The sequence below is a fragment of the Misgurnus anguillicaudatus genome, chromosome 5, assembly GCF_027580225.2.
Source record: "Misgurnus anguillicaudatus chromosome 5, ASM2758022v2, whole genome shotgun sequence".
NCBI lineage: Eukaryota > Metazoa > Chordata > Actinopteri > Cypriniformes > Cobitidae > Misgurnus > Misgurnus anguillicaudatus.
The window spans coordinates 26,365,974-26,438,062 of NC_073341.2; the positions used below are offsets into that span (position 1 = coordinate 26,365,974).

Here is a 72,089-nt window from a genome sequence, read left to right on the forward strand (position 1 = left end):
TTTCATGAGTAATTGAAAATCTAACAACCATGGTTTGCATCAACTCCTGATGTCTGTCAACTACACTGACACTGTTTTTGTCATTCTTGTCCTTTTATCAGATTCAAAGCAGAATGGCGATGCTAATGTAACTCTTTCAGAAGAAGAGGGCTGCAACCCGAACCAGCCCCTCTCTCCGGGTGAGAAGTGGACCCTGCGATGCTCACGCAGAGACAAGACCATAAAAGAGGCTTCTTGCTGACTTCTGGAGACTTTCCTGCATAGGCGAACCCACCTATTTTTTGAGGTGTGTTTTAAAATTATTGTGCCTTTTTTACTTTGAGATGAAAGTAGCGATCTTCTTTTTTATAGAACCTGCAAATTTTGAGTTTTACCACACGGGTAAAGAGAAACTGCTGCCTTCATCTTACTTTAATAAGGAACATATACAAGCATAAATAGCACAGATTTAATCCGGCTATATTACACTCCAAATAAACCCAACTTGGTGATCAGGCGTTGTATCACCTTTAAGAGGTTTATTGTCTGATAATGACCAGTTGACTTTACACAGTTCTGCTTATTATAGCGACACTTACAAAATAAATAAATAAATAAATGGATCTGTAATATTGATTTTGCAATCTGTAACTTTTCCCTCTCAATAATCGAAGCCGCGGGACAGTCATTTGTCAAATTTAAAGGTCATTACACAAACACTTTTGACTACAACACCATCACTAACCAATTACAATCCACATTTTAAATACAATCTTTATCTCAATTTTAATTGAAGATTGAGTAGTATTCTAGATGTTGAAGTTTTGGCAATATCAGCTGACATTTTAAAAGGGTGAAAAATAGAGTAAGCGGAGCATGACATTAGACAAAGCATTCAACAAGCTTTCATTACTGGATGCTGTCAAGTCAGACATCCTTTTTTGCCTGACTGACTTACACCTCAGCCCCCAAATTCCCCAAAGCTCTGACAGGTTGCATGGCAGTCTATTTCTGGAGATAATCGCTTGATCGCCGGCTGCATGAGCAAACGTTTCACCTTTAACATTCAACAAAGACTTCACCTCCAGATATGGATGACAAGAGGAGGCTTTAAATCAATGGTGCTTATGTTAAACAAGAGCTTAGCACCTTTTGCTGAAGGGAGAAGGCTGATTGGTCGGAATTTATTACCAAGGATTATTAACAGTTTTTATCATGTACTGCATCAAATTGTAATTTAACAAAAATTTTGAATCGCGTTTTATTCTGCCTCTGTATTTTAAAAATAGTCCCTATAGCCTATACTGTACCTGTCACCGGGGCGGTACACCTTTGCACCTCAAGAGTTCATATTGGTACCTCAAAGGTACATTATAAAAAAAATCTTTTTTCCACAAAATGCAATAAATCCATGACAAGTTTTTTTTGTTCAAAATGCTATAAATCTATTGAATCAATATATTAAATGTGCATTCATCTTTTATTGCCATCGTATATTCATTTAGTTGACTAGTGATATACACTGATTAAAAAAACATTAATGGCATTAATAAAAACACTTACTTTGTCATATTAAGAACACTGTCATTGCTGCTGTCATCATTGGGACGTCGTCGCTGAACTTTTTTGACAGCGATCAGCTGTAAAATGTTTTGGTCCTGCTCAATTTTCGTTGACTTCGAGTAAAATAATGTAAAGTTTTTCATAAGATCCGCTGGGGTCAATGTGTTAGCATGATAGAAGCTTGATGCTGTCGTGTGAGAACAAGCAACAGCCGTCATTTTTCTGTCTCCCGAGTGCCTCTCGTGTAAATTATTTGATTTTGATGGCTTACGTTTTTTCCTCGCCACAGAAAACCACCACAGGTTTATCAATGCCAACAAAAGTATTTTGTTTTTGTTTGTTGATCACGAAGTACAATAAGGAAAACTGGCGCCGCCATTGTTGTTTATGCGTGGAATGGTGCGTTGTGATTGGTTAAACGGATTTATTGCATTCTGCAGAGAAGGAAGACTGGTGTTTATTGCGTTTTGGGAAAAAAGGGAGAAAACATGACAGAATAACATGGCAGACATTGGATTTTGCGTAAAATTAAGAATACTGATTTTTGCGGTAACTCTTTTTAAAAAAATGGCGTTTATCGCATTTCGGAACCAAACTCTTCATCTCTACCTAAAAATACATATCAGGACCTTATTTAAAAGGTACTGCCCCTGTGACCACATGGGATCATTTTTTCTGACATTGTAGCATGTACAATTAACATTGTACGAATACATACAAAATTAATTATCTTGTAAAATAGTTAGGAATTGCTGTGAGATCAGGCTGAAAAAGAGGCAATTTAAGGAATTATGCATTCTAATTACACAAGAAGCACATGTTTGTTTTGATTTCCCTCTAATTTTGGAAGATTCAAACAAAGGTCACGTAAGCCCTTCAGACATTCTGTGACGGTTGATTTCTCATTTGTGTGGAAGCCGTGCAATTTTCCACACTGATGTGGAGACAGATGCACTCCGGGAATCAATGCGGGGCAGAGCGACAATGACAACTGCACCTGCGATCCCGTCAGAAAATGAGCAGTGATTACGGGCCATAATTTCCTCACGAGATACAGCAAAGATGCTCCATCTCTGGAAATGCCATGGCTGATGATAAAAATAAAGATGTGAGAATGATCTATTACCCGGAGAGTCATGGCATTTCTTCTGTTTATTTGCTGCAGTGCCTTTCGAGCACAAAAGATAAAAGAAGGTGAACCAGAAGACGGGATCTGAAAGGAAGCGCTGCTTTATTTAATCCAATCAGTTCTGTAGTGGCCAGATGTAAACAGATTAGTAAAGTGCATTGCCCCAAGTATATTTCATTATCCCTGATGTCAACACTTGATTAACAAATTTAGACTGAAGACTGACACTAATCGGCAAAACTAAAAAAAATCTCAAAATTAAATGCAGTAAAATAACACAATCATCCCTTAAAATATTTAAACATCGTAAAAATCAGTATTTTTGTCTTGCTTTCTTTTACGACTGTCCAAACGTCCATTCATTGTTTTGCTTTCTTTTTACCAAAGAAAAGAAAGAAACTGATATCAGTGACCAAGAATGACACAGACACAAAAGTTCCCTCACAGTCTTTATTTGTAAGGGGTTTATTTATATAGATAAAAAGGAAATAAAACTGTTAACTAAGCACATGAACAGGGAAATGAAACTTACTTTCCTTTAGCTGCTACAGAGAGTTTCATTTCCCTTTTCTCTCACAAAATAAAGACAGGTTTGAACTTTTTATAACTGTGTCATTCTTACTCACTAATATGAGTTTCTTTGCTCCCAACCTGATCTGACTTTCTTAAACAATTTATTTTAACACACTTTCATGGCGAGTTCGTCCTTGGTTCGTGTATAATCGGGTGATTCTTACGTAAACTTGGTTTTAAAAATGTCAAGCGTGAAAATGTAAAATTTGCTTTAATTAACTTTTTCCCCCACCAGACATTGAAAAACAAAGTCTGGAGTAAATGGGAACATTAATTTAAAAACTTTTACTTATCATTTAACACTTTTTGTAACATAATTAAAAAAATTAGTCCTAAAAAATCTCATTACCGCAACAGTCAGAAAACATCAACACTGACATATTTTTAAAATGATGTGACAAACCTGAAAGAACATAATTTGGAGATTCTGCACATGCATTTAAAATCAAAGTATTATGCTTCTATTAATTAAATTAACATTTAATAACCATCTGTTGCGGTAATGATCATCAAAATGTCGTGTAAGCATTCTGACAAGACAATATTTCAAATTAACTGTAAAAAATGATCTTACCTGGTAGCCATCTTGAAGTAACTGGTCCATGTGCTTTGTCACTCAAAATCAAACTTTATTAAAATTCTGTATGTGTGCTTAAACTGTTCTCAAAAAGTGTTGCGGAGGATGAGAACATCAGGCATGGACACATCATTTTCCTAATTTTTCTTCATTATTATTATACATGAATATTCAGTAAATATTTTTTCTGTCATCTAAAGTAGTCTAGCAAAACATCCATTTATTTTTTTTCTTAATATTTTTGTGTTAATTTGATAAAATACAACATAACGCATGTTCAAACACAGCCGGACACATTGCGGTAATGAGAATTTCAGCAGAAAATGAGATAAAATTTCCAATTATAAATTCTTATGTTGAAATCACACATTGTGCAAGGTAGAACACAGTATTGTGTTAATTCTGATGCTTTTTAATGTTACTATATTACACATTTTAAAGCTAAAATCATTAGTGCCGTGGTGTTTCAATGGTTTCGTGACAATCACCCAATCATGTGGAAAGCAAAATCAGCCATCACTGAAACACATCATCAACAACAGCAGCAGCAGCAGCCCTGATATGAGTTATAGATCTGCCTCTGGTCCCACATGGCAACTCAACTGAATTGCTGCTAATAGGTTTCCATTAGCAACATGTGCAGACCCACAGCTTCCCCAGAGTCTCTGGGTTCATTTTAGTGCCTCTAAAGGCCAGAAGGTTTCTTGTTTAATCATGCATGATTTTTTCACTGTTAATAAACGGACAAAATGCATCTGCAGTGCTAAATCATACAGTACAGTATATTTCAACTCTTTATGTCTTTGTTTGAGAGAGCTGCAAAGATGCAATCACATCCCCTGCAAACTAAACTACACATAAGCAGAAGTCACCACACTGACCTGAAGAAGCGAAGTGGGTGAGATACTGAAGGGACCTTCTCTTATACACCAACTGGCAACTTTTAGTTTGTCAAGTTGCATCACACCTGTTGACTATTACAGTAGTCATCACCATGCACATCTGTTCATTTTCAAGTCTGTTTGTACGACAGCGCTTGTAATACATTCGGTCAAAATGTAACATTAATGCACTTTAATTCTGAGGCATTTCAATTCTGAGTATTACCTGAAAGATCAATGTTGACACCGTTGTTTAGGTTGCATCCTAAAACCTGAAAATATTAACCTTTAGCTGATTTATACTTTTAAAGGACAAGTTCTGTGTTTTGCACTTGGAGCCCTGTTTTCGGATTGTTTGTGATGAAATGGAACGGTTTTGACGGATATTTGGACATATGATGCTGGTATCATCTCCCACCTCTACAATGGCTTTAGGGGTGCACGGGAACAGTCCATCCTGGAGTGCATTGAACTTTCGTTTGCAGGGACGTGGGGCTCACCGAGTGGTCGGGGGTGTTCACTGGTGTGCTCACACAAAAATCGCTGCAAAATACGTATTCCAACAGGTTTTATCATAGTTTTTGTCCAACTCCATTGACTTGTATTAGATGTGCTGTGATGTACGGTATTACTCCGCACCGGGAACTTTGTTTATATTCTTGCAATTGGCAAAGGCGGATTATCGCCACCAACTGGGCTGGAGTGTCTATTATTCAAGCTCTCAACGGAAGGGTGTGAGGCGTTTGGAAAAATAGGTCCACAAGTTTACAACGAATGCTAAAACACCTGTTGAAGGGCATCTTTTGCAGCGATTTTTTTGTGTGAGTGAACGCCCCTGACCACTCGGTGAGTTTCACGTCTTTGTGGGCGAAGGTTTGGTGCATTTTGGGAGGAATTGTTCCGGTGCACCTGTGCAGCCATTGTAGAGGTGGGCGTGATACAACAAACACCCGAAAATTCTCGGGGCAGCCGCATATGTCGAAATTTCAGTCGGGGCCGTTCTATTTCGTCATGAACGGTCTGAGGGCAGGGCTTTAAGTGTAAAATACCGAAACTTGTCCTTTAAAATACAGTGAGCATTGCATTAGCTGGACAAATTTAATGGGTTTGAACCCAGGGAACACAAATACTGGTAAAATAATGTATACCACTGTGGATAAAAGCGTCTGCTTAGTGCATAAATAAAATGTAAATGTTAAAAATATGAAGTCTTTCTGTTTTGGAAAACAACCAAAAATGCTCATCATGCAGACAGAAACATTCCCTCAAACAATGTTTTCGTCTAATAAAATGCCCACCAGTACCACCCGTCACCAAGAAGGAAGTAGCAAATCATGGTTCATGACTGTGATGTAAACTATAAAGACTATTTGCTGTTGTTGAAATGAAAGGACAAACCTTTCACATGTCTCTCCACAACTTACTGTTACAATGGGATATTTGACAATGTGAAGAACTGTGTTGTCACTGCTGTTATTTGTCTTTATCTCAATGAGCAATATTTCTGTTCATACATGTGTCAAGACTGAACCTTGTTTTGTCTTTACAGCCTTTGTGACTAAATGAAATGAAGGAGTTTCCTTTCATGTTCCTGTGCTAGATAGATTAACATCTATAAATAACATCTCCCTTCATGATAACTACCTGTAGAGGCCTGACTTTATTTGGAGAAAAGTAGAAACCGGCCTGTGTCTGTGCAGTGTTATACTAGAGGCCACAGACCTGTAAACATGTAAGAAAGACCCATTTGTCTTTGTAGAACTTGAGATAAAGAACTAGAGTTAAAGTTTTAGAGGGTTTCATTTAAAGGGACACTCCACTTTTTTTGAAAAAATACTCATTTTCCAGCTCCCATAAAGGTTAAATATTTGATTTTTGCCGTTTTGGAGTCCATTCGGCTGGTCTCCGGGTCTGGCGCTACCACTTTTGGCATGGCTTGGCATGGTCCATTGAATCTGATTGGACCATTGGCATCGCGCTCAAAAATAGCAAAAAAGGAGTTTTGGTGTTTTTCCTGTTTGAAGCCTGGCTCTTCTGTGGTTGCATTGTGTACTAAGACCGACGGAAATAGTCCCGAAAATAGTCCCCAGCTATTGAAAGTTACTAAGGGGACTATTTTCGGCTGCTGCGTAATATCATTGCGCCTCCTGCAACCATGTTACAGCAGCAAAGATCTTGATTATTACGCCAGAATGATAGTATAGTTCCGAGCCATATCGGCCTAGAAAATCACAACTTTTAATTTTCCATCGGTCTTGGTGCACGATGTGGCTGCGGAGGAGTCAAGTTTTGGATGGGAAAAATATCCAAACTCTTTGGTTGTTTTTGAGAGCAATGCTAATGGTCTGGTAGGATTCCGTGGATTGTGCTGAGCTGTGCTGGGAGTGGTGGCGCCGGACCCTGAGATCAGCTGAATGGATTCCAAAAAGGTAAAAATCAATAAGAATATTTTCAAAAAATAGTGGAGTGTCCCTTTAAATGTCAAGACCAAGGCAAAGAAAGGCGTTTCTTAACAGGAATAAAATATTTCACAAAGCAGCTTTATCAAAGAGAGGAACGGCAGCTGCATGCTGTCTGAACTGTAATTTTCTCAAATCTAATTTACATGAAGTCCTACTCCATTTGAAATCATTAGCCATTGATATTCATAGCGACGCTGGTTGAGATTGGACCAAATTCCGAAGTTTTTATTTTTATGTACTGCTCTGTTTGTTGACCGTACTAATCTTTATTTTTGTGAGTACATACTGTAAAACATGTCCAAGTTGTGCCTACTGTCTTGTAATACTAATAATTGTAAAAAAAAACAGTTTTTCTAACAATACAAAAAATAGGCTTATATTGGTTAGGTGTCAATCATTTTTGCACACATGAACAATAATATTTTTGAGGCTTTTTTGTTTGCCGGTGTTTGCCTCATGTTTCAGAAAGTGCAACACATCTTATATGGAAAATACAGAAAATGACATCATCTAAATAACAATTTTACTATACTGTATGTAGCAGAGTATCACAATCAAGCAAGAAGATTTATTTCATGTCTACTTATTCATTTTTTATAGAGTTTTCAGAATGGTTCAGTATCTGCCTTTAGTCAAGATGTTTGTGCATTTCAGGGATGATGTAACATTAGAAAGAGACTTTGATAATAGATTATATGGTACAGCACAGTAACTCTTTTAAATGAAATCGTGTTAAATGTCTAAAGAAAAGCAGTTCATATCCTGTATCAAGTATGTGTGTCTATGCATTTCTGCAGGAGTACAATAAATCTAAATATTTAACCGAGGCTTACACTGTTTTATTTCTAGGTGTCACATCAGCAAGGCAAAGAAGTGTTGTATGTTAGATTGAACAAATGAGCGGCAAAGCTAGCAAACCTGAGCTTGTGCTGCATCCACTTGTGCACTTTTAAACAGGGCTGAATACACAACCATTTCCATGGTGGCAGTGAGAGATAAGCCCCATTAATTATTTTCTCTCTCTCTCTCTCTCTCTCTCTCTCTCTCTCTCTCTCTCTCTATCCTTCCCCTTTATCTTTTCAACAACTATTGTAACATAGTTACAGGAAATACACTGCTACAAAGTAAATTTGCTGCCAGATCTTACTGCTAAACAGTTATTTTGTGATATAGCCTTTACATTTTTACATCTTAAAGGAAAACACCCCCGTTTTTGAATATTTTACTATGTTCTTACCTCAACTTAGATGTATTAATACATACCTATCTTTTTCCAATGCGTGCACTTTTAATCTTTGTACGGCGCCTCGTCAATGTGTTAGCATTTAGCCTAGCTCCATTCATTCCTTAGGATCCAAACAGGGATGAATTTAGAAGCCACCAAACACTTCCATGTTTTCCCTTTTTAAAGACTGTTACATGAGTAGTTACACGAGTAAGTATGGTAGCACAAAATAACACTTTTGTTTGGAGCCATAGGAATGAATGGGGCTAGGCTAAATGCTAACACATTCAAGAAGCGTTGTACAAAGATAAAAAGTGCACGCATTGAAAAAAGATAGGTATATTAATTCATGTAAGTTGAGGTAAGAACATAGTAAAATATTGCATAAAACAGTGGTGTTTTCCTTTAAAAATGTTGGTGGCTTAGCTGGTAGAGCATTGTGCTTGTACTGCCAAGGTTGTGGGTTAACGGTTAAAACTTTAAGGGAAAATAAACACATACAGATAAAATGCATTGTGAGTTGCTGTGGATGAAATGGTATCCCAACCACATTCACACATGAAAAAAAAATCTGTAGTATTTTTAGTGTATAGTAAACTAAACAGTGGCAAAATGTGTTATGTAAATGTAGTATATATTTCGCTGTGTTAATGTATAATATAGTGAACTGATAAACTGTATTAAATACTGTAATATTTACTATGGTAGTAAGGTTTAAAAACATATAGTATCTAAACATTTTACTACAGTTTACAACAGTAAATACTAAAGTATACTACAGTATTTTATCACATGGGTTCTTTCCATAAACATCTCTTATACAAGTGCTTTATACAAGATACAAATAAAAAGTTGATCATCTTAGCACTGTGCTTTCTTATGCACCTGTTATTGGTTTACCTAAATATGATCTTAGACTGTATTCATACACAGCTGTCATATTCACATTTGCAGAGTGCTATGATATTTCCTATTCTTCTCCATCTTGCATCCATTAACTAAAAGAAGTACCAGCAGCACAGGAAGTGTCTGGATGTGATTGATTTAATAATATAGTGTGCAAAAAAAAAAACACTTTTGCATGGCTCTTAAGTCTTGAGAGAATGATTTTGTAGCATTAAAAGAGGGGATAGCGCATTTGATATTTGCTGTCCTTCATTCTTAGTTCAATTAGTTCAATTGTATTTCCATCTCTTTGTTGTCTTTTCTTACCCCATAAAATGGGTTGTCATGGCAATGATGAGCACAGTTACCATGGAGAGCTGCTCATCTGCCACTTCAGCCGGGTCGTAGAAGTGGCCAGTTGGTAAATGATAAAACAGAAAGGGAAAACGCCATTTGGTTTCTGGCTTTAGAAAACCACTATCTTTTTGACTAAGCTTGATCGACCATTTGGTTCCCTGGTAACAGATGTTTATTATTGAGGCTAACAGATAGACTTTCTGTTCTGAGGGCTTGTGACCCACCGATATGTTCAACTTCTACATAAACACATCTATGGAAGCAATGTTTTAGTTTATATAAAGGGTCTTCACATTATTGCTTCTAGCAGAGGAGGTGACATTAACAGTTTCTTTCCTAAATTGTCTTCAATGCATGAGATACATTTAGAGACAACTATTTACTTATAGAGTAATGCACTGACTTTCCATTTAAATTATTGCTGTTGTGCCAGTTGTCCTAAATGCAGACCTAGAGATTTGATCTAATACTAAAGTGTAAATAAAGTGTATTTCTGCAGCACCACACAGAATAGCAAATTGTTTTGGATATGACTTAAAGGGACACAAGGCAGCATTTTTATGTTAATAAATCATCTTCGTAAGTCGGTATATGGTTAAATGACTCATTACATGACGAATGAAGACCAACTCGCCCGCCCCTACCGTCTGTAGGAAGAATACCCCACTTGCAAGTTCGCTGTATCCGACCCGGTGTCCTTCAGTCTCGTAAAGTCTCAGATATAGAAAGCATTTACTCCCAGACACTAGGGGGAGCTAGTAGAGAAATAATACTAAGACTTGCCTGGTGTGCCTTTAAATTCATTTTTGAACAGATATTGCACACTCACACACTGATTTATGCTTACCCACTTTTACCACGGTGATTAAAAAGGTGCTATGATGAGGTTGTCATGGTTACAGTGCTCTTGGGCATCTTCTTTTACTTTCCCCATTCATCATCTTTTCAATGCTGGAAATGGCTAGACTGTTTGGGTCATTATGCCTTAAAGCCAAGGTGCCTAGAAAGGTCTGACTAATGGCCCATTTCCCTTTTCTGTCTGTTGGTACTGCCAACTCCGACTGTGTCTGTAACTGTTTGTGCTTTAACTTTTAGTTACTTCTAAGTGTGTAATCTGATTAGTAGCATCTGAATGTTTCCTGATATTGATACTTCAGCAGGTCCACATGTCCGCTAATAGAGACGTACAGACTTTGAGCAGTAAGAAATTATAATGCATGCATTGTCCATTGTGATGGTTGTTATGATCAGACTGATGACAGTGAGGTTCTTAACTTAATATTTACATGTTTCAGATCCTATTGTTATCTCTGAAAGTGTTTCCTTTTGTAAATAAAATCCTTACCACCCGCACTAGAGTTTTAACATCATAAATAATATACAGTAATTTGAATGACCCTTTTGCATAAATGTACGCAAGCACTGTTGTGAGAACATTTTAAGAGTATATACTTTTCCTGGAGAACATGCCATACCCTAGCATTCAGACAAAACACCAGAAATCAACAGGCTATAATGATGCTCATTAAAGATAATTTTTAATATTTTCAGTAGAACATATCTGAATATTGGTACATCACTAATATGGATAATTTACACGTGTGCTCGACTTCATGCTATTCACCTTATTCCGCCACGCCCCTTTTTAATTCTTCGCTCTTCCGCATTTTGTCAACCGACTTCCGCTGCTAATATGGCACAGTGCATTCAGTGGTTAGTTTGGTGGTTAGAAGATTGTTTGTAGTTCACTATAACTTTAGTGAAATGACAAATATCGCTACTGCTGTAAATGCTTTAAATTAGGAGCACAGTTAAAACTTCATATGACGCTCGGATAGTCTTATAATGTCCCATCAATCGTCTCGTGGTTAGACGATATGAAGCGGCCGCGGCAAGTAACCTATGGGGCATATTTAATTACCTCGTCCTGTCAGGAGTTGATGGAGCAGCATTGAAAATTATTAAAAGTATGTCTACCAATATTTACACAGTGATTTCGTCTTTTTTAAAGCAAATGTGCACCTTAGCCAGTTCAATAACTATTTCGTTTTTATGTGGTACCATGATAGAATTCATTTGCAAACTTGCCAACACTTATTCCTTCCAATCAGGAGACTTAAATAATTTTAAGTGGAATGTACAAAGCTCACATATGGTTTAAGAAATTCCTTACAGATAATATCTGATCACACTTTTTAAGCTTAACGTGTCGCCTTCAGTCACTGCCTCAGCTGCTCATCGTCTATGCGGCCGGAAGAACGTTGACAAAATGAGCGAAATGGCGCCGCCCTTGTTGTCGTGAAAAATAAGGTGAATAACACTGGAACCGACAAGCGGATGACATCAACGTGACGCGAGAGCGGTTTGAAAGCAAACTCTTCCGATGATTTCTCGCCTCACCCTCGCGGTACTTTGATGTCATCAGCCTGTCGTTCTTGCTTGCAGCACAGCTTGAAGTCCTTGCAGGAGGTTTCATGATGACCGCTGTTGTTATCTTTATTTTCGCAAGTAAACTCCTTTTTTTGTTTTAACATTCAAACAGACTCACGGTTCTCCCCCACACTCGCGCAATAATATTGCATACATTATTCCAGAAGTAAAATGATTTGTTCTCTGTGGATAAATAAACATGTTCCACTGGGAAATTGTAGCGCAGTCGAAGTGTATTAATTATTTGCGCGCGTTTTTGAATATGGCGACGACGACAAAAGGTAAGACTTGTTTTTGCATTTAGCCCTGTTTTACTAAGAGTTTTATTTAGTGTTTTAGTCTTAGTTGGTTAGCTGGCTGAGTAAACTACGTGTGCTCTATCACATCATTAAAAGTCTTCATTGTGTTTAGTGTTTATTGGCGGCTGTCATGACAAGATTTCTGATGGGATGTTACAGCATGTTTTGATATTATCTTGTTTTAGTTCAATTGTATTGCTTCCGTATTGTTGTCAGTACATCCGTGCAATCATAGTATGATTTTGTACAGGTTGGTGGAGTATGTACACATATGGATATAATGTGGTTTCATAGATTCGTTATTTGAATGGCCTTCTTGTACAAATATAATTTTTGCCATACCCTAGGTTTTCGTGAAACGCCGCCACTGCTGGAGAACATGGTGTACTTACTCGTATCTTTGAGGTTTCCTCTATGATGCACAGGGCCAATGAACCTTTGGCTTCACAGTGTTGTGTATCATAATGCGTTTAGACATGTTTACAGTAATATCATGAGAAGGTATATAAGACAAGCAAACATAATATCAAATGATAATCAACATCACTGCAATCTATAGAGGAAAGAAAATATTGTTTTAAATTCATAAGTTAAAAAACATATTACACGTAAAACTTTTTTGTGAAAAAATGCCAATACGGGGGTGGTACTATTAATATGGTTTTTAAAAAATATTATAAATATGATTAGTTATAGAATATTTAGTTTCTTACACTTTATTTTTGTTATTAAAGGAACAGTATGTAAGATATTTATATCAATTAATCATAAAATGACCTGGTATGTCACTAGAAATTAAGAAATCATGTTCATTTCAAATATTTATATCACTGACAACAGTGGTCCAGCCAGGATATTGTCATTTTAAAAGTGGAGTTGCAGCCCTCAACTGATGTTTATGTTGTCATTTTGTGTATTGGCCACCAGTTGTGTGATTGCAGTACCAGTTTTAGCCACAAGTTTTGTGATTGCAATACCAGTTTTGGCCACAATCCTACATACTGTTCCTTTAAGTATATTCCTTATTATAACTTTTCAAAAGATTTCCCCTTTCCCCTATATATCTGTCTTTTTTTGTGAAGACTTTTTTGTCTATAAACTCTCCAGAGAGCGGACACAGATTGTGAGATATGCTGCGGAGCAGGAAAACATGAAGTGGATTATTGGAATCAGTGGATCTTTAGCGAAGTGGTAACACTTTGAACGAAGTTGGTGGTTAGACCGACTTAAAATAGAATATTTTTTATGTTGTCAGTTTGCAGTATCCACTTGCATACAGCCTACATTTGGATTTTGACGTCAGAACAACGTTGTGTCTTGACGTCAGGTCACTGTTGGGTCTAACATCAAGACCTACATTGGCCTATATATGTTGATCTGACGTCAAGATCCAATGTTGATCTGATGTCAAAATCCAATGTTGATCTGAGGTCCGACAAAGGTCCGACATTGATCCTACGTCAAGATCCGACGTTGATTCAGCATCAAAATCCAATGTTGATTCGACGATGTCAAGGTCCGACATTGATCCTACGTCAAGATCCAACGTTGATCCAGTGTCAAAATTTGACGTTGATTCGACGTCAAGGTCAGACATTGATCTTACGTCAAGATTTGACGTTAATCCAGCGTCAAAATTCGACGTTTAGCCGATGTCAAAATACAACGTTGATCGGACGTCAAGACCAAACTTTAATTCGATGTCAAAATCCAATGTCAAAATCCAAGGTTGATCCGATGTCAAGATCCAACGCACATTCCGCCTCTTTGTCCTATTTTTGGTTTCCGTGATTGCCGCTGCCAAAATTGTGACCACCGGCTCTGCCCATTTTGGGCTTCAAGAATATTTCTTTAAAACCTACAGTTGATGTCACACAACATCCATGCTTTTTGCAGTCTATGCTGTGAATAGCCACATAATGTTTGCACAGTGATACATAGAATTTTTGGGTGCATCATAGATGTGTTTCGTAAATAAAGCATCACTATTGATCAATCAGAATTAAGGACTGGAGCTGACCGTTTTGTAATATTATATCGAAATTCATATTTTAAAGTGCCATGAAATTGAAATTAAAAACATAATTTTTTAATGAAATATTGTAGTGTTGTTTTTATAAATGACTTATTTGTGCACTACATTATTATTTTGTTTTAATTTATGTGTCCTTATAATGTTTAATCAGAAACATTATCCTTCTTCCCTCCTCAAAATGACCTCTCTTCACTTCCTGTCACAAGGAATGGTGTGAGGGTGGGGCTATCAGAGATTTGTTTTTCCAATGATCAGTTCTCGATGGACAAAATCTAAAAGTCCCAAATTACATTTCAGAAGCCATTTCACTCGGGTAAAAATCATAAAACAGAAAAGAAGACCATCGCTGTTTCCGTTTCACTGTGACTTTGATATTGCAGTGTTCATCTGTATTCCTGCCATCAGAAATGTACTTAAAAGCACTGAGGGCCTCATATCTCCAATCAACTGATTGATACATGCAGTAAGAAAGTGAGCATTTATCTGTCAAAAGCCTTTTCACTTAAGAGGCTTTTATCACCAATGAGTGAACAGGCATGAAGCCATTAGATTGTCAAATTCTGACATTCAACATCACTTACACATGCCTAAACTGAGTTTTAATGGGATTGAACCAATAGAAACAAAGAAGACATTAGTATAAATTCCACTTTCATAAATGTAGGTCTCAAAGCATTAATATTAATCTTGTTTGCAGTAATGGCACACATTAGCCCTCTGGTTCTAGCCATGAGTATGAGTTTATTGTAATTAGTAGTGATGCGCTGGATAGGTGAGAATGATTACTTTTAAAAGTACCTAAAATGAATTCTCTTTAAGAGCAGAGATACAGTAAAATCAGCTTGCTTTAAAATCATTGTAACAGTGGTTACTTTTACCATAATTATCCAATCAATGAGGCACTCCAATACAAAACCTATTAGCACACATATAAACTGCTGCAGTTTATTCACATTAAGTGAAAATGTGCTTTCAGACACAAACCCGCACATTTCCACTAACACACAGAAATACACTATAACACACAATCAACTATACACTATATTGCTAAAGGTTTTGGGACACCTGCCTTTACATGCACATGAACCTTAATGATATCCCATCCATACAGTTTAATATGGAGTTGGCCCACCTTTTGCAGCTATAACAGCTTCAACTCTTCTTGGAAGACTTTCTACAAAGTTTAGGAGTGTGTTTATGGGAATTGTTGACCATTCTTCTTAAAGCACATTTGTAAGGTCAGATACTGATGTTGAATGAGAACGCTTCACTCGTAGTCTCCGCTCAAAGATGTTCTGTTGGGTTGATGTCAGGACTCTCTTTGCAGGCCATTCAAGACAAGTTCCTCCACACCAAACTCGCTCATCTATGTCTTTATGGGACTTGCTTTGTGCACCGCTGCACATTCATGTTGGAACAGGAAGGGGCCATCCCCAAACAATTCCCACAAAGTTGACAGCATGAAATTGTCCAAAATGTCTTGGTGTTATAAAGCATTAAGAGTTCCTTTCACTGGAAGTGAAATTTGGGGCGCAAATTCCAAATAAGTGTTCGGAGTGTCATGTGTGTTGCTGGTGTTTTCAAAATATGTGTTTGTTGTGCCATGTAAACCATGTGCAACACGTGTTTTGTCAAAATAAGTGCGTGCTGCACACGCATCAAAACCCTTTATGATAAAAGAGACGCTCACGTTCACAAAATACACTCAAAACACTCCCTTAACAGTAAACTCCAGTATGCGAGTATCTGGCAAACTTTGTCTCTTTTATCATAAACCCTTTAGACGCATCTGCAGCAGGCACTTATTTTGACAAGACACGTGATAACTCGATGCGCAGAACACATATTTTGAAATTACAAACCACATGACGGGTTACATACATTTTGTGACAAACTTCGCATCGATCGCCCTCGAAAAAAGAAGTCACCGGCCGCCACAGCCCCTCCTATTGATTTTTGACAGGGGTTTAAAGGGTTAATTCGCAGAAATTCTTATTCACACTGTGAATGGTAAATCTTTCTTTAAACATTTTATTTTTATATAAGCCTTTATTCAAGCTTGTAAATTGGTTACACTACTTCAGTTGCTCTGGAATATGGTGACCTACAGCCTCATCACCTTTAATTAAAGGGACACTTCACCCATTTCCATCAAGCTTTGTATAGTTAGAACCCCAGTCATGTTTTTGAATGGTCGTGCCTTATTTCCTCAGTTTCCCATGAGATTTCAGTGTTGCACTTCTTTCTTTCAATTAGGTAAAAATTATCATTTTGCATCATTGAAAGCAGGAAGTCCAATATCTTTGTTGAGGGGGTGAGGCGGTCAAATAGACACCAAATTCGAAATGTATCTTACATTTCGACTACAAATATGACACACTTTCAATAAAGATGAATGTTTCTACGGGTGAAATGCTCCTTTAAATGTCTACTGTAGTTTCATGAGCAGTTTTGAAGGACAGTAAAAGAACGTGAGGTGTCCAGGTTCTTTTAATAACATTCACTGTTTATTTCCTCTTTAGTTGCTTTAAGCTAATTTTGGAGGTTTTGTTCCTACTTAAAGCAAATCTCAGTTGGTGAAGCATTTTGTTATAGTTAAGATAAACTGTGTGTTCAGTACCTCTGGTGTCTTTTTAGATTAGATGTGGATGTTGTTTCAGATTTAATAAGCAGGAATAAAGAGGTTTAATAAGATTTTAGATGGGCAGCAATGGTACATTATATTAGTGATGCACCGATGTATCGGCGGCCGATATTTATCAGCCGATTTTTGATGAATTTGAAACCATCGGAATATCGGCAAGAGAAAGGCCGATACCGATTGTTTATTAATTAACTGCATAAAGAAATCCATTATATGTAAAAAAATGAGTTAATGTTATGCTGAATAGCAAAAACCACCTTTGAAGGTTGTCATGCTGTCTTATTATATTTGTTTGAGCTTAATTTGTGCCTCTCTTATTATGTTGGTCAGTTGAATGTTAATTAGATCCAATCCATGTTCAGTAAAAATAATTTGATGCAGAAATAAACTAGCTAATAGACCAACTGTATAGTATTGTATACAAGTGTTTTAATATCGGTATCGGCATCGGTATCGGCCAGAAGTTGTCTGTTTAAATCGGTATCGGCCAAAAAACATCCTATTGGTGCATCCCTACATTATATATATATATATATATACACATATGTGTGTATATATAGCTTTTCACAAATCATTTGGATTTGTTCCAGATATGTAACACACAAAAACAGGATATGGTCTTCTGCATCCAGTGCAAAAACAGGATATGTGAATCTCCTAAAAAACATCAACTGAGATTACAAATAACTTCACTTGCGACTGGTGTTTGCAAAAAATGTTAGGTCCTTTATTCCATATAATCTTTTGAAATACTAGGGTAAAATCTGTATAATAGTGCTCGACCATTCGCTGCCAAAAGCTTTGTCTACCACAGTTATCCACTCGTACTGACAATGTATAAACAACAAAGCCCCCTACTTTCATTTAATTCATTCATAGCAACCACCAAATAGTCTGTCTCTCACTCTATGTGAGAGTGTGAAATAAGATGAAAGAGTGTGAGGTGTTTGAAACATTGTTAGCATGCATTGGCTCTAACATCTTTTCCTACATTGACACCGTCCAAGAGCATTAATTCCCAGGGCTGAAGAAAACAATGGACTATCAGTCGGCACACTCTTTCCAGTTTTCTTATGTGTAAAAAGTCACGCAGCATTCTCCGAAATAGACACTTCAGTCTTCCTGTGTCACCTGTTGCTTCTGTTATTTGTTCTGTTTGCCTTAGATCAATGAATGGGGAAACAGCAGGGCCACACATTTGAGGATGTTATTTTATCTATACAAAAAGCTTATTTTCATTGCTTACACAGTTATATTTCTTGTATTTGTGCCATCGAAGGTCTGATGCTTATTCAGGTACACTGCGATGGGAAAAACGGAAACTGCATCTCAGCCAAGTAAACATCTACTGTACCGAAGGACCTCAACATCCTCTTCTATAATTAAGGATGTCACTTGCAGCCGTACCTTCGTGGGTGTGAGAAAATGAGCGAAAGACGCATGTTCAGTGTGGTGCGTCGTAGTCCTGTGACGGAGGATATGTTTGTTTACAGGATATAGATCAAAAGAAAGAGTAAAGTGTTAGAGTGTAAGAGTGTAAGAGGTCGGGTGTGACGCACCACCAAAGCAAAAACATGCTTCAATCTGAGTTTCTTCACGTGTCCTTCGATACAAAGAGAAATCTGTGATATTGGTCAGCGTGGAATAAAAACATCAATACCACACAGTACAATCAAAATCTAAGTGAGAGACTCTCTAGGCCATTCACTGAATTCCTGTATTGTGTAAATAACCACACTTTGACATTATAGAAGAACAGAGGCCCCTGCGGCTCAAATGGGTGATGACGCTCGGTTGTCAACAGCGGATAATAATGCTAATCTGGTAAGCAGACTCCATAACACTCCCAAGCTAATGTGTGTCAGGGTTGAGTTCACTCAACCCAGTAAAAGCTGGGTTTCGTAAAACAGTCTAAGGCCAAATTGAATTGCCTAACTGAGGCCAATCTTGTGCTAATTGCTTTAATTTGCTAAATGGCCCTTAACGCAAATTAAAATCCAGAGAGACAATAAAAAAAAAGAAAAACATCAAGTACAACCTAGCAAAGCTATTTGTCATCCCTCAACTATTTTGTCAGCATATAAGGGAATTATTATGTGGATGTACTCATAAACACACTTTTTTTGCAGATGCATACAGTGCGCGTACAGTTTTGTAGACATAAACTGTCAATTGTTGGATCTATAGAAAAGTTGGCTGCTCTCAAGGCACAGAACGTTCCCCTTAATGTTAGTTTTGGTTATTTTTGTAACCATAAAACAACGTTGCCATAACGTTGCAGGGTGGTTATTTTTAAATAACCTAAAAAAAACTTATACAGAACGTTCTCTAATGGTTATTTTTTTGTAAACATAAAATAACGTTCCCATAATGTTAGAAACTGGTTATTTTTAAAATAACCTAAAAATAACGTTCTTTTTTGATTAGTTTAACGTTTTTCTACCTCACGTTAGGGGAACGTTATTTTTAGGTTAGTTTATTCTAAAACGTTTTCCTAACGTTAGTTTTTGGTTCCCATAATGTTATTTTTTTAAGGTTTGTTTTTGGTTAGCCAGGAAAGTTTTCTTTACGGAAATAGAATGTTACTTTTAGGTTAGTTTAACGTTCCCCTAACGTTATTCTAACATAACCTAAAACTAACGTTCAGCTATCCTTATTAAACGTAATCATAACGTTAGAATAGCGTTAGGGGAATGTTAAACTAACCTAAAAGTAACGTTCTATTTCCGTAAAGAAAACTTTCCTGGTTAACCAAAAACAAACCTTAAAAAAAGAACGTTATGGGAACCAAAAATTGTTAGCTAGTTAGCCTTATGAAACGGCTGAAATTCCACAAGGGAGCGTATTTGTTCCTCAGACATTGCACAATAAACGTGACACCCGAATATTTCATTATAAATCGGGAATGAAAAGTGAGAGTCGAACGAATGTCCGGTAGCGAACTAATTGTTTACAGTATTTATATCGTAATTTGTTCAGAAACGTCAAGATTGTGAGGAGAACAAATAGTTTTGGATTAAAAGGCTTGGATATTCCATTTCCTTGGACTTTTGGGGATTTGTGAACATTTCACGAGTTCGCCCTTACATCTAATCTGATTGCGAAAGTAAGCATATTTTGGCGTGCTGTCCTGGGGGAGGGCTCAGGATCCGGAGTGAAGCTCGAACTCCGAATCCAGGGTATGGGCCGAACCCGGAGAAGTCCCCCATCCCAAACTGGGATAGAACAGATTAGAGTGGCGAGTTGGGGTGGTGGAGGGATATCGGAAAACAATCTCAAGACTGAGGTAGGATGTCAGTATATGTAGTGTTTGGCTGATTACCAAATAAGATGCACCTGTGCTTGATTAGTTAATTATCTGATCGTGCTCCTCCCGAACCTTGTTAATAAAACATCATTTGTTTTGGACAATTTCACTGGAGCAAATAAAGGGAAGATTTTGAAGGTAAGTAAATAACCTAAATCGGCGCCGCCCGGTACAGGTAATTAATAACTAGATTACCGTTTTATTACTGCTATAAATTGTCACCTTCCTAAACTAATTGCCTAAGTCATTTTTCAGATTTCTCAGAAAACACAAATAAATGGAATTAACTTAAAGGTGCTCTAAGCGAATCTGTGCGATGTCACTTTTTGTTGATGTTTGAACTATTTTCAAACAAACGGAGCATAGCTAACTCCTCCCCCTCCCCCTCCCTCCCGTTCTTTCATGAACGTGCCCAACCCCCACCCCCAAATCCATCTTGCCGTTTATTGGCTGGAACACTTTGTTTTGTTTCGTGGTGCTAGGTTTGGCCACTGTGTTGTTATTGCCGTTTGTGGAGCCTGGGCTGTCTACAGAGATCGCGTTTTTTTACAGTTTGATCAGCACTCAGGTAGAAAGCAGATAGTGAGGAGATGTTTGCTGTATGTAACAAAAAATGTTTTATGGCCTAAAACGCGTGAATTCGCTTAGAGCACCTTTAAGAGGTTGAGTAGATTTGTGCTCTTCTTGATGCAGCTGCCATTTAGAAAAGCTTGTAAAAGTCTCAATGTCTTTTGACTTAAAATAAAACAGCCTGAAACATTTTTGTCAAAAAATGGCTTGAAGAAAGGTGAAGAAATGATATTATGCTTTGTGTGTGCGTTTAATGGAATCCTGAGAGTCTAAGCTTTCAAACGATGTACCGCATGACCGTATATTTTGAAGATTTAATGGTGTTTATGCAGCCTTACGTGCAAGGGAGGGGTGTGCTGTGTATGGCACAGTGATGGTTAAGACACTATGAAATGTTGGATTATTTTAAACCCAGTATTGGGTGAAATCAATATCACACTTGGTTAAATCAACTCAGAAAATGTTTATATATACCCAGCATTTTGGGTAGCATAGGTTAAATTATAACCCAATGGGTTGTATTTGTCCCTTTTTGACCCAACGCTGGGTTGAAAATAACCTGTCAATTCCATTTTGATCTTTGCATAACTTCCTGTCACAGGAAAACCTCCTGACTTCACACACTTTAGTTGGATAGAGATTCACTTAAGAGACAGGATGCGGTCAGACTGTACAGAGGTCTGTGCTGAGGAGAAACTGTGATGACCCTGCCTTTAAAAACCAAGCTGAAGTCTCAAAGGAGCATCAACGTTTGATTTTTTTTAATAGATTTCACTTTAACTTCAAACTTTGACATGGCCTTACACAGTCACCCAGAAAACAGTAAATCATAAAAACGCTGGGTTTTACAGGCAGGGTCACAAATGTGGCTTTATACATCTACTTTTATGATTCTATTATTCTATTACTCATACCCCCAAAACTACAACTCAATATACACATTTAGTATGAAATACAGTAATTGACAAATAGCCGTTGATTTATTCGAAAAATAATACATACCTGAGGTGGTAATGTGCCCACAACGTGAGGTGGATTTTAAGTACTCTAAAATATAAAAAGTAAAGTATTTAATTTATACAAATATACTATTGTCTGCTGTCTTAAAAGAATGAGCTTAATTTAAAAAATGATGCCCATATTCCTGTTAAAAACATTGTTGAAAAAAAGTAAACAAAATCAAACAATAAATTCTATGCAGTCACAAAATAAAATCTGTTTTTCTGTTTGCAGAATAAATGGATTAACCACAGTATCCTATTCCTGACCTTCTGTTCATACAAAAACAGCTGTAGTCGAGTTAGTGAGCTCTAAAACACGTTTGCTAAAATGAAAATTTAACTCGGTAAGATGTCTGTAGTAGCTTTTACGTTTTATTCATCTGGTAAGTGCATTACATTTTATGAAAGCCATAGTTCTCTTTATTAGCTGTGGAAAAACTTACCGTTATTGAATTCAGCTTCTACCCAACACAGACCACTCACAGTCTCACACAAAAGACACTAAAGTGATTGTCTTATCCATTCTTTTCCAAACCCACTTGTAGTCTGTGTGGTTGTGGGAGGGCTGGAGTCTACCTGAGCATCTCAGGCCATAGCCAGGACACATGCTGGACAGATGGTCAGCTGTTCCAAACCCAAGTGCTTTTATGTTACCAGGACACCTTTAGGATATGTTTCAACAGACGTGGTTACTGGTGTGTTTTAATTTGCTGTTAGTCACATTTGATCATTCATAACATATTTGTTGTGCTCATTGTTGTACTGTTTTATTAGAAATCTTAATCTTAAAGGATTAGTCAATTTTCTTAAAAAAATCCAGATAATTTACTCACCACCATGTCATCCAAAATGTTGATGTCTTTCTTTGTTCAGTCGAGAAGAAATTATGTTTTTTGAGGAAAACTTTCCAGTATTTTTCTCATTTTAATGGACTTTAATGGACCCCAAGCCAACACTTAACACTTAACTTAACCCTTAATTTTTTCTTAATTAAAACTAAGTTTTAAAGGACTCTAAATGATCCCAAACGAGGCATAAGGGTCTTATCTAGCAAAACGATTGTCATTTTTGACAAGAAAAATAAAAAATATTAACTTTTAATCCACAACTTCTCGTCTATCTCAGGTCCTGTGATACGCCAGCGCGACCTCACGCAATAAGTCATCAAGTCAAGAGTCAAAAACTACGCCCCAGTGTTTACAAGTGTGGAGAAAGAGGACCGTTCCGATGTTGTTGTATGTTGAATGATAATAATTAATGTTTTTGTATCAGTTTATTGTTTAAAATGGTCCGCAAATGTGCATTTCATATATGTAACATGTGACCTTTCTACCTCACTGCAATTACGTGATGTCGCGCTGGCGCGTCACAGGACCGGAGATAGACGAGAAGCTGTGGTACAAAAGTGCACATTTTCCATTTTTCTTGTCAAAAATGACAATCGTTTCGCTAGACAAGACCATTATGCCTCGTTTGGGATCGTTTGGAGTCCTTTGAAACTCCGTTGAAAAAAAATGTTACGTGTTGGGGTCCATTAAAATCCATTAAAATGAGAAAAACCCTGGAATGTTTTCCTCAAAAACCATTATTTTGGATGACATGGTAGTGAGTAAATTATCTGAATTTTGTTAAAGAAAATGGACTTATCCTTTAAAGCGATACTCCAGTCAAATATCAAAATTACCACATGATGTACTCACCCTCAAGCAATCTGAGATACACAAGTCCATCATCTTTCAGACGAACACATTCCGAGTTATTTTAGTAAATGTCCTTGCTTTTCCAGGCTTATAATGGGAGAAAACACACTGTAAAAAAAATTCTGTAGAAATTACAGTGTTACTGTAGATTTTACATTTGTTTTTTATTGTTATTTACTGGCAACAGTTTGTTCAAAGTTAAATGAACATGAAACATTTTCAGTCTTTATCTTCTACAGTAAGTTACTGGCAACCAGCTGCATAATTACAGCTAATTTTTTACAGTGCAGGGATCAGGGAACAACTTCTTTGAAGCCCAAAAGTGCATTCATCCTTCACAGATGTAATCCAATGGGTTAATAAAGGTCTTTTGCGGGTAATCGGTGCGATTTTGAAAGAATAAAATCTATATTTTAAACTTTATAAACTATAATAACTACGATAATGATGCCATCTTGGACTTTTTGATGCAATTGGCAATAGTCACTGTGCAACAAACTTCTTTGAAGCTCAAAAGTGCATTCATCCTTCACTGATGTAATCCAAGGGGTTAATAAAGGTCTTTTGTGGGTAATCTGTGCAATTTTGTAAGGAAAAATACATATTTTAAACTTTATAAACTGTAATTACTACGATAATGACACCATCTCTGACTTTTTGATGCCATTTGCGATAGTCACTATGCAACATACTTGTATTTGTAAAAAATTACTGCAAAGTTTAATTTAAAATCATGACTCATCATAGATTATTCCTTTCATGGCTTGGAATATAGTCATTGGTGGATGCCAATTCACTTCCTAGCAATTAATGAGAATACCCTATCAACCGTTTTGCAAGAGCTATATCTCTGCATCAGAACATTGTAGAGACATGTGCAATGCTAACTCACGAGAATTCTTACATATTTAACAAGTTGGCTAATTCGTATTAATTCATATGACCACATTCCTAAGTTTTGGTACAATTTGCCTTGATCCCTGTGATGTTGGGGTTAGGTGCGAGGTTACAATGCAGTGTTTTGCCACTGCAAGCACCACTTACATTTCCATTAGTGTTCTAGTTGTCAATACTAGGGAGAAATTTCACTGAATGAGAACAGCTTTTTGTTGATAACTCATAAGGTTTCCTTATGTTCGATATTGCTGCTTGCAGCTATATTTAATTATAAATATTATAATTATAAAGCTAGTTATATAGTTATAAAAAATATATGTAATAGAACTGCAAAGAACAAATCAGAGACGTTTTAGCATGTGAACCAACTTTTTATTATTTGTTTGTGTGATGGTCCATGTTCAATATTCATAATTTATCTTTTTCCAAGTGAATCGGAAATACTGTACAATATCAATAACATTGACTAAGAGACTAGAGAATAGTCCTCACACACAGTAGCTAACAGTATACTGTGGCTAGTGATCTGAATGTGCTCTTACCCAACAGAATAGGGTTTGACGAAAAGTATAAGAGCATTGCTCTTCTCCAACAGTGAAGCGGGCTGATGCTGCTACTCTCAGAATAGCAGCTGTTCCTTCAGCCTCATGGACCATCTAACCAACAAAGTAAATGCCTGCAGAAATATTGCTTATAAATCTAAGACTATTACAGCACACAAGTGTAGACTTAATATGGAGGGTAATAGTACACGTTTCATCAGTGCCCTTCTTCCTAAATATCCCGCAAATGATTGTTACAGTACTTTGGGGGATGAAAAATACGTTTACATTCACATCAAGTATATTTCTTATGATTACAATAGCACTTCCAGAGTGCAAGAGTCTATTTTCGACTTCCCTACTTTGTACTTGTATACTTTCAAGTCAAAGAACGGAATGCCCCAGCTTAAGTGCATGTTAATCTAACACTACCAATAATGAATGCACTGAATATAGTCAAACGAAACTTAAAAGTGCATCAACATTTCGACTTTTAACGAAACCAAGAAGCAGCAAAGAACAAGAACATTGCGGATACCAAGGCCGAAGGAGCGTACATAAGGTGATGGCTGTATGACAAGCCGACATCTACAACGAATTTAAAGCAACGTTTACATTAATAGCAAAATATAATTCAGTTCAAGTACTCTAACAAACAATCTTTGCAGTGCAAATACAGTAGGACGACAAATGAGAACCAAAACTCATAGCTGGGGTGAATCAGAGGAAGGTTAGGGACTCACAACATCAAAATAGCAAAAATAAAACAGCTTTTTTATACACACATACACGCACACACCTGATACGACAGACACTACCCCATACACAACACGTACACTAATACACAATTTACAAAATATTCAGATATTTCACTTTTTAACTGTACAGTGATATCATACACGTCAGTGTTACAAGAATTCACCTGTTTGCCTTTCATAGATTTCTTATTATTCATTTAACAAAATGTACACCAATATTTACAGATATCGCATGTACATAAATATACAATAAAGCACTTTCCTCACAAACATTATGGCCTTTAGCACCTCTTGAAAAGGAAGAGATGCTAGTTGTACATTTCATAAAGTTACAGTCAACTTAAATATGGCTCAGCATTTACGCTAGAACGAACTGAAATGAAAAGAGGTCTCAGAGCTGCACTTCATTGTTTTTTTATGGCAAATTAAAAGTGCTTAGGTCTGCAGGGCTCTCATGATCAAGTCATGATCGACCTAATGCCACACACCCTATAAACAAATTTCAGACCTCTCCAACAACATTTTTAGACATTTTTTTTGTAAATGTAAGAATCAGACTGTTATAAAAATTATACATTTAAGAAATCTCAATTAGGCCAATTGAAAAATGTGACCCTGCCTGTGAAAACCTCGCTAAAACAATTTTTTAGTGATTTAATGTTTTCTACATAAAATCATCCAATATAAAATAAATCCAATTTTAATGCTCCTAATCACATTATCAGATTATTACACTTTTTAGTTCTGAATTTTTTTTACAGTGTAAAGAGGATAAAATGTGCCACTTTTGGACACGTGTATTATAGATTCTAGATTGTCACCAACGCTTAGTGAACGTTGTAATGTCTGACATGTATAAAGATTGTTGTAAATGCATGCTATTCGAACAAAGACCAGTTATGTATTAATGGACTACCACTTCCTGGATGTACTGTATGATTATAATTGTTTTAATCCATTACCACTACTTGTGACCATTACATGTGCTTATGATCTCAATGTAAAGTGTGCGGTCTTACAACAAAATTTCATGGTCAGCAGCACTTTAACCCTATACTCCCTAATGCATTTTAAGATCATACTTGTAAATCGTCTGCTGATCGTTGTGCTTGGCTTTAATGTGCAGTAATACAGTATATTTAGTTTAGTTTAACATAAACAGTATACTACAGTACATTGTTGGGTCAACTAATGTAGAGATCACATATTATTTACCTCCCGAATTTGTTTTTGCTCGGTGTGATACTACATTCCATAATATGAAGAGCACTGTATAGGTAAAATCATTGAGTAATGACACTCTTAAAGGTGCAGTAGAATATAACACGCACACACATAGAGCTACTGAAAGAGCTGCTTTGAGAAACAGCCAATCAGAACAGAGCTCAACATTATTATTCATGACCCTTTCACATAAAGTAATAGTAGACCATTTCATTCTAATCCTAGGGTTGTAAATACACATGTCAAACCATCTCTGGGTAATTTTTGCACTTAATAAAGCCACATACCTTCTATGTAGATCAATTTAACACATTATTTCAATGCATTCTTTGGCACCTTTAAGCTTGTGTTCGCTGCTGCTGGTGAGAGCAGTTTGTTTTATGTGCTTTGAGACTTTATTTGTGCCATTTGTTTGTGCTGTATTAAATTGTCATTCTTTCTGAATATTTGTTGATTTAGTGTAGTAGACACATTCGCCATGGCCAAATAGGAAAGTTGTACGTTTAATGTCTTGGTGCTTCTGAAACCTTTACTTGCATATTAAATATATATTTATATATAGAGAGATTGAAGTAATGTATGTCTTAACAGCTAGTGAGTAGGCCATGTATACCATTTTTACTTTAGATCAAAGGGGCTATGTAAATGCATTAATGAAACTAAAGATTTTTCCAGTCTAAAATCAATTTGTAGGGTCTTCCTAGTTCCTAGTGTTATATTGTGCTTTTAAGGTGCAGCTCGGAGGCCTCTTTTTAGGACAAGGTAAAGTGCACAAACCTCAAAGTGCCACGAGTAAACAACAAATAAAATAATTTCTTTAATATTCATCAGTAGATTAAGCCAAAATGAGAGGCACCTGCTGTGCTTAGAGGAGGGGTGAAATATTTATCTCAGAGAGGGATAATGCAGAGACACACCTTTAACTCACTAATCACCGCCAAACAGCGCCACCCTGTGGACAATCTTGTGCTATTGCAGGAACAACATTGACATTTATACATAACCATTTGACGAACAACTACACACTTCAAAAATACAAATTTTGATGCAAACAAAGCCTGTGCTGATTTCTAAACCTATGTGCTCGATTGATCAATCTCATCTGACTCATTCCTCATAAGGAATCATTTACCAGAATATAATTATCTCAAGTTAGAAACCCATCATGTCATCTCAGATATAGGCTATGACTTCTTTCTTCAATAACACAATTTTATATTAAAATGGGGCTCATCATGATGAAAAGCACGTACATATAAAGTACACAAAATTACGCCAATGGGATAATTATGTCTTTTAAACCAAAATGATACTTTTGTAATAGAAAAAATATTAATATTTTGAGCGTATTTAGCAAATTATATATTGTGTATCCATGGCAACATACAAATCAGCGCCGTAACTTCAAATACACCGGCAACTCAGTATTGTGGCTAGAAGGGATACAGGAAACGCAGAAATCTCGTAAAATCTCACCAGGTAAACCTTTTTGTTTTATCCTAATCTTACCCCCAAACCTAACCCTCAACCCAACATTTCACAGGATTTAGGCTTTAGTTGTATCCCATCCAGCCACAACCGCTGTTTTAATCCCAATTCTACCTCTAAACCCAACATCTCGCGAGATTTCTACGTTTGCTGTCACCCTTCTAGCCAAAACATAATAACGTCGAATCTCATTGATGTCTTGTGACTAGTCGTCATTTGCGCATTTTTAACGTTTATAATAATGGATGTATGCGCTTTCTGGAGCGCATTGTTAAACGGATAACATGATAACATTGCAAAATATAAAATTATTTGTGTTTAACTGAAGAAAGGAAGTCATTTTCATATTAGGGTTAACTATTACTTTAAAAAGAGCATTCTGTATTCAACATCAAAACTGGTGTTTTATCCAATTTCTTTCTTGGATGAATGGCTTTATATTTTTAACCTCCATCATTTCTTTCAAAGAATGGCACCGCAATCCATCACAGTGCAAGTGCGGGCCAAATAGTCTGTGGCTTGTAAATTATTTCCCCCATTTGTCATGAAAATCCAGTCGTTGCTAAGGATACCAGAAGGCCCTTACAGGACCATCTTGAAGCCCCAACACATAAGCACCCAGACTAGGACTCATTACCATGCAGCCGCTCTGTCTCTTTGCCACAGGTTCCCCTGGGTAACCAGCCTGGTCTGTGTCTATTTTTACCTCTACAATCTTTGTGACGGACGCAAAAGCCGCATGCAGCTGGACGATCAAACGCTGTGCTGTTTTATACATCTGTGTTACAATTCCTCCGTATCTTCACACCTTTCTCTCCTCTTCATCCCTGCCCCGCTTCCTGAATCTATTCTGACTGGAATGAATACTGAAATTAATCTCTTTCATTGAGAGCAAAGTATCTTACAAGACCACATAAACTAAACTAAAAACAAGAGTATTGTTTAGATTTACAGATTAGTAGGCAGTGAGCTTTTAACAGCAGCAGTTCACATTAACATTAGGCAGTCTTCACTGTATTCACCCTAAACAACACATAAATAGACTCTACATGTTACACACACTGAGACAAACTTTGGTTCCTGCTTTTTACATAACATATTTTTTAAATAACAAATTATTTATTTATTTTTACATATTTTACCATTTGCACGTTCCACTGTGTCCTGTTTATTTTTTCATTTGATTTAAAGTTTATTAGTTTTTTAAACTGCAAAGAATTAAAATATTTGCAAATAATATCATATGGTATTTGTAAACCCTATAACCGGATACCACTTAAAAAGATGTGCCGTCTTAAGTGTCCTCTTAAGAAATTTCACTTGGGATAAGGATTATATTTTCTTGCCATACTACCATAAGCATGCCCCACCAAGCACCATTTCTTTCAAAGAAGATAAAAAAACTTGCAAATAACAAACTCGGAGACTGAACAGTAACAAAAGCCTTTAAAATGATGTCTAGTATTGCAGAAAATTGGTGTTAAATGCATAAGCTGTTGTGCTTGGTGGAGTTGGCTCAAACTGTCTCCTTATTGCAACTCTTATTTCCTGTGCTGTGTACATATAACCTCTCATTAGGCTGTCACATTTGTTTTATTTATAAAAATAAAAACATCTAGTTTAAAATTAAGTATAATATATACTCTATTTAATCTAGTTATTACAGTTTGAAATGTAATTCGATCCTGACAATGATACTGTATATATATATATATATACGATACTGCACTGAGACTATGTGCGTTGTGTGAATACGTATGTCGGCCTCCTGTGGTACAATGACAAACTGTTGTTGTGCAAAATCTGTAAACTGTACAACACTGAACATACGCTTCGGTCTGCTAACAAATATCACAGCTAATGTTCCTCTCTACTGATCTGTATTTAACAGTGATATGATATTCATTATTAATAAGTGAAAGATTCGTTTCTCTGAGCCCCCTCTGAGTTGTCTAAGGGTGGGTTTAAATGAAAATGGCATCTCATGTGCAGTATTGGTAACACCTTAACCTGAGTGAAAACTATCAGCATGTAACACTCAAAGAGGGGTGTGTAACCCCCAATGGCATTTACTGGGACCAAAATTAGGAATGGTGACCAGATCTGTCATTTAACCAGTGGCTGGAATGTTTAACAAAATGTATCGGTATATGAAAAGTTAACTCACCAGCTTACCAAATACATCACCTTACACTCACTCATGTGACTGATACAGAAAGCCCAGGATTTTTCATCTATAGACCAACATCTTTAGTCTGTACAAGTAAATGGACGTCCTGCTCATCTGGCCGGGGTTAAGGTGTAACCAACACTTAAGACCTTCTCATCAATATGTTCCTCTCTTCTCTCTCACTTTTTCCATCTCAGTCTGTGGTTGGTGGGTTGGAGAATCATGACTCAGATTTGGGAGGGGCGGGGTTGGTTTGGTAACTGCTGCCGTAACCGCTGATGGAGGTAGAGTTGGTGATGAGTTCCACAGGAGATGAGCTACCCGGGCCCAGATAAGCCCGGTGACTTGGCATGGGAGAAGGAGCTTCGCTGGGATTCTTCCCCAGTATAAACCTTGTCTCGTCTTCCAGGGTGGAGGCCTCCTTCGCCAGGCTTTTGCGGTAAGAGACGGAAAGCTTGTTGGAGCCATCGGGGAGCCAGTTAAAGTGACGAGCAATGAAAACCAATGGGAGAGGAAGCATGGCCACAATAATGAGAGCAAAACACATGACCAGTGCCCAAGTAGGATAACTTTGAAACCTCTCAGTAGCCTGTGAAGAGAGGAAAAACAGAGATGAATGAAGGTCTATCTATCTCAGGGGTGGGCAATTCCTGGTCCTGAGGGCCACAGCCCTGCAGAGTTTAGCTCCAACCCTAATCAAACACAGCTGAAGAATCGAATTGAAGTCTTCAGGACTGTTTGGAAATGACATTCAGGTGTGTTCGATTAAGGTTGAAGCTGAACTCTGCAGGACTGTGGCCCTCGATGCCCACCCCTGATCTATCTAGATTACAGTAACTTTGTTTCTATCCATCCATCCATCCATCCATCTATCTAGGAAGAACAGAAAATTTATTTTCCATTCCATACATACATACATACATACATACATACATACATCAATCCAGATTCTGGATCAATTCCAGATCTATCTATCTATCTATCTATCTATCTATCTATCTATCTATCTATCTATCTATCTATCTATCTATCTATCTATCTATCCAGATTACAGTGACTTTCTTTTCTATCCATCCATCCATCTATCCAGATGACAGTAACTTTCTTTTCTATCCATCCATCCATTCGTCCATTACAGTAACTTTCTTTTCCATCCATCCATCCATCCACCCATCCATCCAGATTACAGTAACTTTCTTTTCTATCCATCCATCCATTACAGTAACTTTCTTTTCCATCCATCCATCCATCCATCCATCCAGATTACAGTAACTTTCTTTTCCATCCATCCATCTCTCCAGATTACATTAACTTTCTTTTCTATCCATCCATCCATACATCCAACAATCGATCCATCCGTCCATCCATCCATCCAGATTACAGTAACTTTCTTTTTCATCCATCCATCTCTCCAGATTACATTAACTTTCTTTTCTATCCATCCATCCATCCATCCATCCATCCATCCATCCAGATTACATTAACTTTCTTTTCTATCCATCCATCCATCCATCCATCCAGATTACAGTAACTTTCTTTTCCATCCATCCATCCATTACAGTAACTTTCTTTTCCATCCATCCATCCATCTATCCAGATTAAAGTAACTTTCTTTTCTATCCATCCATCCATCCATCCATCCATTACAGTAACTTTCTTTTCCGTCCATCCATCTATCTATCCATCTATCCAGATTACAGTTACTTTCTTTTCCATCCATCCATCCATCTATCCAGATTACAGTAACTTTCTTTTCTATCCATTCATCCATCCATCCATCCATCCATCCATTACAGTAACTTTCTTTTCCATCCATCCATCCATCCATCCATCCATCCATCCATCCATCCATCCATCCATCCATCCATCCAGATTACAGTAACTTTCGTTTCTATCCATCCATCCATTACAGTAACTTTCTTTTCCATCCATCCATCCATCTATCCAGATTACAGTAACTTTCTTTTCTATCCATCCATCCATCCATCCATTACAGTAACTTTCTTTTCCGTCTGTCCATCCATCCATCTATCCATCTATCCAGATTACAGTTACTTTCTTTTCCATCCATCCATCCATCTATCCAGATTACAGTAACTTTCTTTTCTATCCATCCATCCATCCATCCATCCAGATTACAGTAACTTTCGTTTCTATCCATCCATCCATTACAGTAACTTTCTTTTCCATCCATCCATCCATCCAGATTACAGTAACTTTCTTTTCCATCCATCCATCTCTCCAGATTACATTAACTTTCTTTTCTATCCATCCATCCATCCATCCAGATGACAGTAACTTTCTTTTCTATCCATCCATCCATCCATCCAGATTACAGTAACTTTCTTTTCCATCCATCCATCCATCTATCCATCCATCCAGATTACAGTAACTTTCTTTTCCATCCATCTATCCATCCATCCATCCATCCATCCATCCATCCATCCATCTAGATTACAGTGACTTTCTTTTCTATCCATCCATCCATCTATCCAGATGACAGTAACTTTCTTTTTCATCCATCCTTCCCTCCTTCCATCCATCCGTAGATCCATCCATCCATCCATTACAGTAACTTTCTTTTCCATCCATCCATCCATCTATCCAGATTACAGTTACTTTCTTTTCCATCCATCCATCCATCTATCCAGATTACAGTAACTTTCTTTTCTATCCATCCATCCATCCATCCATTACAGTAACTTTCTTTTCCATCCATCCATCCATCCATCCATCCATCCATCCAGATTACAGTAACTTTCTTTTCTATCCATCCATCCATTACAGTAACTTTCTTTTCCATCCATCCATCCATCCATCCATCCAGATTACAGTAACTTTCTTTTCCATCCATCCATCCATCCATCCATCCAGATTACAGTAACTTTCTTTTCCATCCATCCATCCATCCATCCAGATTACAGTAACTTACTTTTCCATCCATCAATTCATCCATCAGTATAGATTACAGTAACTTTCTTTTCCATCCATCCATATAGATTAAAATTTTCCATCCAGATTACAGTAACTTTCTTTTCCATCCATCCATCCAGATTACAGTAACTTTCTTTTTTTAATCATCCATCCATCTATCCAGATTACAGTAACTTTCTTTTCCATCCATCCATATAGATTACAGTAACTTTCTTTTCCATCCATCCATAAAGATGACAGTAACTTTCTTTTCCATCAATCCATCCATCCATCCATCCATCTAGATTATAGTAACTTTCTGTTCTGGTCAAATATGTTTTAAATAATTTGCTCCTTTTTCATGATTCAAGTGCTTTAGAGCCTTTATGATTAAAGATAAACCTCGGCTGGATATCATGAGTCATGATAAGGACAAATGAAAGTGAACAGACAACATGACTTCACAAGCTAAGTGAATTCAACTGACCAGGTCCTGCACCCATGCATTGTATCCCGGGGGGCTGATGGCCATCTCTACAACAGTGGCAGAAATCAGTATGATCAGACACACTGGAGACACATATTTCCACAGGTAGAAGTATATAGGGTAAGGTCTGAAACCCAGCATGTCTTCCAGATCCTGCATGAACCTGAACAACAACACAAAGCATATAGAAACATGATCTAACTTTGATTCCTGATCAGAAAAAAGGAAAAAAATAGTCGAGTCAGTTTCTTGCTGCTTGCATGTATCAGTAACTCGCACAGAATATAATAATGAGTTTTAAAATGTTTTGCACACCTCTTGGTACCATAGATCCAGGCTACAGATACATTCTCCAGGATTACCACGATGGTGAGAGGCAAACCAGCCGAGTAGTCATCGAACATGGTTACAAAGTAGTTCCCTGAACGCTGGACGAACAGCAAACCACAGAAAAATGCCACAATGCAGCAGCCCACTGAGAAAATACAGATCAAACTGATTATTCAGTGTGTTGTAACTCATTAGCTATCATGTGGTAACTGACCAAGAAGACATTAACTGTTAGATGGGATTGTTGAGGGGTCTCTCACCTGTCAGGACCTCTTTGCGAATTTTGAAGGTATCCAGAATAGGTGTGGTGATGCCAGTCATGGTGCCAATCATGCTGCCCAGGCCCAGGTTAATTAACATGAAGAAAAACATGACAGACCAGAGGGGAGAAGCTGGAAAATGGGTCATAGCCTCTGTGAAAGCAATAAAGGCCAATCCAGTGCCTTGAACAGCCTGAGAGAGAGAGAGACTAACAATTACTAATACATTTTGTAATATGATAAAAGAAAACGTGCCTACAGTTAGAGTATTCGGTAAGGAACGACCATATCATTATTTTTAAATTTCTTTTAATTTCTCCTGGATAACATGATAAACGGGAATGTTATGGACAATGGATACATATACTAGGATGCCAAACACCTGCCTTATTGAGTTCATCCTCTAGCAAACACGGTTCCAGACCCAGCTGTGCGAAACTGTCTTCTTTCACGATCTTTATCACGCCATACATCTCGGCATAATCAGACGAGGAGAGATGGGAGAAGTTGACATGAGGAGGGATGAGATCCGGAGTCAATACATTTGAGTTCAGGTAGCCCAGAATCTTTTCGGCATTCCTACAGGCCACAAACACAGCCGTAAGATTTAAAATGTCAGATCTTAAAATTAATCCAATCAAACCTTTTCCCTCATAAAAATAATTCCTTCCACAAGATTAAAATGTTCACACATGTTCAGAGGTCATACGTACTCCACCACACATTTCTCATTCATGATGTTGGCTTTGAACCCCAGCACAGCGAACACCACCAGTGTGGCCAATATGGAGGTCATGAAGTTGATAAAGGAGACCAGAACAGCATCGAAATGACAGTTGTTGTCTCTCTTGTTGTAGCTGGAGAAGGCAATGACTCCTCCGAAGCCCAAACCCAAAGCGAAGAAGACTTGAGTGGCAGCCTCCCGCCATACCTGTGGCTCCAACATGATCTCCAGCTACAATGAAATATTAGTGAGTGATTTATTAAAGGGCACCTATTATGCAAAGTCCACTTTTACAAGGTGTTTGGACATAATGTGTGTTGGCAGTGTGTGAACACAACCACCCAATGATGAAAAAAAATCCACCCGCTCCTTGTTTTTTAATCCCCATTAAACCAAAGCAGTATCTACATGCGGTTTTGATTCATTTATCAATGTGAGGTCACATTGATGAAGCCCCACCCACTAGCAGTCCTGCATTACAAGAGTTTCCACCCTCAGTGAGTTGTACTCTGTCCACTAGATACTATTGTCTCAGACTGTATTACTCAGATCTGTTTTAACTGAAAGCACTCACTTTCTGTTTGTAGGGAACACCTGGGACTTATATTAAGTCTTGTAAAAAGGCCCTTTAACTAGCGTCAAGTTAAATAAAAAACAAACAAATTGATTTTCAATCAAGGACTAGTCCCAAATGAGTGTCAGCACAGCTAGTGGCCTTCAATTCTGTATAAACAAAGTGTAATAAAATAATGTAATATTTTTTAATTATAATTAATATATATATATATTAGGGCTGGGCATATATTAATCTAGATTAATCTCATACAAAATAAAAGTAATTTTTGGCCCAATATATGAGTTTGTGATGTGTGTAAATATTATGTATATTTATACACACACACACATACATGTATATAAATTTAAGAAATGTTTTATTAAAATATCATTTTTTATTTATATATAATTTAGGATATATAAAATATAAATAAATATATATACACATGTAAATATTTCTTAAATACATACATGAATGTGTGTGTATTTATATATACATAATAATTAAACATTGCAGAAACTCATATGTTATGCACAAAATTACTTTTATTTTGTATGAGATTAATCTAGATTAATCTATGCCCAGCTCTAATATATATAATATATATAAAATAAAATAAACATTGATAATTAACAAAATAGGTACATTTAATTGTTTACTATTTAAATAATAATATAATTTGAAATTATGTATATATTTTAATATTATGTATAAAACTTAGATGCATATCCCATGTATACCACCAGGGGGAGTCTACCAACCAACTATGTCAAAAATATAAGAATGCTCTGCATTGAGCTGCAGAAATTTTCAGCTGACTCTGAAGTATCAAAGCTTTGCTTGCACAGCAGAAAATATCTCCCCAAAAAACGTCCGGACAGCATGCATATGTCTTTAAGAGTGTGTGTGAGCGCTCTACATACCTTGGGAGTGAACATGTGAGCGATACCATCTACTGCTCCTTTGAGAAACAGCCCTCTCACCAGAAAACAGAAGAGTACCACGTAAGGGAACAGAGAGCTGAAGTACATCACCTGCAGAAACAAAGGAGGAAACCTTTTTTCTAATGTCATCTGAACAGGAAGTAAAGAGTTAACATGTTCATTTTACAGATCCTGACCCTGTGGTTCAGACATCTGAGTAAAAGTGGTCAATTTTAAATGGTTATTTCTAAGTAAAATCTATGTTTGTGTCATTCCTACAAGAGCAGTCCATTTTCATGTTCCTCATCATACAGTATGTCCAGATAAAGTATACAGTAGTGGTTTCCAACATGGTGCCCATGGGCATCAGAGTGCCTGCGAGGTGCCCGCCAAAGCACATTCTATTAATAGTCTCAATTGTAATATTTACTTATTACATATTTTTTATATTAGCTTGGCTTCTTTTATGTATGTTAACATTTTAAACAATGATAAAGCATATCAATCATATTTGAATTAGTGTCAGGGACTGTTGCTTTTACTTTCTGTACAAAATATTTACAATTGGACAGTCATTGTGTATTTGTTAAAAGCACGGATGTAAGCATTAAAATGTTTTTCATAATATAACTCATGCATTTTCAGTGGTGCCTTACCTTCCCAGAAGACTGAATGCCCCTTATAACAGCCAAACAGACAATTAGCCAAGCAGCAAACAGAGACAGAGTCATCTTCCAGTTCAGACCCCCACTATCTGCAATTGTGCTGGTGATGTTCAGGGTCTCACGGTACCAGAAGTACGTTGTCGCAGAGCTCTTCTCACACTCGGGTTCCACAACTAACAGGAAACGTAAAATTTGGTACATTTTATTTCTTAATTTTTACAGTATTTATACTTTAGACACAGTACAGCAATTGAAACTGCAGAAATGCAGTTATTGTAGTTATTCATGTAGAACAATTATTTAAAGTGTGTGATAAATATTTCCTTTCCTATTTAAGAAGAACAGTTTTGATTTTGTAAGTTGGTGTCAACAGCATTTGTCTGTAATATCTGTGAGTCCACTTAACCTGTGTGTCTAGATGTGTTAGTGAGTCACACTGACTGCATGTCTCAACCTCCTTCTGGTCGTGCAATAGAGAACACTACTGCAAGGCATGCTGGGATGCCTCAAACACTACATGTGTTTGACAGCATGGCTTTTTAAAGGGCTCATATTATGAGATTTTTTTTAAGATGTTAAATAAATCGTTGGTGTCCCCAGAGTGTTTATGTGAAGTTTAAGCTCAAAATACTCCACAGATAATTTATTATAACATGTTAAAATTTGTAGGCCTATAGCAAAAGTGTGCCATTTTTGGGTGTGTCCTTTAAAATGCAAATGAGTGGATGTAATGCAAACACTGATCACAATGATGGTGGTTTGTTGTAATTGAAACTTAATTGTACTGTCAATTCCTTTTTTTCTCCATCTCTCTCTCTGCACTAAATGGCAGTGCTGTGGTTGGATAGTGCAGGTTAAGGGGCAGTATTATTGTAATTCGCCTTGCTACCTACATCACAAAACAGGCAAAATCTGAACGACCTAATTTTTCACATGCTTGCAGAAAATGGCTTCCCTAAACTAAGTTACTGAGTTGATATCATTTTCTAGGTTGATAGAAGCACTGGGGACCCAATTATAGCACTTAAACACGGAAAATTCATGCTATGACCCCTTTAAGAGCAATACAGAAATTGTGACAAGGTAATTGCAGAATGCTCACTGGCTTGGCTGCCATTTCTCCTGATGGGACATTCACTCCAGGGCAGTGGGTACTGAAACGACTGAAAAAAGTAGAAGATGCTCCAGCCGATAATCACATTATAGTACAGACCCACAAAGCCACACACCTGCAAAATGACAAAAAAGACAATGTGAGAAAATTTAAGCACAAGTAACATTAGTTAAAAACACTTGAATTAGTTGAATTATGCATTACTAAGGAAAAGCTCCCATTGCAGTGTAGGACCCCCCTTTGGAAAAAACTTTACCAGGCTACTACAATAGATTTTGAGTAAATAAGATATTATCAAGCACAGCTAAGTATACAGCTTTGCTGGCATATTTATCAGTATGAAATAGTGTACCTCCCTGGAGAAAAGACCACGTTGCTAATATTAGCATATGTTGTGTTCTGGTGCCCAGCATGGGATGCTGGTGTCCCTATCAGGCTTCTATACGAGCCAAACCAACAAGCCTCCTTTGGACAACCAGCTTTAATAATAATTTTAAAGTATATGGGTATTTTTAATAAAATGAAACTTTTGCAAGTAGCAAATCAATCAGTAAAATCTCAGTAGATGTTGTAAAACAGACTTATAGAGGGATCAGTCACATGACATACATGGGGTAGTAGGTTAAAAAACTTTCCAGAACTAAGAGCCAGCAAAGATGGCAGTGTTCTGGACATGCACTTCCAGCAATAAGACCTCTTTACATCAGACTTTATGCTGATAGTCAAAAGTCTGGCTGCATTAAGGCTCATGTGATACCCCATACAATCTCCTTTAACGACTAAAACTCAATAGTATTCCGAGCACGTCCGTCCCGTCTATAAATAGAAACAGAACAGAAATTAAACAAATGCGCCTTACGTGCAAACAGCAGAAATGCTATCGAACGTTTAGGGTTTTACAATGTGCCTGATAGCAGCAAATCTGTTCCTCACTTTATCCCTGCAGTCTGTGTAACAGGGCAGTAATGCTTCTTGACTACGTCACAGGTCCACAGCACATTAAGTTAGTGAATAATTGAAGCACATTCTTCCTGTGACCTACACAGCTCTGGCTTCATGGGTATAAATAGCTGGAGAACTGCAGATATGCCTGAATGTTTCTCCACAGTCACTAAGCCCTTATTCAGACATGAAGCAAAACAGTTTCCTTAAAAGTTTGTAATTGAAAACGATCAATTAAAAGCAATGGAGCAGTAGTGCAAGCATCAAATTTGTTTAGATATTTAATGCAGGATGTTATAGCCTACATAAAGAGGGTCCAAAACCCTGCTGAAAAAACAGCATATGTTGTGTTTTGGTGCTGGTTTGCTGGTGAACACCAGCTAAACCAGCATAGACCAGCATAATTCCCATGCTGGTTTGATGCTGTTTTTTTTCAGCAGGGAAGTCTTAGATCACATTACAAACCTGGAATTTTTTTAAGCCTGAAAATACACTGTACAAAATTAGAAACACAACACTTTTGTTTTTGCCCCCATTTTTCATTAGCTGAACTCAAAATCTAAGTCTTTTTCTATGTACACAATTTTTTTCTATTTCTCTCATATAGTTCGCAAATCTGTCTAAATCTGTGGTAGTGAGCACTTCCCCTTTGCTGAGATAACCTGTATCCACCTCACAGGTGTGGCATTTCAAGATGCTGATTAGACGGCATGATTATTGCACAGGTGTTCCATAGGCTGGCCACAATAAAAGGCCTGCATTTAAATGTTCTGAAATATTGAATAATTTTGAAAAACGTTAACAACTGGATGAAGAAATGAGCAGCTCAGGCCTAGTCCACACGGACACGGGTATATTTAAAACCGGAGTTTTCCCTAAAAAAAAATCCTGTCCACACATGCTCGGTATAAATTAAATATCCATCCACACGATAACGCAAAAGCACGCTATCAAGCGCTGTCAAGAGCATGCCACACCAGCAGGCGGGGACATAACCCAAATCGTGTTCCGCAATATAGTGAGATAACTGAGCATCTATCTGTATACATGTTAGAAGCCCTGTTGGCACAGTTATTATTAGAAAGATACGTCCGCCATTGCACAGAATCATCAACAAAGCAGTCGCGGCACACAATCTTGACGTCAAACACAGTGGATAACGGCGCACCCTCTGACATCGCAAGGCAAAACCCCCGGTTTTACTCTCTACATGATACCACTGTAACCGGGGTTTCTTAAAAAGCTCACCCTGGCCGGGGTTTTCAAATATGCTCGGTTTCAGTGCCCTGATACTGCGGTTTCGTGTGGACGAACGGCCGAACCGCGTGAAAAAACTTGCGGTTATAAAAATACCCGTGTCCGTGTGGACTAGGCCTCAGATGCAAAGTCCGCTAAACGTCTCCTCCGTCAAAAATTAGGTTAATTAATTAATTAATGATATTAATTAACCGAATGCTCTCTGCACATATTATATGTTCACAATATTTTCACTTCAAATCCACTTACTAACCTCAGGCCATTCAGAAATACCATTTACAAGAAAACATGTCAGATGAGGGTTTTGCATCTGAGTTCTTCCAATATTAAGATTGTTTTACATATAGCATGTTACAGTGCATGTGGAACTGAACAAAAATAGCTTGAATGTTTAGCCGGGGTGATACTTGAGTTTAAACCCTATGTACTATATATGTAGCCTAGTCTGTGACTGTGCATGCTTTAGGCTGATCTTTAGACGTGTAATGGATGACTCGGCACAGAATAGCTGGGTGATTCTCATGAAACCATTGAAACATCACGGCACTAATGATTTTAGCTTTAAAATGTGTAATATAGTAACATTAAAAAGCATCAGAATTAACACAATACTGTGTTCTACCTTGCACAATGTGTGATTTTAACATAAGAAGTTACAATTGTAAATTTTATCTCATTTTCTGCTGAAATTCTCATTACCGCAATGTGTCCGGCTGTGTTTGAACATGCGTTATGTTGTAATTTAGTCAAATTAACACAAAAATATTAAGAAAAAAAATAAATGGATGTTTTGCTAAACTACTTTAGATGACAGAAAAAATATTTACTGAATATTCATGTATAATAATAATGAAGGAAAATTAGGAAAATGATGTGTCCATGCCTGATGTTCTCATCCTCCGCAACACTTTTTGAGAACAGTTTAAACACACATACAGAATTTTAATAAAGTTTGATTTTGAGTGACCAAGCACATGGACCAGTTACTTCATGATGGCTACCAGGTAAGATAATTTTTTTACAGTTAATTTGAAATATTGTCTTGTCAGAATGCTTACACGAGATTTTGATTATCATTACCGCAACAGATGCTTATTAAATGTTAATTTAATTAATAGAAGCATAATACTTTGATTTTAAATGCATGTGCAGAATCTCCAAATTATGTTCTTTCAGGTTTGTCATGTCATTTTGAAAATATGTCAGTGTTGATGTTTTCTGACTGTTGCGGTAATGAGATTTTTTAGGACTAATTTTTTAAATTATGTTACAAAAGTGTTAAATGATAAGTAAAAGTTTTTAAATTAATGTTCCCATTTACTCCAGACTTTGTTTTTCAATGTCTGGTGGGGAAAAAGTAAATTTAAGCAATTTTTACATTGCTTTTACATGCTTGACATTTTTAAAACCAAGTTTTCGTGAGAATCACCCAGCTGGTGGATTTGCACTTGTTGGTCTGTGACTCATCGAAAGTGAGCGATTCTATGAAGCCGCTTATAACAAATATAGGATGAAAGTGAAAAATTGTAATTGTTCTGGAGGGGATGTTATGAAGTTACTATTATTAAAGCTGACAGCTGCTCATGATGCCGTGACCCTTTACTCAATACCTTAACACCTGAAGTAGGATCTCAAACTCCATCAATCACCCAGTCTGTGCGGATATGAACCAGACATAGCCAATTGCTACAGGAATTAAAGTTTCACTTATACTACATAATCTTTTTGCTTCATGAAAAACATTAGATCAGTGTGTAACTTCATACAATGGCATACCCCTCCAAACTGTAAACATTATTGTGTGTATCCTCTATTACAGGTTTTAATAGTAGCACATTAATATATATACTGTACTAGTGTGTAACATAATAAACTTTATACAAACTAACACTCTTATATTTTATTCCAATTATGTTATATAAAACAATATAAAAATCTAAGTCTGTACAATTTCACAAAGTTACTGACTCACGAATGAGTGTAAAGTCTGTGAGGCACAATTTACAAAATCAGGATTCTCTGTGCTTATGTCAAGGACAATTTCCAATTGTGGAAATGATTTTTTTTTTAAGCAAATAGCAGCAAGCATTTTAATTTACTTTCTATGGTAATTCAGCACCATGCTTTCGAAGTGAATTGTGGAATGTACAGCTCATAGGATTCTCTCACTTCAAAAATGGGCAAGTAAAGTAAAATGCTGTTGTATAGCGAATCAAATTTTAAATGCAAAACGTACTCATGCTTAAGATATCCTAATTTGCTCACCGAACCATTTATTTTACATTGACACTAGCAATGTGCTGTTTGTACAACAGAGCAAATGCACATTATTTCTTGCCTGTGAGAAAGTCATTTTGAATGCTATTTTAGCCTTCAATTAAAAAGATTCATTGCCACAATTAAAAAGAAAACACAGGCTTGACTGGCTGCTTAATGTTTCAGTCTAGTTTATTGCTAAATGCCTAAACGTACTTTTGTCATTCACTCACCATCAGGCTGGACACTCCAATACCACCCAGTCGTGGATAAACATAATTCCACACTCCGATGCTCCCGCGACGGATCCTTTGGCCAACCGCCAGCTCCAAGAAGAACAGTGGGATGCCAATAAGGAGAAGAAGGATGAAGTATGGAACAAGGTAGGCACCTGTAAAAGAAAGAGCAATGCTTGTTAAAAGAGAGTGATGTCTTTTAAACCAACAGTCAATAGCACAACACCATCTATCAAGGTACTGGACAGACTAAGTGTAACATTTATTAATTCAGACTTGTTTTAAAGTCGTACTATAAATAAAACCACTAAAATGTCTCAGAATATTTTAGTGTATACTAAGATTTAATGTTTTAATACAAAAAACGTCTCAAACATATTTGACAAGTTTAGTGACAAAAGTGTGATGCCATTTAAATGCAACAATTACTGTGTATAAAACTGTTATTGGCACATTAAAACCAGTGTTGCAGTATGGAAATAAATTTGATTTTTAAGACCACAGATCAACCTTACTCCATTAAAAAATTATTTTGTGATACATAACATGGCATTTTGAAGAAACTCTGTGATAAATGAGTCATACAACATTTAAATATCAGTGGTGGCTCGTCATCCGAGGGGCGCAAATTCAAAATAGGTGTTCGGAGTGTCATGTGTGTTGCTTGTGTTTTCAAAATATGTGTTTGTTGCATCATGTGAACCATGTGCATCATGTGTTTTGTCAAAATAAGTGGCTGATGCACACGCGTCAAAACCATTTATGATAAAAGAGACACTCACGTTCACAAAATACACGCAAGACACTCCCTTAACAGTAAACTCTGATTATGCATGAGATTATAAAAGAATCTGGTATCATAAACCCTTTAGATGCGTCTGCAGCAGGCACTTCTTTTGACAAGGCGTGTGATGCAGATAGGATAACTCGACGTGCAGAACACATATTTTTAAATTACGAACCACACACATGATGGGCTACATACATGTTGTGACAAACTTCGCATCGAGTACCATTAATTTATTTTCTTAATTTTTCAATTCAATCCTTTAGTTTAAGTAGGAGACCTATTTTAAAATGATTTTTATTTATTAGGACAGAACTGACATCAACCACGCGAAAGTGAAAATTAAACAGAAGATTAATTCAGTCATAATAAATGAATGCAATTTTCTTATTTGTGTATATTATTTTCTATTAATTTTATTTAATAAAATTAATTCTACAATACACCCTGTGTTTGTTCAAATCAATCTACAATACAGAATTAACCATTATATACTTTTTAAATACACAATTAAAATGTAATGTGCTATTAAACCATAAAATCATTTTCATGCTTTGTTGTGCATTTCCTTATTCTCCAATACCCAGATGCAGCGTATCAGCTATTGGCTAATCCCTAAGCCTCAGTTAGCATGAATAAACAGACAAAGGCCTTGCACATCACAATAAAACCGCAAGTCATGATGCTAAGCCTTGACGTCAAGCTAGCTCCATGGTGATGAAGAGTTTTGTCTGTGCACACCAGCTACACCCTCATATTCCTATTAGCCCTCCTCTTTTTAAAGTCAAAGAACATTCCGAAAATAACCGCTTCTGTAAGCTCACAGTGCAGACGGGTGACCGCAAACACATCCTCCTGAGAGGTTATAAGTGTAATCAGAGCCCGGGATGAACAGAGCACAGATCCAGGTTATGACAGTGAACTCCTTGTTATGCAGAATTGAATTTGTATTCGATGTTGTGGAGGCCTTTTGCCTATTTTTTAGGTATGTGACTAATGAAAAGAAAATAGCAGATATTTTGCAGCAGAGATAAAACCGGGGGAATGGGATGAAATGGGCAAAGAGATGAAAGAAAGAAAATTGAGATGGTGGGGGGCGTAACTAAAACATGGTCCCTTGAGAAACATTCATAGATGTTAGACAAGCAAGGACATGATATGCCAGTCTTATTAAGGTGTCAGGTTTCGCTTTCAGATAACAACTCAATATGAGATAAACACAGTTTTTCCTTTATGGTTTATCAATATTTTATATATAATAAATCTGAATTATTCAGATCATTTAATAATTTATTAGGAATTAAAGGGATAGTTCACCCAAAAATGAAAATTCTGTCATAATTTTCTCACTCTCATGTTGTTAAAAACCTATATACATTTCTTATTTCTGATAAACACAAAGGAAAATATATATGACTAAATCGATCATAAGCCCCATTCACTTCCATAGTATTCATTTTCCTAATATGGAACTGAATGGGGCTCATGATTGGTTTAGTTACAAACATTCCTTAAAATATCTTCCTTCGTGTTCATCAAAACAAATAAAATGTATAAAGCTTTCTAACAACATGAGGATGACATATTATATTTAAGATGACATATTATATTTAAGATATTAACTCTTTCCCCACCAGCATTTTTCATGATTTTCACAAAGGTTTAATGTCTCAGAAAATGCTCTTCTTTAAATATATAAATATAACAAATAAAAGAACAGACCCTCTGCTTTCAAAAAAAAAAAAAAATTCATCCCACCTTCATTAGTTCACTTTTAATCACCCTTCAAATATGGTATTTTCAAAAACACAAAATTTTGAGCAAAAAGCTGAGATAATTACATTTTTGTGAAGGACTTTTGATAGAGATCAGATTCAGAGCGATCCTCAAAACATACATAGACATACAGCTGTTTGCCCTAGGGCGATACTTCTGGGTTTTATAAGTTGCGGAAGATAATAGCGGGTTTGCGGATTGATGGAAATACTTGTCAATGGCGAGGAAAGAGTTAAGGTTATATTTTCACAAAATGTTCTTTACATTATGTTGTATGATTTTTTGTAAACCGTAGAAATCACAAAAATTACTTTAGCTGGGTTTGCACAGACCCAAAGTAGACTAAATTGATTTAGGAAAGCTGGATACGTTTCTGTTGTTCTCTAGCCTGGGTGCGCGCCGATCTTAGCCCCGCCCACCACAATTTGAAAAACGGGGAAGATCTGACTAGAATTGAGTATGACAACGCCAGGCTAGTTGTTCTCAATTGTGATAGTGAAGCTTCTGATCTCGGTTGTGATCTGGTCTCCAAATTCCACTTCTGTTCCTCTATAAATTTGCAAATGTAGAAGACACCCAATCTGATCAGTGTTTCTGGTCACCAGAGCAAGTGAAAATGGGAGCCATGGCAGCAGGAAAATTATTAGGAAATGTAAAATCACAAATCAACACCATGCTGGCCTTGGTTTTACTGTTGTAAACGGCCTACAGCACTGACTGCCCTATAAAACACTCAATAATACGGTCAGCTCAATAAATTTAGAGGGACTATAGAGCACAAGATACTCAGCTGACCCAAAATAATAGAACAGTGTAAATTAAACAGTGTAATCTACGTTACAAACTCACATCGCTACTGAACACAAGAGACGCTGAAGTTAAAGGAATAGTCTACTCATTTTCAATATTAAAGTGTGTTGTTGCCTTGACTGGGAATTGTTGGTGCATCCCTCTGTCGTCTGTGTGCGTGCGCGAGTGCGCTGGAGCGCGCTGCGACCCTTCGATAGCATTCAGCTTAGCCCCATTCATTCAATGGTACCATTTAGAGATAAAGTTAGAAGTGACCAAACACATCAACGTTTTTCCTATTTAAGACGAGTAGTTATACGAGCTAGTTTGGTGGTACAAAATAAAACGTAGCGCTTTTCTAAGCGGATTTAAAATAAGAACTATATTTTATGGCGTAATAGCACTTTTGGGAGTACTTCGACTCGCCTGAAAAGTCCGCTCCCCTTCTCAGTCTCATAATGGGAGAGGGAGGGTGTTACTGCGCCGAGTCGAAGTACTCCCATAAGTGCTATTACGTCATACAATATAATTCCTCTTTTAAATCCGCTTAGAAAAGCGCTACGTTTTATTTTGTACCACCAAACTTGCTCGTATAACTACTCGTCTTAAATAGGAAAAACGTTGATGTGTTTGGTCACTTCTAACTTTATCTCTAAATGGTACCATTGAATGAATGGGGCTAAGCTAAATGCTATCGAAGCGTCGCAGCGCGCTCCAGCGCTTACGTGCACGCACACAGATGATAGAGGGATGTATCAACAATTCTTAGTTAAGGTAATAACATATTTTAATATTGAAAATGAGTAGACTATTCCTTTAAGTACTGTATGTGCAAAACTGTCAAGCAGCACAAATCATCACAATGTCAGTGAGTAAAGCACCACCCCCCAAAAAATAAAAATAAAAATGTTAGCCTCACTACTCAAATAATCTGCGGTTAAACTACGATAAAGTCTACATCCCAGATCGTCTGACTACATGAATTTGATTCAAAAAGACCAAAAATTCAGGCCTCCCAAATAAACCAAAATACTCAGATACTCACCTCCTCCATTCTTCTGGCAAAGGTAAGGGAAACGCCAAACATTGCCCAGGCCCACTGAAAATCCCACCTGGGCTAGGATGTACTGCAGCTTACTGTTCCAGGCAGGGCGACCGTCTTCCAGGTCGGGTGAGGCGTCTTGTTTGCCAATGGGCTGAGCTCCCCCTCCCGCCATATTCATGCTCATCTGGCTGCTCTTGTAGTCCATGGGAGCCTCCAGCGCCAGAAGGTCGGCCACAGATTCTGTGACAGGTTCATTAATGTGCTCATGCTTTACCGTTAAAAGGACTTTACTGCTCTTAGGCATGGTTGTGCTGTGTCACGGTGGTCCTGACGATTAAAGGTGTGAAAAAATATCAGGGCACAGAGGACACAACAGCTTCCCCTTTAGATTAAGAAAAACTGGTGTGCAGACGGAAGATTTGTGCTCCTGTGGATAAAGCACAGAGAATAAAATATAACTATTAGAGCCATAACAGATAATACAGGTGTTCTGTTGGTAAACTCTCACAGCCAATATTTTTTTACAAATGATTATGCCAAAATAATTTTGAATTAAAAAAAAATCATTTCATATACAATATACACTCTAAATACATATATACATATGAGAGATGTGATGAAAGTGCTGAGATTTGTATCTCCTGAATGATTGGAGATTGTACGGACAATGACACAGCTTTGCTATTCTCACCTCTGTTTATCTTTGATGATGAGAAGCAGCCTGAGGCATTAAAAATCTATACAGCTTATCTCGAATACAAGAGGACACAAAACGGTGATGCTGTGTTGCTAGGCAATGCCCACCCAGCGCCCATGACAACCTACATTCACTGAATGGCTCAAATCTGCTTGGGGGATCATATGGGAAGAGCAAATTCGAGCACTTTTAACAGAGTACATAAAATCAGCATAAAATTGTTAGCATGTGCATTGATTTCGTGACAGACCATCAAAAGACCACTGAACTTTGTACCCAACGTGAAATTTTGTAGTTATTGAAGTGCATCCTGTCTGGGATGCAGGCCAGTCACTTTTACATCATTATTATTATGGAAGGGATTATATTTCAGTGAAGAGAAAACTGGATCTGACTGCTATGCATTAACCACATGGATGCTGATCACTAATAATGCAAAAAAGGAAAAAAAAACATGCATGGTCAGCTGATGCTGAGGAATTCTGAGCAGCCAGGATTAAAAACACCCTATAACCACACCACTGCCATACATACATTTTTTATCATTTTCCCCAAGAATATAAACTGTGGTGATTGGAGCATAGCAGGGGCTTCTCTTAGCAATAATGGTCCACCAAACTAAATATCCTGTTGGTCCAGTGACACATTATAATGGGAAATGCAAGTATTTTATCTGACTGGGTTGCTAGGCAATGGAGCCTGATAAAATTCTCACATCTCTGCTTCTTGTGATCCTGCATGCTCTCTATATCAGTGAGTGACAACTCATCTCTTTAGTGCTTGGTACAGAGAAGAGATCTGGTTTGGTGAGACACATCTATCAGTGAATCACATTTAGTTAAATACTGGATACACAAGGAGTGGATCAAAACCCATTTCATGGAAACACAAACCAATTTTGTATCTCCACTTTATGTTCAGAAAACTATCAACGACTGTGATGATACAAAGATGAAAGCTACATGTTGTGACGGCAGATGAACCATAGTCGTGTGACCTGTCTATCTCCAATGCCCATCTTTTATAGACTTTATTTGTATGTACCCGCTGTCAGTCATAGTCTATACTGCTGATGTTAAAGGGATAGTTCACCCAATAATAAAAATAATGTCATTAATGACTCACCCTCATGTCGTTCCAAACTCGTAAGACCTCCGTTCATCTTCGGAACACAGTTTAAGATGTTTTAGATTTAGTCCGAGAGCTTGTTGACCCTTCATTGAAAATCTATGTAAGGTATACTGTCCATGTCCAGAAAGGTTATAAAAACATCATCAAAGTAGTCCATGTGACATTAGTGGGTCAGTTAGAATGTGTTGAAGCATTGAAAATACATTTTGGTCCAAAAATAACAAAAAATATGACTTTATTTAGCATTGTCTTCTCTTCCCCGTCTGTTGTGAAGCCCATGTGCGAGACTAAAGTCACGTGACTGCATTTCATTGCAGTCTTATCCTCAGACATGTTTGCAAAGTTTTTTATTTCAAACTTACAACGTTCGTCTCCCTCAGATTGTAAACGAAGCCTGGGCGCACAAAAAAGAAAAAACAGCTGGGGCGAACCAGATAACACGTCAGCCACGTCACTGCAGTCACGCGCATGCGCTTCACAACAGATGCGGAAGACAATGCTGAATAAAGTCGTAATTTTTGTTATTTTTGGACCAAAATGTATTTTCGATGCTTCAACACATTCTAACTGACCCACTAATGTCACATGGACTACTTTGATGATGATTTTATTACCTTTCTGGACATGGACAGTATACCGTACGTAGATTTTCAATGAAGAGTCAACAAGCTCTAAATATAAAATCTTAATCTGTGTTTCGAAAATGAACAGAGGTCTTACGTGTATGGAACGACATGAGGGCGAGTCATTAATGACATTATTTTCATTTTTGGGTTAACTATCCCTTTAAGGAAAATTTAACTTGTAAAAATGAGCTTTACAAACGCTTGCAAAAAGTCTCAAAAACTAGACTCTTTCGTGAACACACATACACCTGCTACCATAAATCCAATGTTTATAGTTTAAAAAGTATGACATTTTTCACAAAACCATTGTTTCACTTCAAAAGACATTTTTAACTTCTTAAAGGCCATATTTTGATTGTTGTATCACTGTCAGAAAGAAATGGGCCAAAATGGTCCCAATCTGTCATTTGGGCTGTACCCTTTTAAAAGGTCCTAATATACCATTTTGACCATGTACCATGTGTACATGGAGTCATTTGGTACCAAAGTGAACTTTTGTGGCAGGCACTGTTTGGTGCCAAAATTTACTAAAATGACATCTTTAGGTGCAGATGATTTTTTTTTGACTGCTTTAAAAAGATTGAGGACCAAAGGTACTACGAAGCCAAAGAGATACAGCAAGAAAGGAAGTCAGATACAACTGATGGCAGACACAAAGAGGAAACACACACAAGGCCATGTTTATAAGGAACAGCATCTACTAATGCAAAAATACTTTTTCCATACTCTTTCAAATGCGTTTATCTTTCAAATTTAGTTTTTTTTCACTTCTAACATAATGAAAACGACCTAATGTAAATAAATCATCCGTCAAATTTCTGTCTGGACTAACTCTGCCCAGCTCAAGCATCAGCATCACCTGAGGATGCGCCTTCTGCAGTCGTGAAGAAGAGTATCCTTCAACTGATCCTCTTTGCTTAGATTTTAACACTGATCGACATGAGCATGATGCTCATGTTAGTTTGAAAACAAAAACACGTGGACTCCACGGAGCGTAATTGTTCTCAAGTATATAAAGGGTAGTACGCGTCGAGCAGCATCTTCAAGGTCAAATATTTGTGTCACCGTTATACAAACACTGACGCGCTTTAGATGAAACGACACAACCAGTAAAACCACAATTTATCTAAAATATATGTCGTCGGGTACTGACAAGAGCCGCGTGCAGGATGATAAAACCCTCTATACATGATCGGAATACGAAATAAGTGGACCACGCAACAATCGATAAAAAGCGCTTGCATATTTTATTACAAAAATGAAATGATAAATGAAAACACACCAAATGTAATAGGTACAGTAGCCATCATTCTCTTAAAAACCCAAAATACGTTTACATTTTTTAAATCAGGCTATCTAGATTTACAGCGAAACGCTGTCTTAGTTCTTTACAAGATGATGTTACAAAAAGCGCATGACCACTTACCTTAGTTGGTATCCAATAATAAGATCAAATGTGCGCATATATGTCTCGCAACATACATTTATTATGTCTCTCGTTGAGACACTTGATGTGTCGTCTCCGCACTCACGACTGCTGAACCTGTGCAGAAATGCGCAGAGCGAGAGCGTGCTGCCTGACGTAAACCCACGGCGCGCTATTGTGTTTTCGGTACCAGCCCAAAATAGCAACTTTGGGGTCACTCAGACACATCGGTGGGCGTTGTCCGCTGTGAGACTTCAAACCAACCCACTCTTTGATTTGTTCTCCAGCGGTAAAAGCGCAACTTACTTCTCGTTACACGATTGGTAGAGAGCAAATTACTATAGGTGTGCGAGTGAGTCACGAACACGCTCTTACGTCAACAGATGCGTAACTTGCGCATCCCATCAAAATTCTGATGAAATATCCTTTGTGATTGCACAGATGCAATGCTTTCCCATAAGAAAAATCACTAATGATCTTTTAAATACTTCATTTATTTCTCATAGACAGATTTTTTCCAAATCCAGATTATGTATAAGTTACACATTTTTACAGCTGCACATTGTTAATTGTATTTTAGCAATTTTATTTGAAACATCTGAGACTAAGTTGGAATTTAAATAATACACAACTGAGAACCCCATCAAATCTTCTAAGATATAAAAGAACAAATAGTTAAGAATAAAATGTTCCTCTGTGTTTGAAATGTACAATATGCTGTCTAGACTTCCACAGGACTCGAAAATTATGTCTTGTTTAGTCCTGATTACGTTGTTTCCCATACTGCAAATCAATGCATTCCAGTATCAACCTATCAAGCAGTGAGAGGAGACACTGTCTAAAATCTGGAGCTATGTAAGTCTATTGATCTTTTTTCTTTCCAAGACACAGCGTCTGCTATCAGGAGGGCTATTTCTTCACATTTATAGAGTGGCCAGATCCAATCCAACTCATTCTTCTTCTTGACATATGGGATTTATCCTGTCCTTGGTTATAGGGCTGGCACAATTGCGTTTCTTTTCAATTTTCCATTGTAGATTGAGATGGATATCACTGATTAATGTCTGTCAGCAGGTGTTTTTTAAAACCGTACTATTATTCACAAGTCCATAGTCCTGTCAAGATAAGATATATATTGCATGGCTTCAATGAATAGATGAAGAAGTGTTTTACATGCAGGCAAACATTTGTCTGCGGTCTCAGAAACTTCAGTGGCCCAATACAATGGCTGATATAGAGAAAAGTTCTGCCAATTGATCACTTCTGAAGACTGAGTGGCATAATGTCAGTTTTAAAGCTATTGTAGTATACACCCACCTAAAGGATTATTAGGAACACCATACTAATACTGTGTTTGACCCCCGTTCGCCTTCAGAACTGCTTTAATTCTACGTGGCATTGATTCAACAAGGTGCTAAAAGCATTCTTTAGAAATGTTGGCCCATATTGATATGATAGGATCTTGCAGTTGATGGAGATTTTTGGGATGCACATCCAGGGCACGAAGCTCCCGTACCACCACATCGCAAAGATGCTCTATTGGGTTGAAATCTGGTAACTGTGGGGGCCATTTTAGTACAGTGAACTCATTGTCATGTTCAAGAAACCAATTTGAAATGATTCAAGCTTTGTGACATGGTGCATTATCCTGCTGGAAGTAGTCATCAGAGGATGGGTACATGGTGGTCATAAAGGGATGGACATGTTCAGAAACAATGCTCAGGTAGGCCGTGGCATTTAAACGATGCCCAATTAAGGGCCTAAAGTGTGCCAAGAAAACGCCCCCCACACCCTTACACCATTGCCTTAATGAGAAATTGAACATGTGTTCCTAATAATCCTTTAGGGGAGTGTATACATGTCCACATTTAGCTGTACAATAAAAATGTGGCGAATACTTGAAGGGAAAACATTTGCTCATAACTCAACCCATATTTTGTTTATATATTTTGAATGCACTAAGTTGCTTTGGATAAAAGTGTTTGCCACTTTGCATTCAATGCATACATGTAAAAGCATGATCTTACTTGGTAAACTACTGCAGTAATGAGAGATTCACACTAATATAGATTCAAATTTCTGTGTTTACAGAGTAAACCCTGCATGTTTTGTCTCCCGGGAAAAGGATGAGTGCTCAGACAAAGTGTTCATCTGCAGCTACTGTCCGCACCCTGGAACAACAAACAGGTAACAAATAGGCCGGATATGTGTTTGTTTGTGTATGTGTGCAAGTGCGTGTGCTTGGCTCACATCAGCAGATGTGGCCCAGTTATGTGGATGCCAAATACAAAAGTGTGTCATTTTTAAGGGCAAGCTTGTGCCTGTTTGGAAGCGACTGGATGCCCCGTGATGATTGCGTTAAACATTAAAAATAACTTTTTGTTTCTTTGTTATTAAAATAAGGTAATAGGGAAAATTTCCTAAACTTATTCTCATTGTGTGCAAACAATTACAATTTTTAAAATTGAATTTAGTGACGTGAATAATGTAGTGTGCAGACACCAGACGACTCCTGGCCAGATCTGCATCGGATCCACACCAGAGCTGCTGACATCGGCACAGATCCAGTGTGGATCCGGCCCAGAGTCGTATGCTGTCTGAAATAAATGAGTTCAGTTTTATCCAAAGCGACTTACAAATGCGTTTTGTAAGTTTTGTAGTGTGTATGAATTAAAACGAACTGTTTGCATTATTTAAACTTGTATGTTTTTTGCATTAAAATACTTTTACCATACAGTACTGTGCAAAAGTCTTAGGCCACCATGCCACAATTAGATTAGTTGTTTTTGCAATGTTATAGTGATCATATATTAAAATTGTTACATAAATTGTTTCTCAGCCTCTTTAATAGAATACATGTGTATATAGTATTAAAGACTGAATAAAATGTAAACTGATGTGTCAAATTTTTAGGGTAAACTCCACTTCCACTTGAGCAATAGCAGGCAGCTGCAGGATCTCTTAAACCTAAATAAAATTAAATACTAATTTCTAATTTGAAAGAAATTATTTATAAGTATTTTTACTTCATTCTGCTCAAAAACGCTCCAAATGTGTTTAGTGCCAAGAGAGGTCACACTAAAATCACAAACGATGCCTAAAGTAGACATTTAGTCCTGAATTTTTTTTTGTACATTTTCTGAATTTTCTGTTTATATCTTAATAAAATAGATTCATAAATAAATATGGATGGACATTAAAACTTCTAAAACAACAAGTCTGGTGGTAGTGGCCTACTTTTGCACAATACTGTATTTTCTTCAGCTGACCTGGCAAAAAAGTATAAAGATAAGAAAAAAATCCGAGCAAATAATATTTGTGGAGTTTTTTGTTAAGTTAACTGAAGCTTTTTTCTTGATCTTGATTGAAGGTCAAAGCCATCTTCCTTCAGAAATATCTAAAGATAAACTTGTGTAACAGCACAATGAGTATTCTGAACATTATGAACTTCCTACTCACATATATCTAAAAAACTGCATGCTGCATGTAGTCGTGCACAAATGCAGCTAAAAATAGGTCTAAAGTAGCTATTCCCTCCCTGCGTTCGAGCCTGTAGCCCTAGGCACGCAGGAGCATCCTCTGGCCTGCAGCGTGTATGTGTTTGTGTGCGTGAATCACGAGGCTTCAGCTCCTTCTGATGGTGTTCTTCACCCATCTCATGTGACTCACCTCGCCAGGGCTCACTGCTGGGATCTGTTGCTATGGCAACAGCAGATCATATGATTCTGACTCATTCGTCGAGCGAGCGTGTGTACGCGTACTCGGGATTATGTGCTGGTGCCATGAATGAACCATGGTGGCACACACATGTCAGATCACACAACTGATTATTGTAAAACAGGGATGCCTGTCTGCTTGGCATTTAAACACACAGTGAATCCGCAGCTGCTCTGTGAATAGCATCACCTAACATACAAGTTTTTCCACAAACACTGAACTGTAGATCATTATCTACAACACCACTAATTTATTCACCCATAACCGTCAAATCCCTCCTGGCACAGATATGTAACCATCACAGCATGAAAAATCACAATTACTAATTTGCATCTAAATACACAGTTAACTGTATGGATGAGTACCAGACATAGCAATGATATGAATTTGGCTACTTGTATAACTTCTGCTGTTCTGCATCACAAACCTTTGTCTCTAGGCAGCTACGGCGGTCCCACAGAGATGCTTTAATAATTGAGAAACTGCATGCGTCACTGTGACCTTGAGTGAGGTGCATCCATGAGGATGCTCGTGTACCAGTGTGATGCAATACACCGCATACTTGCCGTGCAAAATCCATATTGTGACAACATTTACATTTAAATAAACTAAGATTAAACAAATCTTTAAGAATGTCTAATAAGTATTTGCACATGCTTTCGTAGATCATCTCAGAACTGTAACAAATGTCTGTCACTTAAGTGCCTGTGAACTCAGTGTCCCACCCCGAGTCCCGACATAATATACTTTTTTCACAGGCTCATTTGGACGCGCAGGCTTCAGGAAGCCAACAGCGGGGATATTTATCACCAGCCTAATGGGGCATGATCCTGCAAGGCCTGGATTTACAACTTGGCCGCATGGGGCATTTTATCTGGGGAAATTATGACGTGACAGTGGGGGGAGAGCGAGAGCAAGTTATTATAAAACTTTGAGATTACTGGTGTGGGTTATTATAGGATAGGAATAGCTCACCCGAAAATGAAAATTGTGTAAGCATTTTACTGACACAAAAACTTTATTTTCAGCATTCAGGCGGCGTGTGAATTGGCTGTTAAATCCATAAAATGTTATCTATACTACCAGAGTAAATCATTTTGAAAATAACTACTCTAAACAAGCCCACACAATGGCAAAAGTAAGCTTGTAAAAACACCAGCAATCTGCCAGCGATATGTCAACACCAAGACTTGCTATTCTTTAGTCACTGTACTCTTGTGCTTCAGTTGTAAAGAGATAAGAGGTGTGTTCAGAAGCCGAGAATTGAAAATAAGAAATATAAAGATATATTTGTGGTTTAATGGTTTTATCCTGGTTTCTCTGCAGGCAAGACACAGCGCATAATCCAATATGCTTTGTATTCTATTTAAAAATTTTATGGAAGTAACGAGTAAAGTAACGCATTACTTTATAAATATACACATTAATATTTTAGTTACTTTAAAAAAAGTAATGCGAGTTACTTTTCAGTTTAATTAATTCCATTTAAATATAAAATAATGTACTGAATTAAACTGAACATATTAATGTAGAATTACGCACTCTGTGCGACTGAGCGGGAACAATTTGAGTCAGAAACGGAGATGGCAGGCCAGAGCTTGATATTTTTGCGATTATTAAAACACCTGCAAGGCCTGAAAGAGATCAAGCCTTAGCAAAGTAAAAAAAAGTAACATAAAAGTAACTTAAAAGTAACGTAAGCATTACTTTCCATGAAAAGTAACTAAGTAACGCAATTACGTTTTTTGGGGAGTAACTTAATATACACTCACCTAAAGGATTATTAGGAACACCATACTAATACTGTGTTTGACACCCTTTCGCCTTCAGAACTGCTCTAATTCTACATGGCATTGATTCAACAAGGTGCTGAAAGCATTCTTTAGAAATGTTGGCCCATATTGATAGGATAGCATCTTGCAGTTGATGGAGATTTGTGGGATGCACATCCAGGGCCTGAAGCTCCCGTTCCACCACATCCCAAAGATGCTCTATTGGGTTGAGATCTGGTGACTGTGGGGGCCATTTAAGTACAGTGAACTCGTTGTCACGTTCAAGAAACCAATTTGAAATGATTTGAGCTTTGTGACATGGTGCATTATCCTGCTGGTGGTCATAAAGGGATGGACATGGTCAGAAACAATGCTCAGGTAGGCCGTGGCATTTAAACGATGCCAATTGGCACTAAGGGGCCTAAAGTATGCCAAGAAAACATCCCCCACACCATTTCACCACCACCACTAGCCTGCACAGTGATAACAAGGCATGATGGATCCATGTTCTCATTCTGTTTACGCCAAATTCTGACTCTACCATCTGAATGTCTCAACAGAAATTGAGACTCATCAGACCAGGCAAATTTTTCCAGTCTTCAACTGTCCAATTTTGGTGAGCTTGTGCAAATTGTAGCCTCTTTTTCCTATTTGTAGTGGAGATGAGTGGTACCCGGTGGGGGTCTTCTGCTGTTGTAGCCCATCCTCCTCAAGGTTGCGTGTTGTGGCTTCACAAATGCTTTGCTGCATACCTCGGTTGTAACAAGTGGTTATTTCAGTCAAAGTTGCTCTTCTATCAGCTTGAATCAGTCATCCTCTAGCATCAACAAGGCATTTTCGCCCACAGGACTGCCACATACTGCATGTTTTTCCCTTTTCACACCATTCTTTGTAAACCCTAGAAATGGTTGTGCGTGAAAATCCCAGTAACTGAGCAGATTGTGAAGTACTCAGACTGGCACCAACAACCATGCCATGCTCAAAATTGCTTAAATCACCTTTCTTTCCCATTCTTACATTCAGTTTGGAGTTCAGGAGATTTGCTGCTTCCGAAACCGCCTACATCATACTATATAGTATGCGAAAAGCAGTAGGCGAGGCGAGTAGTATGTCCGAATACATAGTATTCGAAAAACAGTATGCGAAAAGTACCCGGATGACCTACTACTTCCGGTTAGATTTTGCAGTGTGCATACGATGGATGCTTCACTATCCCATGATGCTCCGGAAGAGGAGTTATCCAACGAAGAAGAAGAGGCATGCGGCTGTTTTCGCACTGGAATGACATGACGACGACGTATGTCACGTGATGTAGCAACATGGCGGATGTAGTACATGGCCCGAATCTCATTCATACTACCAGGATTCATACTATACAGTACCTACTGTCTTAACGGCAAGTAAGTAGGTACTTTGTCTCATTCAGTACCTACTGTACAGTATGCAGTTTCGGACGCAGCCATTGTCTTGACCAGGACCACACTCCTAATTGCATTGAAGAAACTGCCATGTGATTGGTTGAATAGATAATTGCATTAATTAGAAATTGAACAGGTGTTCCTAATAATCCTTTAGGTGAGTGTAATAAGCATTACTTTTAAAAGTAACTTTCCCCAACACTGTTAAAATTGTTATTAAACCACTTTGTGAAATTGTAGGATTTAAACACTCCCACCAGACTTGGATTTAATGACCCGTGTAGCTTATCTAGCTTTTAATAGCCCTTAACTGCATGACATGTATTTCCTCAGCCTTGTATGCGACAAGGATCGTGACAGATTAAAAATGCTTAGTAAAGTAATTGGCTGATTGCATTTTAACACCCCATTCATCTTCTACACAACAGACCAGTCACTGACTAACTGACAGCTAATGACTTTAATCACAGTTTAAAACAACAGACACGGGTCAGCTGTATTTCAGATCATGACTCAAGGTGCATACACTGACAATATATGAAACACCAGACATATTTCATGCTGAAGCTGATCCGTACACTATAAACAGCCTGCTGTTAAAAGTAGTCTTACGTCATAATCTCCTGCTGCAGCATTATGTATCATAAACAGGATGGAGATTTGGTCTGTGCCAAAGATACAGGGACACATTGATTTGGAACGCAATAAAAAAAATGATATACTATGATAGGGACATATTTTACAGTATGTCACTGTGAAGATTTGATCGACTGATTAAAATGTGGATTATAATAAGCTTTAAGAATAATTACAGGCAGATTTATGTGTTTGGTAATAACAGAGCCATTTCAGTAGAAAAAAAAACAAAATGGTAAAGATGGGGGGTTGGACTCATGTTGTACTGCATGATGGGAAGAAACGGCACCATCTGTATAACAACCTGTTACTGTTAGTGAAAGCATCGCTTATCACGGAGCGCATTGAAAAAATAAAGAATCAGAAAGCAATACTAAATAAACGTGTGTGCATTCGCATGTTTAGCTTTAAAATATCATACCTTTAAATAAAAATGTGCAAGCTGAAGTCATTAATTTTATCATCTATTTATCAAACACACTAACATTTAGTTTTATTAGGGGCCAAGCCCGCAGGGCGGCAGGCCACTATTGCGTTTGATGGTTTTCTTATTATTATTATTATATTTCTTCTTCCCCAATGGGAGTCTATGGCAGCCCTATGAACCGTACATAGGAAAATGAAACAAATTTGGCACACTTGTAGTGGTGGTCCTAAATAGTCATGTGACCAACTATGGGGTCTCTAGCATTAACTCTATAGCGCCACCAACACTTCAAAAATTCAATATTCAAATGGTTATAACTGTAGAATCATTTGATCAACAAAAACTCTACCTACTACATCTGATTCCTCTCCTCACGCTCTTTACAATGACCACCTTACATTAAGACTCCACCCATTACAGTAGCGGCCATTTTGAAAAGTACAGTATTTTGCTTTTTCGCTACTACTTTTGCAGCGTTCATTGCATTGTTACGCAATTTGGCACAGAGAATCTTTGGACCGAGCCGCAGAGAAATGACCGAACAGAATTTTGATTTTTATCTTTGTTCAAAAGTAATAATTGCATACATTTATCGATGTCGACCCAAAATTCGTTCTGAGTCATTATCTCGGTCATTCTTTGATCAATTGAAATGAAACTTGGTACCCTTCATAAGGACCATGAACTGGGGTACCATGCCAAATTTGAGGACAGCGCCACCTATGGGTCATGAGATATGAAAAAACGCAATTTTTGACAATAACTCTTGAAATGTTTGATAGAAAATTATGATATTGTAGTCTATGGATTCGGTGGCTCAGGACCAATCTGTCGATATATATTATGCCGGAAATGACCAAACCGCCTGTCCACTATTTTGAATTTGGTTTTAAATTGGGATAACTATTATTCTATATAATGTATCGGCACAAAAATCGGTAGGAAGCATCGGTATGATGTCCTGAAGGTACCTGGAAAATCTGAAGACAGCGCCACCTAGGGTTCATAAACTATATAAAACAGCCCATAACTTCTGAAAACTTTGTCTGATATTCATTTTCTTTGTGAATTTTTATTCACTGGTTTATGTCGATTGCAACGATATCTCATTTGTCAGTTTTCAACATTCTGTTCATATCTTATTTCATAGCATATGTGCAGTAGTTTTTTCGCTACTACTTTTGCAAATTAAGTCTTTTTTATGCCAGGCTCTGCTCACATAAACTTTGGAGCAATCCGCACAGAAATGACCAAACACATTTTTGATATTCTCTGCCATTCCCGAGAAATACCTGTCCAAAGTTGACTGTCCCTGTGACATTGTCTCTTCGTCATATTAAATTATTATGACTGTATTGTAACATGTTGTGCATTCCTATACAAACATGTTTTTCTTGAATTAAACTTTAACTCTTCTCACTTAAACTATCTGATTCTCATATAAATTGTAATTTTGTTATTTCTGCTCTGCAATGTCATGTCTGCACCTTCCTTCCTCCATTTGAATGCTTGCAGCTCTGAAAACCTTGGCTAGCTACAATGCCTGTGTAGCTCAGTCTATTAAATCGCATGCATCAAAACTCAGAGGTTAAGGGTTCGAATCCCATCTGATGCATGTGTTATGTTTTTCTATTAATATTTGTTTAGAGTTTATTCTCACCTATTATTCTCAACCAGTCTGTTTTCCATGTTCTGCACGGCTTGCAATTTGGTGGCCAAGCATCATCACCAGTTCAAAAATGCAGTAGCGGCCATTTTGAAAAGTACAGTATTCAGTTTTTTTGCTACTACTTTTGCAGTGTTTGTTTAATTGTTACACAATTTGGCTCAGATTATCTTTGGACCGAGCCACATAGAAATGACCAAACAGAATTTTGATATTTATCTTTGTTCAAAAGTAATACATTTGTCAACAGGAATAACTTTTAAACCATTTAATCAACTAAACTTCTATGGAGAATATTTGATGGGGTAATCTATGCCTTCCCAGTAGCTCAACCAAATGCGTGATGGGCATGAAATCCAGAGGTTGCGGGTTCAAATCCAGCGTAGGGCAACAATTAAAATGGTTGACAAATTTCTGTCATGTAGAGTCAAATGTTCGAACAGGTTTGACTACCTACAGGGGATTTAAAAAATATTCTGTTCTTGAGAAAAATCTCTCCAAACTTGAACATACACATTGTCACTACAGCAATCTAGCTTAAGCAGCTAGCTGTATGGATGTGGTCTACCCTGTAGCTCAACCAGATGAGTGACAGGTGTGAAACCTGGAGATCATGGGTTCAAATCCTGGATAGGGCAGCAATTGAAGTCTCTTAATTTTGAGTCAAAAGCTTTAATTCATGATTTGTATTTTACTTTATTAGTTTTACAGGTTTTATTTCGTTTGTGCTCTTTTGGTTTAAGTCTCATGTGTAACATGTATGATGCTTTGGTGGTTCAATTGTTTTCTAGGTCAGCATTGGACTAATCGGTCCTTCTTTCAGCATGCAAATAAATATTATACTTCAAATTTTTATTTTTTCAGTATGTTCATTCTCATCTGAGTCCTGTGTGCTGATAGTTCCCATACATATCTGCTACATTGCATTCTTCAATTGCATGTCCTTTCAGCTTCGTTGCGTGTTGCAGGACCATTGTTGCTTGGCCCCGTATCGCTGTCTACAGCTATATTTAAGTAACTATGGTTTTGCTTGGGTACAGGTTGCTTAAGTTTAGATGAGAGAGAGAGAGAGAGAGAGAGAGAGAGAGAGAGGAAACAGACATCTCACGCTGTGAACAGAGAGACTTCAAGCTTTGTGCTGCCAAGAATTTAAATGAATTCTTCAGCACTGCCTAATCCATAAAGGCAGATCCCAGAAAAACATGACATTTGATTTTTAGCAAAACAGCTTTATTCATGTCTTCATACGTTATGGCTCCAACCCAGTTCATTCGATCGGTGCTATATGTGACTGAATTATAGATTGTTGCTTTCACAGCTTTCCTTTCATGTTTGTCATTATTTGAAGAAAAATGTTTTGTGAGCGGTGCTAAAAGCTCTTAAAAGTAATAGCAATAAACACCATCAGCACAAACAAACACCTGTTTATTCCCACAGTATATCAAATTGTTCAGTGACAGAATATCTGATTCGACACGACTTGATTGTTTTGTGAAATATATGCATGTAGTAGTAATATTGCTTGAACACATACAAAGTTCATTAACATCATGTGTGTGCTGTGAGTCCAAGTGGGAGGAATTATGATAATGTCGGTCTTGTCTACATCACCAATCCCAGGAAGTAAACCGTTGCCTACAATCAATGTGTTTGTTGTAATCCAAGAAAAGAGATTTATGTTTAACTGGCGCCATTGTTTACTTTGCGGTTTGTACTATTTGCATATTGTTTACATTTACTAACACACACTTACACAACAAAGGAAATGTAAAATTGTGAATCGGATAATTGGTGCTCTTTAAATGTTATATACAAGGTAATATCTAATATGTTCGCATGTGATGACTATCATATTACTATAGACCACCTGAGGGGCTTTTGTCTCATGCCAGGCCATATAAGCTATCACAAGATATCTGTTTTAAAAGTGTGCCCTTATAGCTCAATTGGTAAAGCATAGCATTAAAATCACAAGTTGTGGGGAACACACATAGCATGATAAATAAAGTAATAGCTTGAATGCACTGTAATATTATATAATAATAATATTAGACCGTTGTGATGACTGCTTTTTGTTGCACTATTTTATATGAAATCCTGTCTCAAAATTGTGAAGAATTGGGCAAAATAAGCACCCAGCATAATCCCGCATCTGTGGTCACTCAGCTCTGATTCAGTCATTTTTAATATCTCTCTCTCTCTCTTATGTAAGGCACTATTGGCAGTAATAGGAGCGGGTTAAGCCACTGGTAAGTCCAACCATTACAGAGACAGAAAGAGGTGTGAGGACTTAACAGATGGACCTCTATGGTGCTTTTCAATTGCATAGTACGGCCTCAGTACAGCTTACTTTAGTTTTTTCCACTATTAGTGTCTGGGAAATGCCTCTCTGTGTAGTAATACAGTATGGGTGTGTTTTCCTTTTGTAAGTTTGCATTTTAATGGTAAATAGATGCAATGCAGTCTATTATTTATTTATTTTTGTGTGTAATAAATTAGCTATATAATTTATTTGCTTTAATTAAAATAGTTTAATCAAATAAATAAACAAATACATTGTGTAGAGCTCGACCTGGGAATGAGTCAGATTTTTTCCATCCACCTTTACTGATTATTCACGATGTGCTGTACGGGAATATTCATGATGTAAAACATCTCGATGAGTCAGAAACCCCGTGTTTAATAACCCACCCACCCTGATACAATCACAACATATCTGTTTAAACCTACAGAGATAACTCAGAAGCAAGATTCAATTAGTATTTTTCATGTGGCTATAAAATTACCTTGATGCCACAGAAATAAATCAAAAGTAAATGAAACTCATGAGTCTTATCATGACTGTAATTTCCATTTGTGACAATAACACAGTTCACTTATAATCTGTCACTTAAAGCACCACATGTTCACCCATCAGCTTAACCCTCATGTGTTGTTGGGGCCATTTTTGCAATTTTTTTGTCTTAATTTGGCCACAACTTTCTCTATGTTTCAGCAAATGGAATGATTTTTGGTGACAAATCTTATATTTACACATATTTTAAGAAAATGCTTTGAAATTTTTCAAAAACTTCACAATATACCGTAGGCAAATTTACTACCCTTACGTGTTGTTAGCGGCCAAAAAAAATTAAACTGCTGTAAAAATTTATCAGATTCATTTTTTTTCAATTTTTTTTTGCATAAATCTGTTAATCAACCTCAGTACTGATCAAAACTACCAAATGTTTGCAAAAATTCCATGATTTTAACTCTTTCATTGCCAAGTTTATAAGTAGTGTCACTGATTTGGGAAAAAACACACACAAAATGACCGATTTTCAGTGTAGAAAGTGAGCGTGGACTGGATTTTCTTTTGCCTTTTTTACGGTCTTGGGCGTGTCAGGGACTGGTGAAGGCATTGGCTTTGGTGCATTTTTGGTTTTTGTGCAGCATCAGATTTAATTTTTTTTCTCCCTCGTTTGTGGTTTGTGGCCATTTTTTCCCCATTGACTTCCATTATGGCAACATTTTTTGATTGCAGAGCCATGACACCTTATTACCACGCATTCTTGATTCTTTGTGGTTTTGCCTTTTGCAAAGAGGTAAAATTTGTCATTTTTACTGTTGATCACCATGTGGCACCATTAACCCTTTAGTAGCCTGTGCAAAAAAACAGAGCTTCAATTCTGGATTGTACATTGAGTTATATGGAGTATAACAGCATATTAGAGAGAGAGAGTGTGTGTGTGTGTGTGTGCGTGCGTGTGTGCGTGCGTGCGTGCGTGCGTGCTTGCATGTGTGTGCGTCTGTGTGAAAAAATCTGTAAAAAATCTTCTCTGAATCAGATTTATGAACAACATTTATTATGAACCAAAATGCAAAAACAACTTCAAATAAACTGAACAATGAAGCAAGAGTAGAGGATGGATGGGGAACTAAACAATCAAACTAATTTTTAGTGTGTATATGTGTACGTGTGTGTGTTCAGTCTTTTCAGCAGGACTTGCAGCATATTACTTGGTGCTCTCTGCAAGTGTGTCTATCACAACGGATACAAGTGCTGACTGTTCTTTTTTTTGTTCTGTACACCACTTGCATGTTCCCCTCTTCACTCCTGAGCTGCTGGTGCCTGCTGGTGTCTGTGGATTTGTGTCTAGGGGACAGCTACAAGAGAAAAAAATCCCTCTCACCAGTGCAGCACTAACTGGTGCGCAAGGGTGGTCCTCTCTCCTCAATACTAACTCTAACCCTACACACACACACACACACACACACACACACACACACACACACACACACACACACACACACACACACACACACACTATGGTGTCATAGTCCATACAACTCAATGCACAAACCAGAAATCAAGCTCTGCTTCCCTGCACAGGCCACCAAAGGGTCAATGGCGCCACGCGGCGATCAACAGCAAAAATGACAAATTTTACCTCTTTGCACAAGGAAAAGCCACAAAGAATCAAGAATGCGTGGTAATAAGGTGTCATGGCTCTGCCTTTAAAAAAATGTTGTTATAATGGAAGTCAATGGGGAAAAAATGGCCACAAACAATAAATGAGGGAGAAAAAAATTTAATCTGATGCTGCACAAAAACTAAAAATGCACCAAAGCCAATGTTTTTACTAATCTTTGGCATGCCCAAGACTGTAAAAAGGGTGAAAAAAATCCAGTCCACAATCACTTTTTCTATTGAAAATCAGTGATTTTTTTTTTTTTTTTTCTCAATCAGTGGCATCACTTATGAGCTTGGCAGTCAAAGAGTCAAAATCATGACATCCTTGGAAACATTTGGTGGTTTTGATCATTTCTGGGGTTGATTGGCAGATTTGTGCAAGAAATTTGAGGGAGATATTGATCTGATACATTTTTGCGGCCATTTGGTTTGGTGGCCATTTTTGGCCGCTGACAACACGAAAGGGTAGTGAATTGGAACAAGGCACAAGGGTTAATGGATATGGGGTATTTACACATGGAGATTCCTTTTGATAAAGACACAAAGAAGCAGCTACTGTATCTTTTAGATATCCTAGCATGTCAATTTGAAATATTTTGCTCCTACTAGAAATATAACTATTAAAACCTTTTTAGATTTAAAGGGACACTTCACTTTTTTAAAAAAATTACTCATTTTCCAGCTCTCTTAGAGTTAAACATTTGATTTTTACCGTTTTGGAATCCATTGAGCCGATCTCCGGGTCTGGCGCTACCACTTTTAGCATAGCTTAGCATAATCCATAGAATCTGATTAGACCATTAGCATCACACACAAAAATAACCAAAGAGTTTCTATATTTTTCCTATTTAAAACTTGACTCTTCTGTAGTTACATCATGTACTAAGACTGACAGAAAATTAAAGGTTGCGGGGTTTTTGGGGGTGATATGACAAGGAAATATACTCTCATTGCGACGTAATCAAGGACTTTGCTGCTGTAACAAAGCTACAGCAGGCGCAATGATATTACGCAGCGCCCGAAAATAGTCCCCCTGGTAACTTTTAATTTTCCGTCGGTCTCAGTAGGCTACACAATGTCAAGTTTTAAATAGGAATTGGTCATTTTTGAGCGTGATGCTAATGGTCTAATCAGATTCAATGGATTATGCTAAGCTATGCTAAAAGTGGTACCGCCAACCCCGGTGATCGGCTGAATGGATTCCAAAATGGTAAAATAAAATGTTTAACTCTAGGAGTGCTGAAAAATGAGCCTATTTTCAAAAAAGCAGAGTTTCCCTTTAAGAGATTTAAGTGTCATCCTGCAAAATGGTTAAAACAAACAAGCAAACTACAACGTTAAGACAAAACAAAAGTCCAATGTCCCCTATTTAACCAGACTAAAACAAGACATATGTGACTGGTGAGACAGATAATTGCTTCTACGCTCTAGGAATCTCATTTCCATAAAGATTGCAAATAGATTGGTGAAGATTTGCCTACAATGACGTGAAGCACCAGACGGCAGAACTAATATCCCACAGCAATTTAAAACCCCATTATAATTATAAAGGTTCATTTTCATCATGTAAAAACAGTGCTGATGTGATGAGGCACTCTTAAAACCAACATAAAACAAGCACTTAATACAGAGTTTTAGACAGACTAGACATCAAGTCTAAACTGACATCAAGTCAGTTGGTGTCCTGGATCTGGGATGGTGCACCGTGCAGCCAAATATTTCTTTTCCATCATGCACCAGTATCATCAGAGTGGTGGATAATCAGCACCCTCTTGTGGCTGGAAATTTGCAATGTAAACTTGATGTTTGTCACAAAATATATGTGTGCATTTAAATATCAATGTATGAGTACGAAAATTTCAGCCCTGAGGTTTTTTAGATCTGTAAAGATAATGTTTAAAAATAAGAACTTATAATGCAGAATACACCACATCCTCCACTAAGTGCAGAGTAAATGGCCACAATGCAATGTATATTGAGTTTCCGGAAAATGCTTTATCTACATGGACAACAGACTTATAGTGTAAACATAATTTCAGATGTTTTCATTTGTTTGTCTAGTTTGGTGCATTAAACAGAATTTAATACAAGTTTTGTCTGTAAATCCTCAATGATCATCCTCTTTTACAACCAACTTGTCATCCCCAGTGTTATTTTTGCCTCCTATCTCCCATTCCGTCTCCCTTTCCAGGCACACACACAGATTTATCGTGACAAATGATCGTGTCTCAGCCACTGCGGTGTGGCCAGCTTTATGTCTCCCCTCCCTTGCCCGGCTGTCTTCGCGCTCCATTGCTTTATTGATTCTGTGCACCTCTTTATCAGATAAAGACATGAATACTGTCTGCATGAACAAGGCCCTACCAATACAGCCAACGGGCCAGTATTAGACTTCTAGAATAACCTAAGATTTCAATCTGACTCTAATTATCCATGTAAATGTGAACTCAATAAGATACAGATTGATTAACAGCACAGTTTACCCTCTAAATGAATCTATAAATTGTATCAGTGCATTTAGTGCAAAATTAATCTTATAAAAAAGTGGAATTGAATGAATGTGTTGCTGGTGGGATTTTGTAGCAGTCAGACGGCTATGGTACACTAAAGAAAATGTGGTCATCTTTTTTACATTAGACCCCGCCAGCTTAAAAACTGGCAACTTCGCACCATTACAGCCATAAACAACCCAGCACTGAATGTGCTGGAAAGGGCCATAAAGAACCTTGTAGTCTGCGTGGTTGATATACAGTTGTAAGCTTTTTAAACCCACTGTCAGCTCTCAGACTTCAAGCAGTTTGGTCGTTATAGGGAATGAGCATGGCTGTATTTCTCAGGTCCGGTGCTCTTGTGTTGGTGTTTGAAGTTACGTATTAGAGTCAGTACTGTGTTGGCCGGATGCAGAAAACGGATGATTACTGAAAGGCAGTCCAGGGTAATGGGTCATATATCATAAACTGCCCTGGTGTGTGATTTTCATGGCTCTCTCCAGCCAAGAATAACATCAGATCTGCAAAAAGTTCATATAGGGGAAAGTTTCTCAGACTTGTTTTGGGACATTGCAATACATTTTTAGTGAGCTATTTTAGCACAAACGTGATCCACACTGATATTCTCACAGATATCTTTTCATGTCTGTCTGAATGGTTAATTATTGTAGGACTAGTTCTTCATTGATGTCACCAGCATACCAGCAACAAAACACAACATATGTTGGTCTTGCTGGTATGACCAGCATGGGATGCTGGTGCTAATGCTTGTTTAGCTGGTGCTAATGCTGGTTTGGTGCTGGTTTAGCTGGTGCTAATGCTGGTGCTGGTGCTGGTTTAGCTGGTGTTCACTAGCACACCAGCACCAAAACACAACATATGCTGGTCTTGCTGGTATGCTGTTTTTTTCAGCAGGGAAGTCATGTTTGTTTATTTGTCATATGCTGTATATAATTGGGCATTTAATTACAGTACAAATCTACAAGGAATATAAAAAACTTGAAGCATTAAAAAGGGTATAACTTTTTAAATTATTAACATACACATTTTTGAATTTCTGCGCAATACAGGACATTACATCATTTAGCCCTGTTTCGATGTGGGGCCTCCTTTGTATATGGTGCATCTCTACCCCCCCAAAGAAAAACGAAAACATAAAACATTCTAAAACTTAATATCTCATTTAAACAAAACATTACATTTAATACAATGTAGTGCTGTGGGTAAGTAAACTTTTTTCTGAGATTTATTTACACAGAATTTATGATTAATTTACGGTGGCCGACAGGAGTCATTACACTGCAACGAAAGAAAACACATGCAAATAGAACAAAACACCAGCAAATTAAGAAAACATCTTTAGCAGTTTGACAACACATGCGCTGCCGATACTCGCAGGCTGCAGCACAAACAAATAAAGAAACATTGCAAATTCTCAAAATACGAACGAATACATAAACACGCTGGATGTTTTTTTTCTTTCGCTGCAGTGCAGTGACTCCTGTCGGCCACCGTATAAATTAATTTAATTTATAAAGGTATGCACTTGATGTCACCTTTAGCGAAAGTGACTGTGGTTACGCCCACTGAGTGGCAAAAAGTCTGAGGCTCGCGTGCATAACATGGAAAACGCGTCTAAAAGTACACTCAGCTAAAGGATTATTAGGAACACCTGTTAAATTTCTCATTAATGCAATTATTTAATCAACCAATCACATGGCGGTTGCTTCAATGCATTTAGGGGTGTGGTCCTGGTCAAGACAATCTCCTGAACTCCAAACTGAATGTCAGAATGGGAAAGAAAGGTGATTTTAAGCAATTTTGAACGTGGCATGGTTGTTGGTGCCAGGCGGGCCGGTCTGAGTATTTCACAATCTGCTCAGTTAGTGGGATTTTCACTCACAACCATTTCTACGGTTTACAAAGAATGGTGTGAAAAGGGAAAAACATTCAGTATGCGGCAGTCCTGTGGGCGAAAATGGCTTGTTGATGCTAGAGGTCAGAAGAGAATGGGTCGACTGATTCAAGCTGATAGAAGAGCAACTTTGACTGAAATATCCACTCGTGACAGCAAAGCATTTGTGAAGCCACAACATGCACAACCTTGAGGCGGATGGGCTACAACAGCAGAAGACCCCACCGGGTACCACTCATCTCCACTACAAATAGGAAAAAGAGGCTACAATTTGCACAAACTCACCAAAATTGGACAGTTGAAGACTGGAAAAATGTTGCCTGGACTGAAGAGTCTCAATTTCTGTTGAGACATTCAGATGGTAGAGTCAAAATTTGGCATAAAAAGAATGAAAACATGGATCCATCCTGCCTTGTTACCACTGTCCAGGCTAGTGGTGGTGGTTTAATGGTGTGGGGGATGTTTTCTTGGCACACTTTAGGCCCCTTTTTGCCAATTGGGCATCGTTTAAATGCCATGGCCTACCTGAGCATTGTTTCTGACCATGTCCATCCATTTATGACCACCATGTACCCATCCTCTGATGGCTACTACCAGCAGGATAATGCACAATGTCACAAAGCTTTAATCATTTCAATTTGGTTTCTTGAACATGACAGTTCACTGTACTAAAATGGCCCCCACAGTCACCAGATCTCAACCCAATAGAGCATCTTTGGGATGTGGTGGAACGGGAGCTTCGTGCCCTGGATGTGCATCCCACAAATCTCCATCAACTGCAAAATGCTATCCTATCAATATATCATGATTATGATGAGCTTTGTGTTGGCTTAATATGGTTTAATATTGTTAGGCAAGACAAACATATATGTCAGGAATAGCAATGTATGGCCATGTGCTAATGTCCACAAACTACTTGTTTGGCAAGTTGTTAGGGACACTGTTAAGGCCAATAGTCAGTTTTATTGGCGTTTTCGCAGCCGCTATGAAAACCAGCCATTTTGTTGAATGTTTTGCCACTCAACAGGTCATGTAGAAAAGTGACGTCGTTGCATACCCTCTATAATTGTCATAAAACCGGGGCCCACCTGGCACCATCTCAAGGCCTCCAGTTTGAGCACCACTTCTGTCAGCCTACAAAGTAGTATAAGTTACTTAATATATTTTATCCACTAGATGGTGCTAAAAATGTCATGCTTGATTTCTGCTGAAAGGCCCAGTACCAGTTAGCTTGGTTCTACCAGACCCATTTCTTGTAGATTTGTACATGTACATTTCATTTGTACAGAGTAGTACTGAAGGAAAATGAAATTGAGCGGAAGTGCGTAGGAGGGTCTAGTTACCAGCCCTGATTTGTGTACAAACTGAATTGTATTATTGTGGGATGAAAAGAATTACAAACATGTATTTTTCTCATCTTGTAATTAATACAACAACAACATATATTACAATACACTTAACACTGCAAGTGCATGTTGCATGTATTATTAATGGTAACCGGCTGTGCACGATCATCCAAACCATTTAATGCAGTCTTATAATACAGAAAATTTATAGAATACTGAGCAGTTTACCAATAATGAAACTAAAGAAACAGCCAGAGCCACATATTTGAGATGAAGCTGTTATCTGGAAGCACTATCTGTGTGCAGCTGACCCTTGAATGAATTCTCCGAACAGATCTGGTTACAGCTTAAATCTCCCTATGTTTATCTTGTGGCAAAGGGAGGGAGGCCAAATGCTAGAATGCTCTTGTCATAACCTGGCAACATTTGAGGGTCAGATCATGTAGAGGAAGACTCATTTAAACCAGAATCTGTGCCAAGTGTAGAGTTTGTATGCATAAAAAAGCTGAATGTGTTCAATGTTAATACAAATTGTAAATAATATAACCACTTGTTGAGTCCTTTATCTGTGATTATGTCTGTATGTGGCCTTTTTGGTCGGGCCTTTGTATACA

The 72,089-nt window shown here is 37.5% G+C and overlaps 2 protein-coding genes across 2 annotated transcripts in view; one reads left to right on the plus strand and one right to left on the minus strand.

Annotated features, from left to right (window-relative positions):
• kcnc4 (potassium voltage-gated channel, Shaw-related subfamily, member 4) overlaps positions 1 to 5,524 on the plus strand; it is a 22,109-nt gene extending 16,585 nt beyond the window's left edge. The window contains exons 3-4 of the mRNA XM_073867851.1: positions 102 to 286; positions 4,634 to 5,524. Of these exons, the coding sequence (XP_073723952.1) occupies positions 102 to 241 (140 nt within the window). The 3' untranslated portion in view covers positions 242 to 286; positions 4,634 to 5,524. The remainder of the gene's footprint in view (positions 1 to 101; positions 287 to 4,633) is intronic.
• A 19,340-nt stretch (positions 5,525 to 24,864) lies between these two features.
• slc6a17 (solute carrier family 6 member 17) lies at positions 24,865 to 51,964 on the minus strand. Its single transcript, XM_055168373.2, has 12 exons — positions 51,637 to 51,964; positions 47,757 to 48,183; positions 43,357 to 43,514; positions 38,657 to 38,783; positions 37,546 to 37,727; positions 36,890 to 37,000; positions 35,400 to 35,641; positions 35,073 to 35,265; positions 34,687 to 34,879; positions 34,412 to 34,571; positions 34,097 to 34,259; positions 24,865 to 31,285 (listed from the first exon to the last, which is right to left on the minus strand). The coding sequence occupies exons 2-12, from the start codon at positions 48,058 to 48,060 to the stop codon at positions 30,917 to 30,919; spliced, it is 2,202 nt and encodes a 733-aa protein (XP_055024348.1). The 5' UTR covers positions 48,061 to 48,183; positions 51,637 to 51,964; the 3' UTR covers positions 24,865 to 30,916.
• Between the last annotated feature and the right edge of the window lie 20,125 nt (positions 51,965 to 72,089).

Excerpts from the sequence above, each read along its gene's own strand:
- slc6a17 (XM_055168373.2), bottom strand. The coding sequence starts at position 48,060 with ATGCCTAAGAGCAGTAAAGTCCTTTTAACGGTAAAGCATGAGCACATT. Across the intron at positions 37,001-37,545 it reads GCATTCAGTCTTCTGGGAAG|GTGATGTACTTCAGCTCTCT; the intron begins GTAAGGCACCAC and ends TTGTTTCTGCAG. Across the intron at positions 34,880-35,072 it reads TAGAGGATGAACTCAATAAG|GCTGTTCAAGGCACTGGATT; the intron begins GCAGGTGTTTGG and ends TCTCTCTCTCAG.